Below are 72,089 nucleotides of genomic sequence, written 5' to 3' on the forward strand. Positions count from 1 at the left end.
TAAACAGTGTCTACTCCATTCTTCTGGTGAACAGGTGTCAATTTTTTAAATTGAAGCAAAAAGCCTGTGTGTTTAACAATTCTGGTTTCTCTAGTTCTATCTATAAGCATGTGGACCTCACATCCTTCTACATTCCCTAATTTCTATTTTTTTTAAAGAAAAAGTGTGGCTATAATAGAAGCCATGGTTTAATTCATTACCTTTACGCATAGTCTAATTAATATAGGCAAGCATAAAAGAGTTATAATAGCTAGCAGAGGACCAAGGAAAGGAGAAAGCCAACTTAGCTGTGATGGCCATTCAAAGGTCACTTGAGAGATTTTTGTCTATCTCTCTATGCAAATCATTAATTTGACCATCAATAGTATGGGAAAAAAATCTGACACATTAAAGCAAGCCATGCCAGAAAATTATTGACAACCAAGACTATAATTGCGAAACAAATAACAATTTATAGTAGCTCTGTTTTGTAAAATTGTGTTTTTTTTGATTCACTCATTTCTTGATTAATGTCTGCTAGTAATTTTTGTTGTACTATTAGTAGTATTACTAATCATACAGAGCATTTTGAGACTTCTCTTCATGTTCCAGTAACTATTCTTGGTTTAAGCAATAAAAAAACCATTTTGGCTGCAACACTACTGGATCTAATAGATGCAAACAACCATCACCATTCTTGGAGAGGGCTGTCTTAATTCTACTGATCTATAGCAAAGAGAAAAATGGATAGAATACAACCTATCCCATATAAACCTTTCTAACCTGCAGGAAGGGCATTGTAAGTAGCATTTTCACAAAAACAGTCCATCCCCAAAGGGAAGGGTGTGATTAAGGGTATAATTGCAATAAGGGGGGTTATAAGTACATTCAAAGCATAAACAATGTGATTTAAAATAAAAACATTGCTGAAAGAAATGTCAGGGGAAGCCCTATGAATATGGGCGTGGGTGGATTCTATTTTGTCCACTGTTACTTGTGCATAGTGCTTTTGAGTGTCTCCTATGTCATATAAATTTATTTTTAAGAGCCTAGGAATAGATGGGTCTTCTCTGATACAAAAAGATAGTACTTGTTAACTGCCATGAGCCAAAAGAAGCCAAAGGTTATGTTCTAAACCATTGGCAACAGACAGCATTATCCTAGGTACAATAATACAAACTTTGGTAAGCAATGCATCAGCTATTCCTCTTTTCATCTTCATACAACTATAGTTTCCACTACTAGAACTTTCTAAAAGTACTTCTATAAAGTTGTAATTTAAAAGTCCTAACTTAGAGATTGTCCCATTGTAATGTTGTGTCTGTCATGTTTGAGAAAATAGTGACAATTGAGCTCACAAATGCCATTCTAGTTAAAATAAGAATCATGCGCAATTTTACTCTAAATCTGTTGTTTGTGATTATTTTCCATGAAAATGTACTGTCTTTTGCGTATTGATGCATTCAGAACTCCTCATTCATCTTACATCCAGTGTGAAGAAAAACATGTGATCAACTAATATTGAACTGAGATAGTATCAGATGGAATTCCAAATTTTATTGTAATAGATCCGATCTAAGGAAAGAGTCACACATTTCAAGCAGAAGGACCATTTACACAACAAAAATGTCTCTGAAAGCTAAGGAGACTAAAAAGCCAATTCTATTAACAAGTCACAGCATTAACACTAGCAAATCATGTATGTATGGCATTTTGTGTAGGTATTTTAAAAATAATAGGCCAAAATCCATTTCATGCACAGCAGAAGGACCATTTACACAACAAAAATGTCTCTGAAGGCTAAGGAGACTAAAAAGCCAATTCTATTAACAAGTCACAGCATTAACACTAGCAAATCATGTATGTATGGCATTTTGTGTAGGTATTTTAAAAATAATAGGCCAAAATCCATTTCATGCAAATCTTATGGTACTTTGTGGTCTCCAAGAAAGGTGATTGTGGTCTCCAAGAAAGGTGATAGATGTATAAGGTATATTAGTTTTAATTCTTAAAATTTTTTCACCAAGAATAATTTTTTTATTCATTTTACATACCAAAGATCCCCTTCTTCCCTCCTCCCGCCTCTCCAGCCTCCCCCTTCCGACCCACCTTCCATTCTTTCCTACAAAAAGGTAAGGCCTTCCAAATTTTATTATTCATGTATGCGCACACATACGTGTGTGTGTGTGTGTGTATGTGTGTGTGTGTGTGTGTGTGCGTGTGCATGTGTGCATGTATCTGTCTGCCTTTGCCACATGCAGGTGTGAGAACAACTTTCTGTAGACAGTTCTCTCCTCCTACTATGTGGAACCCAGAAATGGAACTTAGATCATCAAGCTTGTGTAGCTCATAATCTTACCTCTGAGCCATTACATCAGCTAATTGTGAATATTCTTTATAATGCACATTTGTTTACGGCAGATATTCAAAGATATTTTCAGTGAGTTCCTAATGTAAACACCTGATGAAGAAACTGAATTAGACTTCACAATTATAACCGGTGTTACCTGTAAAGTGTGCCCTAGTTATACTTTAAAAATGCCGTTTTCCTGATAAAATCTTTACATTTGATTTACAGAATTCACAGGTGTAGCACGAATGTTAAAGAGTCTTATTAATAAAATCAAACCTGAGCCAGGTAATGGGGTGAACACTGGAAGGTCAGAGAGAACAAGCCACAGCTATCTCACCTTGCCAGATCCTCAGCTGGTCTTGTCTCATCAGACTGGAGGCCTCTAAGTCCTCATCCAGAATGGGTCTCAGCTGAATTGCTGCTCGAAAGCCTGAAAGCTTAACCAGCCAAATGCCTAACCAGGCAAATGCTTCTAGTTTCTGGTCCTCACGCCTTATAAACCTTTCTGCTTTCTACCACCACTCCCTGGGATTAAAGGCGTGTGTCACCATGCCTGGCCTTTCCAATGTGGCCTTGAACTCACAAAGATCCAGAGGGATTTCTGTCTCTGGAATACTAGGATTAAAGGTGTGAGTGCCACCATTTTCTAGCCTTTGTATCTAGTGGCTGTCTGTTCTCTGACCCCAGATAAATTTATTAGGATTCACAATATTTTGGGGAACACAATACCACCACACACAGGTCTGGGGAGAATGTTCACAGAGAACCTACCGAAAAATTGTTTTCCCCATTTTCCGTACTGGGAATGAACCTCGGACTTTGTGCATGTTAGGCAAGTGACCCATTATTGTGTGATGCTCGCAGGCCTATTTTTACCTCTTAAGTCTTGGCGCAGGGACTGGATATGTCCTTCCAAATTGCTTTGTATTCTCTTTGAAGTTGCAATCCTCCTGCCTCAGCCTTTTGAGTAGCAGAGATTATAAGTTCATGCTACCAAATCCAACCAGGACACACATATTTTTCAATGTTAGCTTTCCATTTAACACTTGGCTTACGTTCACCAAGAGATTCTGCATAGCATCTGTGATTTAAGTGAGGTGGGGTACAAAACAGTTCAATAAACACACTGAGAATAGGGATTACATTTTTTTGACAGAGTGCTAGTCAACATTATGCCAGGCCAAGACATAAAGGGAAGTAGGATAATCAAAGTTCAAAGTCTATCTGGGCTACAGAGAAAGTTTAAGATCAACTTTGTCTATGTCGTAAAATAAAATGTAGAGGTGGGACTCAGTGGCAGACCTTGAGCTTAGCATGGTGATGCCCCTTGTTCACTCCAGTACAATACAGACACAGATGAGTGTTACTCAGCATTACTTATGCATTGTTGGTAGGCAACTGAGGGGCAACTAACCCCCTTGTATTATAATAACAGTTTTAACCCGCATTAGTTCTGGCAAATTTGTTTCTAGTGGGTTTCTAACTTATCAAGAACACTCAATATTGTTGTTATAAAGAATAATTTTGTTTACAGAAACGTACTCATTTTTCATATGTATCTTCCCTACAGTGTAGTAATAATATTTATCTTAGTTTCCCTTTGCCAATATTCATAAAGAATGTTAACCTACAGCTAGAAGCAATTAACAACACAAAGAGGTCTATCACAAGGTGCTTTTGTGATGAAAGCACATGAAGCCCAAAGTCAACATGGTCAAGTATGGAATAGTCTCTTGGGTACATGAGGGTGTAGGTGTAGGTGAGAGTGTGTCTAAATATCCTTATATACTATTGATGGTCATTGGATTGGTTTTGGTTGTAGTTGTTGATCAATCTTATTAGAAATTTATCTGTTTTTCTCTTTAGGACATTCAACTTGCAGCATTTTCATTGTTAGTCTTCTATTTTGAGTAGATGGTTTATTTACAAGAATAATGTCTAAATTTTATTTTGCTTTTAATTTGGTTTACGATGAATCTCATATCCACTCCTTGTCAGTAGTTCTGATTTTTTTAAGTATAGGCTTTATTTTTTATTTTTATTTTCACATTAAAAAAAACACATTTTGCCCTTGTCTTTGTATGTACACCACATCTGCAAATGAAATTTCTCTTCCAGTCTCTAATTGCTAAAACTCATTTTGGAGCTTTGATTAATTTACTTCTGAAAAATAATTCCTGTGATCTATTAATCTTTGTATTGCTATGTAGAACTGTGTTGAAGATATTTGATGAACAAATAAGTAGTTCTTGTCACCTCAAATAGTGACAGTAGTTGTTGTATATTAAATATAACATATTGATAGTTACTGAAGATGCTTTTAGAAGCCTTTCTTCTAATGGTCAATGAGTCAAATTCCTGGTATAGATTTGACCAGACAGGACATTAACAAAACATAAGCAAGGTTATTGCCTAAAAATAAAATAAAAGTTTAATCATGACTTGTTTTCAAATTGATGTCCACCACCTTTATCATCTTTATTGGTACTCCAGTAAACCCACTGGTGTGTGTGGAGAATTGAATCCGCTTCATCCTTATGTTTCACTTTCTATGAGTTGTCACAGTTAATGGACTTGTGAATTATTATTATGTAAAGCAAATTAGATAAAGGAGTTCAAAATTGAAATTAATCTTTAGTTTTTATTTAGTCACACCTATTTATGACACAATCTTATTAATCATGATCATGATTTCAACAAATGTAAGTATTAAAAACAGTGCCATAATTATTTAGTGTCAGATCTCATTACTTATGCTAATAAATACAATAGGTAGTCTATCTAGGACACTAAGTTTTTGTAGCCAGTATTCTCATTGGTAACTATAATATATTAATATCTAGTAATGTATTAGACAAATGTGCATTACACTTACAATTAATGTGAAAGATAAATTTGTTCTGTACACCATGTTCTACTGAAAAGTTGGAATTAATATTAATGCACATAATTATATTAATGACAGTTATAAGGATATATTATTTTAAATCAAAATTAATGCAAAAAGATTGTTCATTATATATATATATATATATATATATATGATTAAATAACATTTATTTGTCCTTTCATCAATCCATAGAGAATCTTACCATTTTAATCAAGTCAACACATCTCAGGGACACTTACATATCATCTACTACAGCAATATTTTCAATAGCTAAGTTATAGAAGTAAACTAGGTGTATAAAACAAATGGCGGGATGGTTACAGAAAATGTGATATGTATACACACACAGACACACACACACACACACACACACATATATATATGCACACACACATATGTATATATGTGTGGAACTTTTTCTTAACTATAAAGATGAAGTTATGTTGCTTGACAAGAAAAGTTGCAGCTGGAGATTGTCATAGTCAACAAATTAAACCAGTCAGAAAGACAAATGCTGTGTTTTATCCCATTTGTCATTCTAAATTTTATTCACAGACTTGAAATCATGTGTGTATATCTGACGTGAAAGTTGAAGTGAAAGGGGAACCAAAGGGGACTGATGAGAGGAAGAAGTCGACATTAAGGGATGTGGGGAGGATGTATTAGATGTACTACACATGTATTTGAATATTTTTATTCATAAAAGGAGAAATTAGCAGTGGATTGTATTTCGAGGAATATAAATACTTCTATCAAGAAAGATTTTTTATAAAGAAATACAGTGAAGGGATGACTGTGTTTCTGTGAGCGTAGAGTGGCATCTCATCTCTGTGTGTGGAAGTAAGTTTTATCTTATTGGACAATTCAGGAATGCCCTGCCATGTCCAAGTATATCCATATGTCATGAAGCTTACTACACATTTATATGGTGTATTTGTGTATGTGTGTGTGGCATCTGCATGTGTGGATTCATGGTCATCTATGCACATGGGTACTCCTGGGCATATGGGCATGTGGGCATGTGGAATTCCAAAGTTGATGCCAGGCATCTGTCTTCTTTGATTGCTCTTTGCCTTAGTTGTGGAGTCTCATGCCTGAGTCATCAGTCATGAACTCAGTTGGCTACAGAGCTCACCAAATGGCTACTCTAACTAGCCAGCTTGCTTTAGGAATTCCTCACCTCTGCTTTCTGAGGTCAGGCACTGCAGGCAGCCCCAAGCCCTGCCTGGCTTTTTGTGGGCTTCTGGAGATCAAACTCACCCTCTTTGTCATCTTCCTAGCCCAGGTGTGCTCTACCACACAGCTCAACCATTAAGTATTTCACTTTGGAAATTATTTTAGCTAAGTTAACAAAAACAAAACTTATTTGAAGTAAAAAGTGTTTTGTACAGAACCAGAGGTCATGTTTTTTCTTTTTCAGGCATAGGAAGATTTAGGAATCAGGACTTATCCAGGAGTCTAAAAAGTATAAACCAAGACCTACAATCTCCACAGCAAGAGCAAAATCTTGGGAGCAAGGGCTTCAGTTGGTTGAATTACGTGTAAGGTTCTCATCTCTTAGATGGAAGGAGACAGGATGCTTATATTACATCATTCCTCAATGGCAAATTTTACTACATGAACATACAGTGTAGGAGGTCCCACGTGGGCCAAAGTATACTTAGAAATCCATAAACAGCGCAAGAACAGGAATATTAGTCATCTTTTCACAACAGCAGAGGACTGCATCTCCATTCTTAAAGAACTTTCCAGATTTGTTTTGTACTTGGAAAACAAATAAGCAGCGGTATGAACTGAGAAGCTATTTATTCTTCAAGGAAGTCAATAAAGGAGCATATTTAGAAGTCCATAAAAAACCAAAAGTGAACAGTCTGCAGTTTGAAGGCCCAAACTTGCGTTTTTGTAGTAGGCAGAATTCAAAAGGACTCGATCCTTCTCTGGTTTGACTTTGCTCCGTTATACCTCCATGGTTCTTGCACTCACTCAGCAGCCTTCCATCATCATGTCAGGGCAGTACTTCACAATATTTTTCACATTTTCTGCCTCATACATCAAACTATAGAATTTTATCCATAAGGCAGAGCTGTCACTCTGTAAAATTTTTAGCAATGTTCTCATTTTTATCTGACATCTAGAAATACCTAAAGTAATAAAAAATCATTTTTACCTCATATTTGCTTTGGTTTTTATTCTATCCCTGTCAGTCTATATGCAGTTCGGCAGGGGAAGATTTATATAAGATCATTTGGCTGTTCCACAACCAGACAGGGCCTTCACCTCAGCTGTTTTCCCACTACAGAATTTCATACAAAAACATAAATCCTATTCTTAAAATTGTGTGCTCTTTCTCTGGAAACTTTACTTTTTTGCCATAAATACTTTTGTTAAGTCTATCTGTCTGCCTGTCTGTTTATCTATCTATCTACCTATCTGTCTATCTATCTATCTATCTATCTATCTATCTATCTATCTATCTATCTATCTATCTATCTATCTATCTTTGTATGTATGTATGTATGTATGTATGTATGTATGTATGTATCTATCTATCTATCTATCTATCTATCTATCTATCTATCTATCTATCTGTCTATCTATGTATCTATGTATCTATGTATCTATCTATCTATCCATCTACTTCTTCATCATCAAATTATGTGTATATGAAGTTATTCTATAATAGACTCAACAAAGAATAAATTCACTTCCTCAAGAAAGCAGCTATTTGTGAAAAGTGACCAGACCATTTGGAAATTATGCTTAGTATTAATTCATGATAGTCTTCAGTATCAAGATATTTATGAAGTGTGATTTCACTAAACAGCTGCTTTTCATTTCAATTTTTGTAAATAAATATTCAGTATTGACATATATCCTTATTTGTTCGTTGTATAATATTTTATTTTTTCTTATGTGTGCACCTTTTGTAGGTATGTGCATGTGAATGCAGGTGCTCACAGAGCCCAGAAGTGTCTGATTCCCCTGAAGCTGGTTTATTGGTGTTTGTGAGCTGCCTGATATGGGTCCTGGGGACTGAACCTGGATCCCCTTGAAGGACAGTATTCATCTCTAACCACAGAGCCATCTCTCCAGAGCCGGGAGATTATGCTCTTGAGACAGTTTCTTCCCACAGGTGCTATAGAAAGCTAAAGCATGAGAGGTCTAATTATATATTCTGGGGAATGTTGGGAGATTAGAATGTTTTGTGGTGATATTTTATTTGTATGTTAATAAATAAAGTTTGCCTGGAGATCAGAGGACATAGATAGCCAGCCATCAACAAAAGTCAGGCAGTGGTAGCACACGCCTTGAATGTGATCACATGGCAGGCAGAATCTCTGTGTGTTCAAGGACACAGCCAAGCGTGATGACACGAGCCTTTAATCCCAGTACCAACCATAGAGACCTGGAGGTCTGTACAGACAGGCAGTGACGAGGAAGTGAGGTGGCTGGGCTAAGAGCCAATGAGAAGGCGGAACAGCAAGGCAACAAAGGCGCAGGTTAGATAAGAAGAAGCTGGTTCTCTTGGGAAGCTATGGCAGCGTGGTGAGCTAAGGGTAGCTGGTGGCTGTTCCTCTTTCTCTGATCTCTAAGGATTTGACCCCTGTATTTGGCTCTGTGTTTCTTATTTAATAAGACTATTTAGAAATCCTTCTACAGTGCTTGGTGAAAACGTAGGCTCCATGCACACTGTGGTATTAATCAGACAACCTGTCCTGTTGATTGACATTTCTGTGTTAATGGAGGGACAATGAAGCAATTTTAGACAATGACATTGGATGGAGTGATTCGTTTCCCTCAAGGACTGCTGAGGGTATAAATGATTACACCTGAACATTCAGGACTGGATTGGGATGATCAAGTCTCACCCAGCCCTGTGACTCTAGTGTCTGCTTAGAATGGCACCTTTCCCTGTTACTGTTCTGTTTGATTGTTCCACTTGGGGAACTAGCGGCAGAGAAAAAACATATTCAAACTAGCTTGTAAAAAATTGTAGGATTGTTTCTGAGTCTTCCTTCCATGCTTACCTGAATGTGTGAAAATAGTAATGCCTGCCTCACTGTCACTAATAGCATGTATTTTTAAGTTTTGACCTAGCCTAATATGGAACAGATGTGAAATAAGTGTGGTCACCTCATTTTTTTCCTTTGGTAAATGATAAAATTGGGATGTTCTTCATTTCTGAGGCATTTTTCAATCATTTGTGTATATTGTATTTTATTTACTTTATGTAGAAATTATATTGATATTTGCGTGACAGATTTTTTTTTTTTCTTTAAAAAACTGAATTAAAACAAAACAAACAAAAAAAACCCTATTTCCGGACCTGATTCTGCAATTTAGATAATAGACCACCAGGTGGCAGTAGTGTCACCACTGCCAAACAGACACTTTTCCCTAATAGTCAATTAACAATTAACAATTGTTTTAGTTACAAAAACAGGGCCTTTTTGAAGATAAATAACATATTAGAAAAGAACAGATATTCCCTTGAAATCTGGTACTTTCAGCCATATTTGGCTAAAGGTATAGAAGAAAGGACACATTCCTTTGCTGAGAGGAACTTGCAAATGGAATTTCATGTGTTTTACAAAGATAAGCTCATTTTATCCACAGTGAGTTGATGACAGAGAAACTACTCCATTTTTCTATGCTACTGGAAGAAGAAACTGATCTTCAACAACTCCTGAAGTGATGTACTTTATGTATGAATCTAACAAAAAATGTTCATCTTTTTCTTCCTTTGTCAATTTTATCTTGTACACTAATACTGAATTTCAGGCAAGAGTTGAATGCTAAATCTCCAGTTTTAGTATCAGGCTCATGAACACTCTTCTTCCTGTGGCTAGATGGGCATCTTGTTACTTCCCAAGCAGTAGAATCTGCTTGGAAGTTGTTGGAAACAGTTTTACATGGACACAGAAAAGGGTCCAGCTCATTTTGTGTGGGGGGGGGCTGGGGGTGTGTGGTCTTCGCTGACTTGGTTACTCCTTGTATATTCTTGTTTGACGGCAATTAACTCCTAAATTAGTGAATATTCTGTGCTTTATGTGTTCACTATGCTGATGCAAGAGCCCGAGAAGCACCTTTGACAATCTCTGTTCTATGTGAGCCTCCCTTGGATTCCAGTCTCTCCTGTGTTACAGTCATTGCTTCAGTTCCCTGGCCAACTTTTCTGTTAAATACACAATTTGGACACCATCCTGAATGATAAGGCCCCTTCTAGCTTCAATATTAACTGACTTCAGCTGACAAAGGCTTTTATTGAACTCTTACAGATTGGATGTGTGTAGTCTACTTTGACAACACAAACAATTTATAACAATTATTCCATTATGCCTTGATGTGGTATTTAACAATGGACTTCTTCAGCTATTTCTTGAGACCACAAAGTCTAAATACGTGCAGAAACAAGTTTCAATCACAGTGGATGAAGCCAACATTTGAATGAGGAGACCCAGGGAATTTCGGAGTCATGTAACCAACTTGAAAAGACACAAAGTTTGCTTTAGCCGACAGCTTTGGAGGTTTCTGTCCATTGCTTTCAGGCCTGTTGTGAGTCAGCACATCAGGGAAACAAGCAAGTGATGCAGAGTGCTGCTCACTCTGTGGCGATGGCCAACAGGCAAAAAGTGGGGCAAGAGACCAACACCACAGCCCCCTTCCAGGCCATGCCTAAAGGGGCCTTCTTTCTCCCAGTGGGTCTTACTTCTCACAGGCTTCCATGTTTCAACAGTAGTAGCATGGGGAGTAGAATACAGCTTCCTTTAATACATGTTCCTTCGGTGAACACCTACCCAAACCAGAGCAGTAGGTCGTCTGTGATGGGGATAGAGTCAGCCGGTTGCCAGGGTCCATTTTTGCAACTGGAAAGACTGAATGTAAACTATCTACTCTATCCAGCTTTGTAGGCAAACAGCCGAGCCAGAAAAACATCTCCCTATTCAAATATTAGAATTTGAAGTTGATGATGTTGATGATGATTGTTATTATTTTATCATCATCTTGTGGTACTAGGGATTAAACCTAGGTCTTTGTGCATGATGTTTTCCACTGAGCTACACAGCATATTAGTATTGTTTCTATTGTTGTGATGAAATACCTGATCAGAGGGATTTGAGGCAGAAGGGTTTATTCTAGTTTACAAAGATCCTTTGAGTCAGGGAAGACATGACAGCAATGGCAGGAGGCCAGCTTGTCACAGTGCATCCACAATCAGGAGGCAGAGAGTGAGGAAAGCTCACGGACCCTTAGCTTTTTCCTGTTGTGCAGTCCAGGACCCAGGCTCAGGGAGTAGTGCTGCCCACATTTCAGGGGAGACATCCAGATCAATTGCTCTTTCTCACCCTAGACTTGGATGAGAATAATGAATAATAACCAGAATGATAGCCTATCTTATGTTTTTCTTCACCAAACAAATGAATTCCCTAATTCTGTCTCCAGCCTCAGTCAATGTGATGGCTAATTCTGGTTGACGACTTGATTAGATCTGTAATCAACGAAGAGACATATCTCTGCCTATATGGTCTTTTTGGTTAGGCTAATTCAGTTGGGAAGACTCATTGTACCTGCTGGAGGGAATGAGAAAAAGGCAGTAAACTGAGCACTAGCTTTCTTCTGCCTCACCTCATTGACTGTGGACAGGCATGGTTAGCCTCTCACTCTGTCACCAAACTCTTCCTGCCCGCTGCCATGCTTTCTCTTCCAAGGTGGACTTCCCTTCGAACTGTGATCTAAAAGGAGCACTTCTCCATTTAAACTGCATCAGTCAAGTATTTTCTCACAGAAAAAAGAAAGTAACTAAAACACCAAATTCTCAAGCAATCAGGATAAGGAAGCCAGTTTCTTCACCAAAATATCACATAAATGCAGAATATTGCATAAACGACCCTTAGCCCAATTCCCAATAGAGTCCCTGTTCCCTTCTGAAACCTCATGAGCTAGGCCCCCACTGAACACACTTCATTAGGCTTCCTGTTTTCTTAAGATCCCAGCAGCATGGTCCACTAAGCTCTGTTTAAAGCACTCTTTGGCTTTCCTAGTCCGAGTTCTAAACATTCCCCCTTCCAACCACTAGTAAATGTCCAAACCACTTAGTCACATGTATCTGCACAAGTTTTCCCCTTCTTGGTACCAATGTTTTGTCTTTGTTCTCTTTCTGCTGGAATAGAATACCTGACAATAGCAACTTAAGGAATGAAGGGTTTATTATTTCTGTGGTTCGAGAGGATTCTACTGTGGAGGGAAAGACATGCTGGCAGGCAGGGAAGGCATCATGGCTGGAGCCGATGACCAGCTTGTTACATTGCATCCACAATCAAGAAGCAGAGAGACTGATGTATGTTCATATACATCTAGCTTTCTCCTTTTTATCTACTTTTTTCATTTTATCCAGTCTAGGACTTCAACCTAGAAAATGATGCTGCCTACACTTAGGGTGGGTCCTATCAATTCAGGTAACCTAATCTCCACAACATCCCACAGACATACCCAAAGATTTTTGTCCAATGTGATTTTTGATTCTGCAAAGTTCATAATGAGTATAAATTATAGATAGCTCAGTCCTTGAAGTCATTTAAAAAATATTACTTGTTTAATAGTTTGATTTCTACTGGTGTCATAAACACCATAAACAACTTGAGGAGGAAAAGGTTTATTTTCTCTCCCATGTTAGAGTCCATTATTGTAGGAAAGTCAAGGCAGAAACTCAAAGCAGGAACCCAGAGGCAGGAATTGAAGTAGAACCATGGAGGAACACTGCTTACTGGCTTGCTCACTCATGGCTTGTCCAACTTGTCTTTCTATATGACCAAGGACTACTTGGCCATGGGTGGCAGAGCTAACAGTAAGCTGTGTTCTCCTGCATCAATCACCAATCAAGAAAATGCCTCTGCAGCCTTGTCTACAGGCCAACCTGAAGGAGACATTTTCTTGATTGAGTTTCACTCTTCCTGGATGACTTGACCTTGTGTCAAGTTGACGAACAAATAAAAACAATAAACAAACAAAACAATGAACCAGCACAACTTGTTTTGTGAAAATTCAGGGAAAAAAAGCAGGAGCTAATTATAGTTATAAGAATGAATTTCTTAATTGAGACCAGGAAATGAATGTACATGCTTTAAAAAAAGAAAAAAAAACTTACTAAAAGATATTGTCTCTAATAAAGAAGAGCTGAACTCAAGAAATCTAAATAGAATCAAGACAAAATAGAGAAACAATTAACAGGTTTTTTAAGCTTTCAAATATAGATTATTGACAAAGATCAGATTGGAAACTTATGGGGAATCCAATCATGTGTTTGAAGCATAAACTTGAAATAATAGTACAAGACTCAGCAAAAATTTAAAGGGACAATCAGAATTGATTGAGATGCAAGTGAGTGAATATTGAGGAGGAAAGAATGTTAATCCAGTTTAGTGATATGCTTGCTTAGGGACCAGTAGCCACCATGGAAGAGCTGTCTAGGTGTTCTGCATTAATTGATACAGCTAATCTTCTTGCTTCCTCAATGAGAGAGACACTTTTCTGATGAAGACACTGAGGCCAACACATTTGAGGAGTTCATGCAGGACCACACACGCTGTGAGGATAAACGTTGGATCAGAACTCAGGAGATGTGATTATGGGACTGCCAAGGGTCTTCTACTAAGGCATTCATTTTATCATAGTGAAAATAAAAAATGAAAAATGTGTTTGCTACTACCATGATAGGGGACTTTTATAGTTTTCAAATGAAGTATAGATTAGGATTTGTTAGCAGAGGTCTCATGAGAAGTTCACACAGTCCCTCTACTTTAAACATTCACTTTGAATATTATTGTCTTCATGGTTCTTAAATGTGTTAGATAGAAATCTTTAAAATTGCATCATGCAAATACTATTCTTAATTTTTTTTTTTTTTTTTTTTTTTTTGGTTTTTCGAGACAGGGTTTCTCTGTGTAGCTTTGCGCCTTTCCTGGAACTTACTTGGTAGCCCAGGCTGGCCTTGAACTCACAGAGATCCGCCTGGCTCTGCCTCCCGAGTGCTGGGATTAAAGGCGTGCACCACCACCGCCCGGGTATTCTTAATTTTTAAAGTAATTAAACAATTCTACAGTAGGCTGGTATGTACAAAGAGAAATAATATTTCTAGATATTTTTCCATATGACGTAAGCTTTAAAATTGTTAATTTTGGGCTGGAGAGATGGCTCAGCAGTTAAAAACATTGGCTACTTCTTCAGAAGATTCAATTCCCAGCACCTACATGAAAGCTTGCAACCTTCTGTAACTCCAGTTCCAAAGGATCCAACATACCATTCTATTCTCCACAGGTACCATGCATGCTTGTGGTACACAGATATACATGTAGGCAAAGTATTCATATGCATAAAATAAAATAATAATCCCCAAAATTCTTACACTTGGTCTATTATCACAGAATTCAAATCTAAGGGAAACACTAAAAACAAAACAAAAAAAAAACAAAAACTAAACTAACAAAAATAACCTTTGCAATGAGAATGTAAAATGTTGTACTATTTGGCTTGGAAATGGTGAGCAACTAAATATATTATAGTGAAAAACTAACTTCCACCCTTGAGAGTCTATTACAATCATCTAAAGAGGCTCTACCTAGTATCACAGACTTGGAACTTTTTAAAAGACCATGGATGATTTGTTTCACAGTCAATATTAAGTAAATTATGGTTAAATAATGAGATTTATATTATCCATTAAAACCATAAATTAGAAAAATGTCTAAAAATATTATGTAAAGCAACTGTGCATGTGTGTAGTGGTTCACATCTACAATCTCAGCATTGGGTGGTGGAAGCAGGATGATCAGAAGATAAAGTCCCACCTGGCCTACAAAAGGAGTTGGAGGCCAGCCTGGGCTACTGACACTTTGCCTGAAAGAACTAATAAAGAAAATGATGTCCAGCAAAATGAGTGTAGGTTTTCAAAAATGTGTAACCAACATCATAATTTTACGATGTGAATGGGTAAATACATTAGCATGTACTGAACAAATATGCTAATAAAACTGATTCTCATCTTCATTTCAAAAATTAAAAAGATTATGAATTTAGTGCAGGAATCTTCTGCAGGGCTTAATTAATTCAGCCATTGATGTCATGGCAGTTCACCAAGGACAAAATCTTCATCATAGCTCTTCTGAAACTCTAACTCCTGACGAACTGTCTGGGGACAGCTGGCTCTCAAAAGTGAAGGAATTAAATGAGATTGGCTGCATAAAGAAATGGGGAGATATGATACATTTTATAGAAAGTCTTAAATATGTTTCTACTTGTTTTCATGTCATTTATATTCTAATCTGAATCTTGTTTAATGTAGCATTTCTCCTACTTTTTATGTTAAAATATAATAGCCTGAAAATATGTGGTATTTCCTATTTCAATTTTTTCCATTGCCTTCTCTTCTAATTTTTGTGTGTGTATTAGAGTGTATGGTCAGAATTCTTGGTCAAATATTAGAATTGCAAATAAGGTCTTCGTGCTTCCTTGAACTACAGCAAAAGAACAGGAGCTGCCAGTGTCTGAAAAGTTAATTAGACAAAACAGACAATTAATTACATCTTATTAACGTGTAAAAGGCCTGTGACAAATTGCCCTAATTGCATGCTCTTATATATCTGAAGAGGTCAGGCTACTTTAAAAAGTACGTCGTTAATGGAAGACAAATGTATCTTCGTATGCTTGATAAGAATATTATAAACTGCATTATTTATGACTCTATTGGTATACTTAATAATTTGAAGCCTTAAATTAAACTGCTCATTAAACTAGAGAGCTAGCACTAGTTCTTAAAATAGGACATAAAAGCTTACTGCAGCATAAGATAAATTTGGAGGTCTAACTTTCCCTCAGAATGTTTCTAAATGTCTATTTTTTAAATGCCCAAGCCTCAGAGATGTGATATTTATCTTAATGTATTCTCAATTCTTCTACTGAAGGCATTCACCCAAAGAAACTCACAGTTCATTTAAAAGAATCTCAGTTGCTCCAACTCATGTGTATTCAGATGAATGCTTTCATTACTTCTATAGCTTTTTTTTTCAAACCAAAGAGCAGTAAGAAAAGGAAATGAAAACAAAATACGCCATTTATAGGACATCAAGAAAATATCAGGGCTCAATGTATTACAGGCTAATCGTCATGGTATTTCGTGGACTAAAGGTTCCACAAAAACTAAGAGGAAGAAACAATGGTTAATATAAGGAATTTAAAATGAGGAATATGTTATCACATAAAAGTGCTTGGGTGTCATCAATGAGGACCTGTCTCAGGAAGCAAACATTAACAATGAAGTGACCAAATAAAGGTACTGGGTATCATCAGTGAGAACTTGTCTCAGGGCAGGAACACCAGCAATGTTACCGAAGATTGTTCTTAGCTCACTGAACACAGCCTGCTGATCACTTGTGGCTCACAGCAAGGCTTCACCAGTTTTAGAGATCATGTTTCTTCTCTTCCCCAGAAGGCAAAGCCTCTCAAAAGTATTCTTCCCATCCTTTGTTTTAAATGTGTGTGGCTGGTGAGCTCAGTACACCCAAGCAGTGTGTCTGGAAAATGCAAGGGCTGATGGCTAGAAGGAAACAAATGTCGAAGGTCAACTCACAACTTCTGCCCTTTGCACACTCACTCATCTCAGCAGTAACGGGCTGGGTTCGTGGACACCATCAGACGTACCCTTCCTGCTTTAATCGGCTCAAGGGAGCTGGTTTACATATCTGAGTGTTTGTGTTCATTTCAACATGACTTTCACAGAGCTAATTTCTTTTCTAAAAATAGTTTTCTACATCACTTTCTCCTTTCTTCTGCCTATAAGTTAAATTCATGTCAGATGACAGGATTTACATACTGTCTACAGGAAGGTAGGGCCTGTGAAAGGTCTAACATACAATAATCATTAAAATAATGGTAATATTTGAACCTGACTTTGAATCATGAGATGACAAATCCCAGGAAATTTCACCTCAAGCTATGGACAGAATATGATGAGGCATTTAAAAATAGTACCTAGAAATGGCCTCTGAGATTAGGAAGGCAAGTGAGAAAATACATCACATTCCTGGGCATGGCCATTTCAACATTCCAGCTTAATAACTTAGGAGTACCAAGAAATCCTTCATTATAAGAACATAGATTGAGTTACTTGTTCAAATGTACAGAACATTATCAATGGTTAAATCATAATCATGTTTTCTTCAGAAAGTCTTGGTTTATATTGTGAATTAAGAACTTGGCTACAGTATGTTTCTAATGTGATCATGTATTTTATACATTAATATTTGTATAAATTTCCATTCTAGGGAAAACTGTCATTTGCTTTTTTGAGATAATTTAAGCACATTTTAAAGTTAAAATACTAAGTTTTAGAGAGGTTAATATCACACTTCGTGTTTTTGTTGTTTGCTTTGCTGTATGAGGAATTGATCCTAATATACACTGTTTAAGTGCTTTACGCTGGGCTATATAGAGCCACAATTCTTTCTTAGTTTATTATGAGGCAGGACCTAATTAGATCAGTCAGTCTAGCCTTGAATTGATTCTATAGCCAGGCAGACTTCGAACCTGGAATTCTCTTGTCTCAGCCTCCTGGGTACCTAGGATTACAGGCTTGCAGCCCCAGGCCTGGCCAAGTGTACCGTTTGCAGAGCAGAAGTTACATGTGACTTGGGAGCAGATTCTGATTTGGTGTAACTAATGTGGTTTATTTAAGGCAGATCTATTTTCTCTCTCTTTGGACATGACAGCTCTAAGCAAAGCTGGATGCAAACCAGGGACATGGTTCAGTAAAAGTAATGTAGCTGTCTATAGCTGAGATATGGAATCAAGGATTCTAACATTAAGATTAAATGAATTAAGACATTTGGTGGTAGTCTGGTTGACATAGTCAGATGCTTGGAAACAAATACTACTAGTTGCTTTCTCCAAAATCACAGATTCACTGAATTCATTTTAAAGAAACTGTCAGCCAAATATTGAAATCTGAGTGATGATAAGCCTGAGAGTCATTTTTGATAAAGAAATACCTTCCTATGGAGAAAGTGTCTAATTGATCCCAGCAAGTAGACTATTACAAAAGTGTTTTCTCTTCAGTCAACCAACAGATCACTCTCAAGAATAAGTGCCCTAAGGTCCTGAAGTGTTGTGATAGAAGATGTTGGAAAATAAATAGCCATGGAATTGAGATTTAATATATATATATATATTATGATTCAACAGAAAAATTTAGGTGAAACCCTTTGTCTTTATTTTTTTAATCTTCTTTTTAGTCTGCATATTTATGCTGATGAGGGACAACTTGTCATTTCATTTCAGAGGTTTGATTTAAACTGAAGCAATAATATACTGGTTTTAGTAGAAAACCCTGGGCAAATGTCAGCAGTTACTGAACAATAGCAGCTTAATAATTTTGTGAAAGATGTTTTCAAATCACAGATTTCCCTCTCAAATAACTTAGGCACCATTAGGAGTCCACTAAATGTATTTTGAGCACTGTCTTTATTTTATAGATATACTGAACAAAGTTTTGGGAATGGAGTTGTCTACAGCTGCTAGGGGAACAGAATGATGGTGATTACATTTTGTAATGATTTACTTAATGTATCTTTTCGAGTTACTGGGACCCTAGCTTATAATTTAAAAATAAGACTTTTTATATTTATCTCTCAAGGGAAGACAAACATTACAAAAATTGCATTTGTTTAGTTTGTTTGCTCATGTTCACGTGTTATGTATCTGTGTACGTACATGTACCAAGAGCACGTTTTGAAGTTGGAGGAAAACTTGTAGGAAATGATTCTCTCTTTCCACCACATGAATACCAAAGATAAAACTCAAATCAATAAGCTTGCTGGCAGGTGCCATCTCACCAGCCTGGGATGATAGACAGATATTACTAACGGGAAAACAGAAGTGGTTAATTTCTGGTCTACTTTTTCCTTTCTAATTTCAAATGAAATGAAATGGAAATTTAAGTGCAACAGGAGGCATTCTTGATAGGATGAGTAGCCTTGAATTATAGTGTCCTTGAGTTATGATTTTCAGTGAGTTCATAGAATAAGCAAGCCACTTATAAATAAATAGACAAAGCTGTTATGTGTGCATACAAAGTATAAGCAGTTAGGAACTATAATGAAAAAGAACCCTTTGACAACCCAATAAAAATGTAAAATTTTTCTAGCAATAAACATAACAGGAGCACGCAAGACTTCTCTGAAGAAAATTGTGTGGACTTACCAAAAGTCATAAAAGGAAAGCTGGCAAAAGGAACAAATACATCCTGCTCCTAGGCAGGAAGAATAAACAACAGTACAGCTTCTGCAGCCTCTGGTAATTAACTCATATATTTAACACAATTGCAATAACAATTGGGATATTTTTTGTTTTGAATTTCATGATATGAGCTTTAATTTCTTCAAAAGTATAATTACTAAAAACTATCCAGAATATGTTTGACAAACTAGGGACTTTGCAGCCGTTAAAGATACGTTTGCTGTCTGTGGTCCGAATGACCACCAAAAGCCATGCTGATGTCTTAGTCTGCGCTGCAGCCTGAAGCCACATCGAAGCCTGTAGGGCATGCTAACACTGGGGGCCATATTGATCTGAGAGGCTTGCGCTGCCACCGGAGGCTGTGTTGATGTCTGTGGTCCCGGCTTCTTCAGAGGGCCTTGCCAGTGTCAGCGGTCCTACTGCAGCAGGGGGCCGAGTTCGTGGTCTGTGTTGTCTCCAGAAACCTAGTGGAGCCTCAGGATCTGTGCTCCCACTGACTGTGAAGAGCAGGGAGGCTACTTTTGCTGTGATGTCAATGACTGCAGATACACAGTTGAGAGGGAGAGACATGGAAGGCTTCTGGGATAATCCTTACCCCCGACTAAGCCCCCAGAGGAAAAAAAAGAGCCTAGACAGGAAGCCACCAAAGAGAACTATTAAAAAGTGTGACAGAGATGCTGAAGAGTAGCTCTCCACAGTTGATGGCTTCTGGCAGAGGTGTGGGAGGGGAAGGGACTCAGTTCTATTTAAGGTGCAGGCCACTAAGAATTTGACCATGCCCCAGCAAATATATAGATAGCACAAAGTGGACTTTCTTTTCCTTTAAAAAAAAATTTACAAACAATGCTGATATGAACATAGCTGAACAAGTGCTCTTGTGGTGTGGTTGAGCATTCCTTGGGTATATGCCCAAGAGTGGTATAGCTGGATCTTGGGGGAGATGGATTCCCAATTTTCTACGAAAACACCATACTGATTTCCAAAGTGGTTGTACAAGCTTGCATTCCCACCAGCAGTGGAGGAGAGTTCCCCTAGCTCCACATCCTCTCCAGCATAAGGTGTCTTCAGTGTTTTTGATCTTAGCTATTCTGACAGGCGTAAGGTGGTATCTCTGATATGTAGAACTGAATTGTATTGCAAAATAAAAATTAAAAAAAAACAACAAAAAAACCCATAATACCTTCTTCATATTAAACCGCAAAAAAAAAAAAAAAAATTTATTTTTTACATCTTTTGCGGGGCGTGGGGGGGGGAGTCACAAGTCGGGGGGCAGCCATAGGAAGGGATTGTGATCAGGGTGCATGATGTGAAACTCCCAGAGAATCAATAAAAATGTTATGTGGGTGGAAAAAAAAAAGATATGCTTGCTAAATGGAAAAGAGTTGGACAAATTTAAACAAGGTTTCCAATGTCATGGAGCACAAAGTCAAGAAGTTGACTTGAGTGGTGTAATTTGGTGATCATAAGAGTATTAGTGTTCATACTTATCCATGTGTCAGCAGTTCTAAGTAACTTGGGCGTAGGAATCATTCCATAGGCTCTGGCACCATGGGTGGCAGGTGTCATCGTTTCCTCAGGTTAGAAGTGGGTTTCTTGAGCTAGGTAAACCAACAATGAATTTGGAAAATGTTTGACAATAAGGAAAATGAAAGATATTCATTTTCATACCTTATTCCAAAACTTAAGTAAATTAAGCTTCAATTGGCTATCCAATTTCAAATGGAAATTATCAATGGTCAGCCCTATGAATATATGCATATAGGTAATATTGTACAGTATGAACAGGTTGTATTTATGTTTTGGGGTATCTATATATGATCTCTCTATATGTATGTAGTCATAATATATACATATATATTATATATCAGTTAAATAAAAAGAGACCACAAATTTAAGGGGTTTCATGGAAGAGGTTGGAGGAAGAAAAATGAAGGAGGGAAATGATGTATTTTATTATGATTTCAAAACTTTAAAAGTCATTATGAAACAACATTGTTTTAAGTATTATAAAAAATGTAACACAAACAATGGGTAAATATGAGAGCTGAAGAGATGGCTTAGTGGTTAGGCGCACATACTACATTCACAGAGGATTTGGGTTCTGTTTGCAGTACTAATGTTCACTTAATTAACTAATTACCTGTAATTCAAGCTCCAAAAGATCCAACACCCTCTCCCTGAATCCTCAGGAATCCCAACTCATGTTCACATAGATTTCCACATATATACATAATTATAAGATAGTGAAAAATAAATCTGAAAAAAATTATGTCTTTATTTCTACCTTCAAATATGTAACAAGATGTGGACCAAAATCATAAATCTCAGCTTTAGGGCCTCAAAAGTATATCGATTTTGCTAATCCTTCAGAGGAGCCATTTCTATTGCAGTTTTAATTTGCCTAAAAAAACAAACAAAAGTGTTATGTAGCTACTTCCTCTAAATCAAAGCATCCCTTTACTGTATAAAATAAGAGAACTCATAAGACTCAGGAAGCTCATGAAATTTACAAGGTTCAGGAAGCGTACAGACTCCTGGGACTCCTCGCCAAGGTTATATAAGCAGTCACAACTGTTAGGGGAGAAGACACTGCTTCATTTAGTTGCCTGAAGATTGGGCATGGAACTCTGGTAATATGGCTTTCATAAGTCGTCACCCACACTAGTCTGGGCCTTTCAGTGACACAGCAGCCCACGTGGCCTATCATTCTGTAAGTAACTCTCACCCATGGTACTTTAAGGAACTCCATTGAACTGTGGGTCACTAAGCTAGACACTGGTAGAATCATTCCTATGGGCTGTCATTGGTGCCTTACTTGAGGTGAATAGATGCTTTCTCATGTCTCTCCAGGAAAAATCATGAAAAAGTGTTCTTTAACTATGTCTTAATTACAGTCATGTGTTGTTGCTACTACTTTCTATGAGTCAAAGATTTATATATTGACTACTAATAATTCTTTGTTAAATTTTGGAGATGTATGAATATTATTTCATAAGTCAAGTTGTAACAAGCACAACATCCTCTATGATCCATCATAAATATGTAATGAATAATTTTAAATCAAAATCTTCTGCATAGTCATCAGTTTAATAGTTCTATATTAAAGGTTGGCAGACTATGCCCCATGAGTCAAGTCCTCTTTTCATGCCCATGGCATTTTGTTGTAGCCCAGCCATTCTCATTTATTTATATATTATCTATAGCTGATTTTATGCTTCAAGAAGGAAGCTGAATAGTTGTGATAGAGATCATATGACCTGCAAAACATAAAATATTTAAGACGTGAACCTTTGTAGAAAAAGTTTGCAAGCCCTGACTTTTGCTGCTACATTGAGCCAGACTTACAGAGATCTTCCAAGGTGAATACTGCAAAAAAGAGGAATAACAAAACATTGCTTAGATATTGGAAAAAGGTTACAAGATAAGAGCCGGCAGGATGAAAGACTTCTAAACATTTGCCATGCACTATAGACCCAGCCATGTATATTATATGTCTTCACTCACAGCCTCTTAGTAACTGTTTTCTTTTATATTTTCAAAGGTGGACTTTCTCTTATGTATTTTGAATGTTACAAAAATTACTTCTTTCCATGTTCTTTTCTGAATGCAGATGAATTACAATGTTTCCCTAAAACTTCACTTCTGAGAGTTTTGTCTTTGTTAAAGAGCATTGTTTATTTAAGGTGAAAGTATGACTCTTAGAAAAATAAGGCAAAAAAATCATTAAGTATTTAACTTTAAAAAAGATGAATCAGTAAGATGTTATTACTGGTTGGAGGTTGACTTTGAAGACCTATTTCCTCATCCACATCAAAGAGTGCTCTAATGCACCATGGAAGATGCAGTCATCTAACCTCCAGAAATAGTCAATTGCATTTCACCAGAGATAACAAAACTGGATGTTTACTGATTATCAGTTTTCTATAAGTCACAGTTATAAAACATCTTAGACATGATGAAAAGTGGCTATAAACCAGATGAATGATCTAGATAGGACCTCTACTAAGATTTTTGTTTCATTTCAAAGACATAATTTTTCCTTAAAGTACAAATGATCCATGACCCTTCTTACTTCTATCATTGCCAGTGTGGAATCTTGATGTTTTAAATTTGCTTCTCCAACATCACTGTTGTAAAGATGATGGGGACTTACTTTGGGAACTAATATCAACATACTTTTAAAGCCAAGGCATATTAAAGGAAAAGCAGTATTTAATGGTATTTAGTATTGTCCAAGGAACTAGACCAGTCTGTAGTAAATAGTCCTTGAGTTTCTACTGTTGTTCATATTCTCAACTCTCACTTCACATCAGTCAACAGAAATTCAATACTTTCTATCTCGATCACAGAAAGTAATTGTCCCTAGAAGTAACCCTCATTCATTCATACTCAGCCTGCTTCTCCTTTTCATTCAGTATGGGTCCTGTGATATGGTAACACACACACACACACACACACTTCCTTTAGGGAGGCTTCACTTCCTAAAGGTTCCACAAACATCCCAAAGAGCACCACTAGCTGGGGACTGAGTGTCCAGACATAAGAGCCCATGAGAACATATTACATTCAAAATACAGAAGTGGCCAACATCTTCAACAACCATTATTTGAGCTCATTCTATCCAGAGAATACAGAAAACAATATGCTCAATTTCTTGATTTTTCTCTTTTTGAAATGTTTGTGTTCTCAAGGCACTCTGATGCTCAAAATTGTATAATACCATATAATACCTTTTGATTTCACTTAAAGTGAAAAATGAAAATGTGCAAAATGAGTATGAATTATTTTTACACACAAATATAATAGTGTCTGCTCTCTGAAAATCAAGGTCTTACATTAATAAATGAGTTTGATCTTGGGTTTGTAGAAACTCATTTAAAAATGGACCACATTAAGACAATAAATCTGAGGCTTGATGCTTGACTCAGAGGATAAAATGCTTGCTCCCCAAATGTGGGGACTGGAGTTTGGTGTCTCAGTACCCATACAAAGGTCAGACAGGCATAGTGGTCCACCTGTAATCACAATGCTGGAGAAGCAGTGAGAAAAGACCACTAGGATAAGGTGGTTAGGAAAACTAGCCAAACATGAAACCCTGCCTCAATAATTAGATTGCAACTAAGGAAAGCACTCTAGAATGTCAAGATGGCTTCTATATATCTGTGCACACATATACTGTTCACATGCTCACATACATATGGAGATGCATATGCTTATGCATGTATATCACATACACATGCAAAATCTTTATATAAAAAGGAATGGTAGAAATGTGACCTTTTGAAAATATGTAATAAATTTGCTATAAATGAAACAATAGAAACTACACATGAACGAAATCAACTACAAAAAATTCCCCTTTTGCAGCCCTTAATCATTACCATCATTTTATGTCTAGACAAAAATTTTCTGGGAAACCAAGACAATTTGAATTAAATTGGAAAAACTCATTCCTTTCAAATAATCTCTCGCCACAAGTGGCCAGCAGAAAATTGATCTACGAGATCTTCCAATATTAATAGGCATCCAAGAGAGATGCAGCCTCTGAGATTTTGTGTCTTTTGCCTGTTGTCCTGGGGTGCCAAGAGAGCTGAGGAAGTTATGAACGGTGAGCAGGAGCCCTTTCTTCAAGGTATTCTTCAACAATAAAGCTTGGGCTTTACAATCAATCTGATGCAGAGCCTGGAGAGGGCCTGCTCATTGTTTAAGAGATCACTGAACCCGCAATGGTACACTTAGAAGTCAGACGAGCAAGTTCTCGAAACTTGATGCTTGAGAGCAAACAGTGAAGCTGCCTGGAAAACTGGCCAGGTGAGGAAATTTTTATGTAGTTCTTTCATTTGTGGTCTAGCAGCACACCAGTTTATCTGCATGAGTTCCTGTTGACATTCCCATCCCCAGCCTATTCCAGCAGCTATAATGACTGCCCCCCATGCCTTCGCCACTGTCTAATTTTGGCCTTCCCACCGACTGGCCCATTTGCTAATGATTTGGTCTTGCCACTGGAGTAGTTCTTTCTTCAGCACTGCATCTCACAAAGATCTCTCCTTGTTTATTTCCAATGGAACAGAATGAAAAGACTAATGTTTCTGAAAATGTATTCAAGCAATCCCTCGCTTTTCTTTTATTTCCTATGGGAAGGAATCTTGTTGACTCTGCCAGGCAGTCTGTCGTTTTCATTAGGTGCCTCTCACTGATAAATAGAAAGAAAATGTTGTATCATGTTGTAAAGAGAAGCATCTCTTGTGAATTCTCCCACTGTTAGTCTTAGGCTATTCCGACCTCGTAGATGTGAAGGGAAGAACTGTCTATCAAGTTATCTAGCCAAGCCACTGCCTAATTTTCAACTCATATTACAATATGAATTCAGTAAAGTGCCAGAGGAAGCAAAAATATAGATTGTGTATTCAGTGTCAGTGACAATTTGTGGCAGGCAATTGTAAAAATACAATTTTAAAAAGGCAATTTTGTCTGTTATACTGTTGCAACAGTAAAAGCTTTTATAGATAGGAAAGGAAAAATGATTTCTACAAAAGTCCTCTCTTTTCCTTCTTCTTCCTTCCTTCTTTCCCACCCTCCTTTCTCCTCTCCTTCCTTTCATGCTAGCAGCCCTATACGTATTAACTAAGATTTCAGAACATTCCTCAGGTGAACCTGATATACAAATTTAATTATATAACTTTCATTAAACAATGTGGCCCTCTATGCAACTATTAAAAAGTTCACTTTCTTGATGGTATGTGGTCTCAACACAATTGAGGAAACATTTACTAAGAACCAAGGGTTTGAACATCATATTATCATAAAAGGTTAGTGGTGGAAAAATGATTAGAAATGGTTCCCACTACTTTATGGAGGAGAAATTAATTGCTGCAAAATAGCTTGCTGTAAGACAAATTCTAAAGTGTACCGTAGCTGATTGATTCATTTGTATGTTTGTTCAGTTTCTACTATATGGCAAGGGCTACATAAAATGATGCTTGACAGAAACGAATATACAACAAGAACAAACAGACTCAGGGTTTACCCTTAGACTTGTTTTAATCAAAATTTAGATACATTTAGAAAAACACACAGTGGCTATAGAAATGGCTACAAAGAACCAAAGGAAATGGACGACATACCAGGATCGTTGTCTGTGTCAAGTATATTGTTCTCTTTATCCATCCATCCCTCTCTCTCTCTCTTTCTCTCTCTTTCTCTCTCTCTCTCTCTCTCTCTCTCTCTCTCTATGTCTGTCTATCTGTTTATTCTCTGTCTACCTATCATCTACTATCTAATGTATCATAATTCTATTATCTATCTATATCTATCATCCATCCCTATATCTAATTTATCATCTATTTTCTTTTTTCACTTTCCCTTCGTAGAACAGTGTTTTATATATGTAAGGATATTCATATCTACATATCCATTTTAATCTCCTTCAGTTCTATTTTTGCAGTGACATATCCTTACTCTTTTTTCAGCCATACTTCAAAATATCTGTTTCAAGTCTTAGGTTCACCTTTATTATCTTTCCTATTTCCAACAAATCAGCCATTGATTCCCATGGCTGTTTTTCCTTGTTAGGCTTCATTGCATTGCTGTTTGTGAAGTTCACAGCCCTTCATCTAAACCTGCATCTTCATCTCTTCCTCCCTCTATTTCCATTATGGATGTCAAAATAGTCTCTGATTTAATCCCTTTACTTCTATAAGAACTGTCTGTCATACCTCAGGCACAGACTGAAGAACAATGGTACCTCTTTCTCCTTAACATCACAACCTAAACCTCAGTCTACCAATGGAAACCCATTCAACAACACACGCAGTACTCTGAAGTTTGTAAATCCTCTTCACATTAAGATTATGTTATTATTGTTGAGAATAGGTATTCTGTATTACTTATATAAGAAATAATGGTATCCCTTCAAGAACTGGGTAATGGATAGCATCCCACATGAATGCAGGTTTTCTGCCTTCAAACATTGATTCCCAAATGGCTGGAATTAATGCCACTGCCACTACCTGTAAAATGCCACTAGAGTGACATTTCCATTTCAGAATAGTAGGCTACTTGGCCACATTTAAAATTCAGTGTGTGTGTGTGTGTGTGTGTGTGTGTGTGTGTGTGTGTGTGTATGCATGCATGTGGAAGACGGAGGACAACTTGTGGGAATCTGTCCTCTCTTTGCACAGTGTGGGCACCAGGGATAGAACCCAGGTTGCCAGGCCTGGTGGCAAGTACCTTCACTCACAGAGCCAGCTCTGGCTCAGTTTCAGAGTTTTCAGCACTTTCAGTGCCGTAGGTAATTGCTCCTGTACCTCTGTGTTCAGCTTTTGTTGAATTCTTCTCACTTAATAATGCAAACCTGTTGCCTCCTGGCTTCATTTTCCAGTGTTATGTGTAAACAATCCAGAGATTGTTTCACAATCTTCTGCTTTTGCTTTTGTTCTTTTTAACATGTTTTTAATTCTATAAATTTTGTTCTTAAAAACTAAAACTTGCTGCTGTGGGATGTTCTGTATGGCAAATGTGTTACTGATTAGTCAATAAATAAAACACTGATTGGCCATTGGCTAAGCAGGAAGTGTAGGCGGGACAAGGAGGAGAATAAAGCTGGGAAGTGGAAGGCTGAGTCAGAGAGACACTGCCAGCCACCACGATGACAAACAGCATGTGAAGATACCAGTAAGCCACAAGCCATGTGGCAAGGTACAGACTTATAGAAATGGATTAATTTAAGCTTTAAGAACAGTTAGCAAGAAGCCTGCCACGGCCATACAGTTTGTACCCAATACAAGTCTCTGTGTTTACTTGGTTGGGTCTGAGCAGCTGTGGGACTGGCAGGTGAGAGAGATTTGTCCTGACTGTGGGCCAGGCAGGAAAACTTTAGCTACAACTTGCAAATAAATAAAAATGTCACATACCAAAATTAACCAGACCCAAAGTCTATAGACCTTTGTGGGCTTCTATATAGCTTGAATTAGCACTCAGAACAGAAACTGAGGGGCTTCCCATTAAATTTTATAGTTCCAGATTTGAATATGTTTTATGCACTTACCCAGCACCAACACAGAAAAATCCATGACAGAATTAAAACTAACAGTTTCCTCCATCATAACTTATGCATAAGGAGGGCCATGGAGAAAAGAATGTGGATGGTCTCTGGAAACTAGAAAGGCAAGAAGAGGCACTGGTCTGGAGTCTTCAGAAGGACAGACTACAATGAGCCCAGGAGACAAACTTCACACTGGAACAGGATAAATCAGTTTACATGGTTTTAATTGGCTATATTTGTGGAGTTTTTGTTGTTTGTTTTGTTTTTTAAACCATAGTAAGCTCAAGAAACACATAGTCACTAATATAAAATTCATTTTGTAAAAGTGCTTCTCAACTTTTGTGGGAAATCTGAGATTTTTTTTCCTGCCAAGGCAGATGATGAGCAAATTCTTGCTCAGTTAAAATTTTCCACAAATATTTGATTTGTGTCCAGGCAACCTGATTACCAAACAGCCTGTATTGAATGTCATTCAGCTAAAGGCAATTCACCAGGGAGGCCCTTGCTGACTTCATCCACTGCATCTCTCTTTATTCTCTTCTTTCTGGAGACATAACTCCCATGTATTATTTTCTTTTCTTATTTCTCCCTTTATCTTCCATCTTCTTTGGTTTGAAAACCTCGTCTGGGGAAACTTTCAACACTCAATCTTCTAACCCTCTGGGGCAAGCACTCAGCAGCCAAGTTTTCACATGGTTCCACAAGCAACTAAAGATGGGAAACCTGGTATCTCTGATTCAAGGGAAGCACTCAAGGAGTATCTGTCCACCTAACCCACCCCATCCCATGAAGCAAGAAGATGAAGATGCCATTATCCTGCACCCACAGTCACATTGCATTCCAAGAATAGTAGTACCTTCTCGAAAGTCCACCCTAGAGAACACTGATCTTGGTAGAGACCTTGTTCTGGGGCAGACTGTCTTATGGGAACCTGATCAATTCCTTTGCTAGATAGCAATTTGTGAACTATAGATTAATAATTTACTAGTAATTTATAAGACCACCTTGGAAGAGCAGGGCTGAGATGATGGTGGACAGGACCATACCTTGAGCAAAATTGCTTAATAATGCAAACCTGTTGCCTCCTGGCTTCATTTTCCTGTGTTACACATAAAGATCATACAACCCTTTCATTTGTCTCTGTTCCACATATTGATTAAGTCTCCCCTCTCTGCTTCTCAACAATACTCATCTCTTTACTTAGGGTATTTGGACAGGTCTCCACCTCTAGTGTGCAGTATAGTGGCCTGGATAGTTGTACTTGCCCGAGTTACGCTCCTCCCCTATGTTCTTCCTTTGTCCGAATCATTTATCCTTACTCCAGACATGATGTGCTAAGCTTGTATACAACCTTCACCATTTGCTTTCCTCACTAGATTTTACTCAGCTCGAGTGCAGAAACTATGACGCTCTGAAGACAGCAGCTACACAAATACAGAGCTAGTGAACTTCTTAAACGTCTCTCTAGAACACGTTTTCAATTTATGTTCAACAAATTTGCTAGCCGGCACCACCTTGCCATTTGGATTTCTCCTTTTTTAAGTTCCATATTGGTTGCAATCCTATTTCCCTATTTCCCTTTTCTCTTTATTGCCTATCCCTGAAATATGTGACCTCTACCTGGGACACAGCTTCTATTCATTTTCATTTTAATCCCTTGCAAATCCAGCTTGGGGAACCCCCAGCTACTGAAATCATTCGTTAATATCACCACCTGCCTACCTGAAATTCGATAACCTTTTCTCAACTGGCACTTATTAAATCTCACCAATGCTTCAGACTCCCTTGATCTAGAAGCTTCGTTATTCTGCTTCTGCTCTATCCAGGTATTTTGTTCTTCTTAGGAGCTATAAAATGATTGCTACCCCCATGGCGTTTTATAGTTCAGTGAAAGTAGATATTGCTAACATTGTTATTGTATAAATAATAAGGGGTATACTGCTAAGTAATCTCTAATCCTTTATCTTTCCCTGTAATGCATTGCTATTTGTTAAGTATCCCTCCCATCCTTTCATTCCAGGTGAACATTTTTTTTCTGATTCTCTCTCTCTCCCTGTTTTAAAATTTTGAATGTTCCATAAACATTTCTCCTTGATTCATAAATACAGTTTATACTTCAATTATGGCCTTACTTCTACTTCTCTTCTTAAATATTCACATGAGCTGTCTACTCCTCTCTTGGCTTCTAATAGCACTGACATTATAAACCTCTGACATTATAGATTTATTACCCTTTTATTATTTGAAACCAAATATTTCCTAACAAATATTCTATTGACAGAAACAAGTCAGTCTCTCACATCTACATTTCCATTGTATTCTCTGGAGTTTTAGTTCCTTGTGCTTGAGAATTCAGAAAATACATAGTATTTTTTTTTAACCAATGAATAATTCAGAGATTTTTTCTTATATTCATGATAGAAATTATGTTAATATTCAGTGGTTTTTTACTTCAAATGATTATTCTGTTGCTCATCATTCTCTATTTTTAAATAACATTTCATCATAATAGTCTTGACTTTTTATTTAGCTATATAGTCAATGGTAGATTGCTAACTTTTTATCACTCAGTATGTTAAAATGGTACATTAGTACTACCAAATAATTCTGACTTCAAGTTAATATAGACTTAAAATGAATACACACACATATATAGTTTACTAGTCTAATTCTTGAAAAGTAAACACATTCTATGACTGTGTCTCACCTATTAAGTAATTTCACTTTCACATTTGAACACCTGCAAATGAGACCTTTCTGAAATCAGCAGCATGTAAGTGTGAGGTGGGGCTTATTAACTCTTGACTATAAACCAACTGCTACCCCTTGACATTTTAGAGTTTGGTGAAATTAGATATTGCTAACAATGTTACTGCATAAATAATAAGGAGTAATCTGCTAAGTGATCTCTATTCCTTTATCTTTCCCTGTAATGCATTGTTATTTGCTAAGTATCACTCTTACTCTACTCCAGGTGAATTCTATTGATGAATTTCTCTCTCCCCATTTGTCAATTTGAAATATTCCATAAACACTTAAAACTACATGTAATATTTGCTACCACCTGCCACTTCCTCCCACTTGTCTCCTCTGCCCATAAGGACCTTCTTCCCACAGTCCCTGACAAGTCCCTGCCCACCTCACCCCATCCATTTGATCCTGCAACTCTGAATGTATGCCAGTCTCCCTTTCACTCTCTGTTGAACTACTGCTCATCTTAATGCATCCAGTTCACTCTCAATAAATGGTTCCATTAAAATATAATTTTTACTTTGAGATAGGTTCACAGAAAGTATACCAAAGTAGCCTTAAATAGATGTTTAGAAAATGGTTTAACACTATATTCACAGAAAGATTTAAAATTCTCAGGATATGTTTCTGTTCATAATATATTAAAATATATATATATATATATATAATATATAATGCCTTTTACCATATATATGGTAAATAATATATATGTAGTAAATATATATTTATATGGCAAAAGATATTATAAAGACATATGATGACTCCCTTTTTAATTTATCTGAAGTAATTGTTTCTCTTTTTTTTTTCCTTCAAGATATGGTTTCTCTGTGTAGCCCAGGCTGTCCTAGAACTTGCTTTGTAGACCAGGATGGCCTTGAACTCACAGAGATCTCATGCCTCTGCCTCCAGAGTGCTAGGATTAAATGTGTGTGCCACCATAACAGGCTAATTATTTGTCTTTCCCTCTTCATCATAAGAGGACAGAACCATGGCTTGATATTTTTCATAGTTATCAGACAAGTTGAACTTTTCCCCAGAGGTTAATTGTAGCACAAATCTTAAAAGATCTTATTAATAAAAACAAACCCAGAGACGGTATTGGTGTGAATGCTGAAAGATCAGAGAAACAGAACAAGCCACATCCAACCTCACCTTGCCAATTCCTCAGCTGATCTTGTTTCCTCAGACTGGAAGCCTCTGTATCCTCATCTGAATGAATATCAGCTGAACTCCTGTTAAAAGCTAAAAACTTAAAAAGGCTCTAGTTCCTGGTCCTCACTCCTTATATACCTTTCTGCTTCCTGCTATCACTTCCTGGGATTAAAGGTGTGAGTCACCATGCCTGGCTTCTATGTCTATCTAGTGGCTGTTCTGTTCTGACTCCAGATAAGTTTATTGGGGTACACAATATATCAACCACGATTAATTACTTCTCTTCCTCTCCTCTCCTTCTTTTCTCCTCTCCTTCCCTCCTCTTCACTGCCCTCAGCACCCCAGATCCATATAAAGGGGAAATCTTGTAAAATGTGAGGATGACCACAAACCTGTGGCACATGTACATAGCTAATAGATGTATTTCCAACTCTGAGTTTGGCAGCAGTCAGGAGGCTGGCAGAGATAGCTGAGCAGGCACCTGTTCCCTGAATGATATTTGTTCCCTAATAAGCAGAGAGGTATGGCACAAGTCTTGATCATCATATTATCTTCATGTACATAATAGGAGGATGTTCAACCTTTCAGAAAAATAGAATGTGATTATTTCTGTTTCAGTAAATTGTATAGCATATTTAAACATGAAAAAGATAATAGAAATATCAAGGACTAATGTGAAGTTAAGCTTCTTATAATATCTTTAAGAAAAAATGAATTTTGAGTGGCCAATACAAAAAATTAAATAATAATTTGTGTTTCAATCTGCAGACAAGATTTGAATTTTAGCAGGACAAGAGAAGGAACAGTGAAAATTTTAAGTTATTTTGAACATAATGTTTATGCATGATGATTATTTATTTATCTGATATTTACTAATGCTAAACTGGTAAGAAATTAGAGAGCTAGAAATTTAGATTTATTTCAACCATATCAAAGATCCATAAAAGAGACAGACTCATTAAAAATACATTTTCAGCATCTGTATCTAGAAGTAAATATGTGCACACCCCTAGATTGCCTAAGATCACAGTGATTTGTCTGTGCTGAACTACATAAATCACTGTTAAATGGCTTAATATCTCCATATTTGGTTCATTTTCTTATTATACCTGCTCTGTCTTATCAGAAGGTTTTGCCAAGCTTCCACAGTCTGATCATTTAGATGAATTTCACCTTCTTTCAATCACAACATTCTCATAAATGGCCAGAGAGATATTTTGAAATCACTCCTTAAAAGCTCAGTTGAGTCTCTCTAAATTTAAGTATTGTATGCATTGCCAGAATGAATTTACTTCAATACAACTGAGAGTTGTTGTTTAACTCAGAATGTATGATCTTCTGCATGTGATATGCTTTTCAAGGTTAAAGATTCAAAATTAGCCCTCCAGCCAGGGAAGCAGGTAGGCTAACTACACATCTTCATGTCTCTCTCCTCTTCTAAATCCAATGCCTAAGTCTTACCCCCAACTCTGTAGAAGACCACCTCCTGGAGCCTCCCCCTACTCTCTGCCCCATCTCCAACTGATCACACAGATCTTCTCCAATTTTCTTTCCTACTCATCCTGTTATCCCAGGCCCAAACTCAGAAGGCATTGCCTGGGAACCCTCCAGCCAAGCCTGCTAGAAGAATAAATACTACCAAAGCAGGTAAGCGAGCTTTAGATCTTCACTACTCCACTCCTCCAAGTCCAATTCTCCTGTCTCACCCCCAGCTCTGTAGCATTCTCCTCACTAGATCCACCCATTCCCAAGGGACTAATTAGATCTTGGTGACCACCCCACTTTCCTCTCTCCGTGGACTCCCTTAGCTCCTCCATCTGAGGCCTATCCCAATTCCTGTGTGTCAGCTCCCAATACCCCTGGAAACACATTTTACCCATAACTCCCAAAGGCCACACCTACCAAGATCCCAGAAAGCACACAGCCACCACACACTCCTAAAAGGCAAAAAGGGTAACTGAAATCAAGGAACAAAAACCCCATCAAACAAAGACAAGGTGGAATATCAGCAACTAGAATTACAAACTTCGTCAACCCAGATGCCTAAATATCAGCATAAAAACATAATCAATGATGGTTAGGACAATATGTCTCTACTAAGCCCTTAGAATTGCAGTATAGCTGAAACACAAGACAAAAGACCTTTAAATAACCTTTATGAATATGATAGTGGTCCTTAAATAGGAAATGAATAGACACCTTAAAGAAATCTACAAATAGACAAGCAAATAGTATAAGGAAATTAATAAAACAGCTCAAGACATGAAAGTAGAAACAGAATCAATAAAGAAAACCCAAACAGAGGGAAATCTGGAAATGAAAAATTTAGGAACTAGAACAGAAATGTCAGAGACAAGCCTCACTAACAGAATACCAAAGATGGAGGAGAGAATCTCAGGCATTGAAGACAAACTAGAAGAAATGGATATCTCAGACAAAGAAAATGTTAATTAAAAAAAACTCCTGATACAAAACATCCAGGAAATCTGGGACATTATGAAAAGGGAAAATCTAATAACAATAAGCATAGAGAAAGGAGAAGAAACCCAGGTCAAAAACATAGAAAATACTTTCAATAAAATCATAGAAAAAAATGCCAGACCTAAAGAAGGAGATGCTTACCAAAGTACTGGAAGCATATAGGACACCAAATAGACTGGACCAGAAAATAAATTTCTCTTGCAATTAATAATCAAAGTGCTTACTGTACAGAACAAAGAAAGAATATTAAAAGTTACAAGGGAAAAAGACCAAGTAACAATAAAGGCAGACCTATTGGAATAACAACAGACTCCTCAATGAAGACTCTAAAAGCCAGAAGGGTCTGGATAGATGTTTAACAAATTCTAAGAGACCATGGATACCAGCCCAGACTACTGTACACAGAAAAAGTTTCAGTCATAATAGATGGATAAAATAAGACAGTCCATAATAAAACAAAATTTAAATAATACCTATCTAGAAAGTAATACTTATGTATCCCTACAGAAGGTGCTAGAAGGAAAAATCCAAACTAAAGAACTTAACCACACCCAAGAAAGCACAAGGAATAAATAATCCCAGACCAGTAAATCAAAGAAGGGACACACACACCACCACCACCACCACCACCACCACCACCACAACAACAACAACAATACCACCAAAACCAGGAATCAATAAGCACTGTTCTTTGATATCTCTGAACATCAATGTTCTCAGTTTCCCAATAAAAAGACACAGACTAACATAATGGGTGTTGGGATCCAATCTTCAGTTGCATCCAAGAAACACATGTTAACATCACCTAGGGTAAAAGGATTAGAAAAGTTATTCCAAGCAAATGGACATAAAGAAGCAAGCTGTTACAGCCAATTTAATATCTGACAAAATTCATTTCAAACGAAAACTATCAGATGAGATAGGGAAGGATACTACGTAGTCATCAAAGGAGAACTACTCCAAGAGTACATTGCAGTTCTTAACATCTATGCCCCAAACACAACAGCACCCACTTTTGTAAAGGAAACACTACTGTGGCTTACGAGACATAATGACCCTCATGCACTTGTAGTGGGAGACTTCAATACCCCACTCTCATCCATAGATAGGTCATCCAGATAAAAACTAGGCAAAAAAATGCTGTAGCTAACAGATGTTATAAACCAAACGGATGCAACATATTTACAGAATATCTCACTCAAAACACAAAAGAATATACCTTCTTTTTTGTACCTCATGGAACTTTCTCCAAAAGAAAGTTTCAGATTACTCACATACAAAGCAAAATCTCATCAGGTACAATAAAATTGAAGTAATACTTTTCACAGATCATAGATGGGATGGATGTTGGGGTGGGCCAATCTTATGGGCCACAAGAATATGTTATAGAGATTCAGCTGTGTATTAAAGCTATGCTTTGACCGGCCAAGGGTCTGTCAAAAGGCAAGCCATTTATTATGAATGTATTTGGTGTAATCTATCCTTTAATATTTCAGCTGCCATCTGCTATGAAATTTTTTCATGCCAAAATATTTCCACACCATTTGGCTAAGAGTTCAGCTCCCCAGACCTGCTGAACTTCCCTGCTGGAACCAGTACTTCATCACATAAGCAAAGACAAGCTGGCAGGAGAGCATAGCTTTGTTTCTTGTGAAAATGAAGCTCAGACCATCTCCTTGCCTTGAGACCTAGTGGCTCTCCAGATCAACTGACTGAGAACAAAAGAGGTTTTTACATATCAAGGTGGAAGGTAGGGTGGAGGAACATTTCTGAGGAGGCAGAGAACTGCTTGGCCAGAGAGAGAAGAGACAGGCATTTTCTGTAGAGCAAACAGAATGGCATGGTGAGAGGAAAGAGACAAAGACAGAGGTTCCATAGAGGGTAAGCAGATCTCAGATAGAGTTTTCTGAGTAGAGAGTAGTGGAAATGGAGAATGAGGAAACAGAGGATGAAGATGAGGCTGGAAGCATAGGAGTTTAGTCATTAGCAGGACTAAGAGCTAGCGAACTGGATGGAACTGAAGCTATGTAGACAGGATTTCATCCCAGAGAAATAAAGTAGATGGGTATAGAGCTTGGTATGTCTAGAGTTATTCCTGCTCTGAATGCCTGACAGAACTATAGCTGTATTGATAGAATTTTGTCTTAGAGGAATAAAGTTAACAGACATAAAATCATAGTGTACATAGATTTTTCCCTCAGATATCCCATGCCAGATGTAGTGTAATCCCTGGACCCTGGGAAATCAATAGGCTAATTCATAACCTTGTTTCAGGGCCTGGGTGGTTGCAGGGTTGGTTAGTCTGCCAGCTCTCCCCTGTCCTCACCACTAAGATGAGCTCTCCAGTATTGCCACAGGCTAGTTTACCCCCTGCCCCAATGAGCAAGGGACAGGGCCAGTTCTCTTGGGTTCAAACCTTCAGGGTCAGCACTCCCAAACCTGGACCATCAGGGTTAGCTCTACTGTCTTGACAGGTGAGATGCAGGGGCTACTCTCTGGTGTGCTGCAGGAGGTGAGGGGTAGGGTCAGCTCTTCTATATATCATAAAAAGTGAGTGTCGGGGAGGGGGACATCTCTCCCCTGCCCACACCACCATATGGCAGATGAGGGGTGAGGCCAGATTTCCCATGTTCATGTTCTCAGTCCAGTTCACTTGTACCTCCTGTCAAGAGGGTCAGTTCTGTTGTGTTGCCCAGGTGAAGTGCAGGGCCCACTTTCTGGAGTGAAGGGACTGGTCCTGCAGACCCAAAGCTGCAGGATTTCCATGACACAGGAGAAAACGAGGATATCCAAGAGGAGTCCCAGTGAGGGCTCAGCATCAATAGTGTAGCAGAAGCCAGAGGCTCCAAACCAGAGCCATGACTCTTTGCAATGAACATTGCAAATAAAGATATATGGACTGAAGGATATACTGTGTGACTCATTGTATCACACCACAGCTTCTCTGATGAGACTTTTTCTTTTTTCCTTTCCTTTTCTTTTCTCTTAAATTTTATTTTATTTTGAGGGGGTATTGCAAGGGCAGAGGGTAGATACGAAGGAGGGGGAATGATTGGGATCAAGATGCATAACATGGAAGAAACAAAGAATAAATCAAAAGGACGTTAAAAAAAGATACTCATGGTAAAGTTATAAAAAATCACAACAGAACAAGAACCTTGCATCTTATCCGACCACCATGGATTAAAACTGGATATCAACAAGAGAAACAAGAGAAATCTTACAAATTCATGGAAACAGAACAATTCACTACTGAATGAAAAATGAGTCAAGACAGAAAATTTAAAGACTTTCTACAGTTGGATGAAAATGAAAATACAACGGATCCAAACTTATGGGACACAAATGAAGGTGGTTCTAGGAAGCAACTTCATAGCACTACGTGCCTACCCAAAAATAAAGATATACTAGTAACTTAACAGCACACCTGAAAAATCTAGAATAAGCAGAAGAAATCACACTCAAAAGGAGTAGACAGCAGGAAATAATAAAACTGAGAGCTGAAATCAATGCAATGAAAAAAATTACAAAGAATCAATGAAACAAAGAATTGATTCTTTGAGAAGATCAATATGATTGACAAATCCTTATCTAAATGAACTAAAAGGCAGAGAGAGAATATCCAAATTAACAAAATTAGAAATGAAAGGATGGACATAACAGCAGACACTGAGGAAATCAAGATAATCATAAAGACATACTTTAAAACCTGTACTCCACCAAATTGGAAAATCTAAAAGAAATAAAAGATTGTAGCAGTACATACTACTTACCAAAATTAAATTACCATCAGACAATAATTTAAACATATCTATAATACCTAGTGAAATAGAAGGAATAAATAAAAGTTTTACAAGCCCTCCCCCCCACAAAAAAGCCCATGGCCAGATGGCTTTATTGCAGAATTCTACCAGACTTTCAAAGAAGAATTACTGACAATATTCCTCATATTTTTCCATAAAATAAGAACAGAAGGAACATTGCTCAATACATTTTATGAGGTCACAGTTATCCTGATACCCAAACCACATAAAGACCCAACATAGAAATAATTACAGACCATTTTCCCTTATGAACATACAAGCAAAATCCTCAAAATAATTGCAAACCAAATCTAAAATCACATTGAAAATATCATCCACTATGACCAACTAGTCTTTGTCCCAGAGATGCAAGGATGGTTCAACATATGTAAATTGATAAATGATAAATTAATCCACCATATAAACAAACTGAAAGGCAAAATCCACATTGTCATCTCATTTGATGCATGAAACACCTTTGACAAAATCTAATACCACTGCATAATAAATGTCCTGGATAGATTAAAGATATAAGGGACATACCTCAATATGATAAAGGCAGTTTACAGCAAGCAAGCCAATAGTCAACATCAACTTAAATGGGGAGAAAGACAATGCAAATACACTAAAACCAGGAACAAGACAAGGTTTTTCACTCTTTCCATACCCATTCCGTATAGTGCTTGAAATATTACCTAGACCAATAAGACAAATGAAGGAGATCAAGGAGATACAAATTGGAAAAGAAGTCAAAATGTTTGCAGATAATATTATAGTTTACATAAATGACCCTAAAAATTCCACTGAGGAACTACTATAGCTGATAAGCACTTTCAGCAAAGTGGCTGGATAAAAAATTGACTCACAAAATCAGTAGTCCTCCTATATACAAATGACAAACAGTCTGAAAAAGAAGTCAAGGAAACAACACCCTTCACAATAGCCTCAAGTAATATAAAAGATTTTGGGGTATCTATCCAATCGAGTGAAAGGCTTGTATGGTAAAAACTTCAAGTCACTGAAAAAAGAAATTCACAATCTCAGAAGATGCAAAGATCTCTCATGCTCATGGATTGGTCGGACTAACAGCAAAAATGGCCATCCTATCAAAATCAACCTACAGATTCTATACAATTGTAGCTTGAGTTTTCCTGCCTGGCCCACAGTCAGGACAAATCTCTCTCACCTGCCAGTCCCACAGCCTCTCAGACCCGACCAAGTAAACATACACAGAGACTTATATTGCTTTCATACTGTATGGCTGTGGCAGGCTTCTTGCTAACTGTGTTTATATCTTAAATTAATCCATTTCCATTAATCTATACCTTGCCACATGGCTCGTGGCTTACCGGCATCTTCACAAGCTGTTTCTCATCGTGGCGGCTGGCAGTGTCTCTCTGACTCAGCCTTCCACTTCCCAGCTTTATTCTCCTCCTTGCCCCGCCTATACTTCCTGCCTAGCCAACGGCCAATCAGTGTTTTATTGATTAATTAGCAACACATTTGCCATACATCCCACAGCACTTCCCCCCTTTTTTTTTCAAAAAGGAAGGTTTTAACCTTAAAGTAAAATTACATATAATTTGGGAATTTGGGCGTAGCTTCTCTTACTACTTCCTGCTGGAGGGGGGCGCTGTATCTTATGGGGAAACAAAGAAAATTTTAGAATTATGGAATAGTCCATGAGGCTGTATCGTCTGAGCCAGATGCCTTCAAACCATTCTGGATGTTGGATCATCTGGGCCATGGTGTCATTGGAGACCTTCAGGGGGTCTTGGCTGGTCAAACCTGATGTATCTTAATCTTGAACAAATCCATAGCCTCTGGCTTTCTGTGGGAACAAAAGCAGAGACTCCTTTCCAAAGTAACATATCCTTATATCCAAATTTTGAAGTCAAGGTACCTTTAAAATATACATTTTGGCATAACTCAACAGCTTTTACAATCAAATGTTTTTCTGCAGTTAAAAATCCCAAAGACAACACAATCCAGATTCTCTGTGTAATATCCATCTTTACATGGCTTATTTTTTTTATACTACCTTTACTGTCTCTTTAAAGACTTTATTTTTTAAAACTATGTATTTGTTTCTATAACTCTATATATCACCTTTTTTGTCTCTTTCAAGCCTACATATCTTTTACACACATTGTAAACTATTACATCTGAATCTGTCTTATTGTGAATCTCTTGCCTTAAACTGCAGCAGCTGTGGCTGCTGGCTCCGCCCACCTCAGCTTCCCAACATGGCGGTGGTTTACTGCCAGCTCTGGGAGCTATCGTGGGTCTATGCTTTTATCCAAGCAGCATGTAGCCCAGAAACCTCTTTTTTTGTTTTGTACTAGCAAAGTCTAAATCCACCATGCAGCTTAATGTGCCACTTGCAGAGGCCTCATTCCAGCCATACTGCAGGTCGAGCGTGCATGCCAGGAACCCACCAGTAGCTCAAACAAGCAGCTGCCACTCATTTGAGAGAGACAATTAGGAACTGTTTTTAGCTCCGTTTTAGAATCTTTTTTCTCAGTTTTTTGGTGGAAACTCTTGCCACCACGTTGGACGCCATTTGTAGCTTGAGTTTTCCTGCCTGGCCCACAGTCAGGACAAATCTCTCTCACCTGCCAGTCCCACAGCCTCTCAGACCCGACCAAGTAAACACACACAGAGACTTATATTGCTTTCATACTGTATGGCTGTGGCAGGCTTCTTGCTAACTGTGTTTATATCTTAAATTAATCCATTTCCATTAATCTATACCTTGCCACATGGCTCATGGCTTACCGGCATCTTCACAAGCTGTTTCTCATCGTGGCGGCTGGCAGTGTCTCTCTGACTCAGCCTTCCACTTCCCAGCTTTATTCTCCTCCTTGCCCCGCCTATACTTCCTGCCTAGCCAACGGCCAATCAGTGTTTTATTGATTAATTAGCAACACATTTGCCATACATCCCACAGCATACAATCCCCATCAAAATTCCAATAATTCTTCAAGATCTTAAAAGGACACTTTTCAGCTTCATGTGGAAACAAAAAACAGGATAAATAAAATAATCCTGAATAATAAATGAACTGCTGGAGGCATCACCATCTTCTATTTCAAGTTGTCCTACAAATCTCTGGTAACAAAAACAACATGGCATTGGCACAAAAACAGACATGTTGATCATTGGAATTGAAGTCTCAGACATAAATCTATGCCCCTATTGACACCTGATTTTTTATAAAGAAGTCAGAAATGCACACTGAAGACAGTATCTTCAACAAATGGAGCTTGTCAAACCGGATGTCTGCATGAAGAATTCAAATATACTCATACTTAACTAACCCTGCATAAAACTCAAGTCTAAATGGACCAAAGACCTCAACATAAGGCCAGATACAACAAATCTGATAGACAAGAAAATGGGGAATAGTCTTGCACTCAGTGGCATAGGAAAGAACTTTCTGAATGAAACATCGTTAGTACAGGCACTAAAATCAACAATTAATAAATGGGACCTCATGATACTTAACTTCTATGTGGCCAAAAATATCAATATTTGGACAAAGCAGCAGTCTACAGAATGGGAAAATATTTTTGCCAATTACATATCTAATAAAGGGCTAATATCCAAAAATATGTAAAGAACTCATTAAATATGGAGACATCTAGCAGGTGCTTACCTTCACTCCTAATGGCATGTGTCTTTGGAATAGAAGTACTCTGAAAAGTATCAAAAGAGAAGTGTAATCACCAACTCAGTCAATATCCCTTTGGTCTACAATGGTATCTTGCCTGCAAGATATACTAGTGTAATGATAGCACAAACTTGTGGGAGTAACTAACAAAGATCTGATTTGACTTAAGGCCCACTCCAATCAACACCGCTTGATTGACCAAGCACCTGAGACTAGATAGCCCAGGGACCTAGGGTAAAATGAAATACTACTGTTCCACTAAAAGAATGCAGCAATAACATGACCTCTAATGACATTCTCTTGCACTCATAAATCAATATCTTGCTCAACCATCATCAGAGAAGCTTCGTCCTGCAGCAGATAGGAACAGATAACTAGAAATACACAGCCAGACTATATGCAGAGAGTTAAAGACCTGAAACACTCAGCCCTAAACAGGATGTCTCCATCAAATCCCTCCATTCAGCGTTCAGTAAAGCCCATGAAAGAGAAGGCAGGAAGAGTATAAGAGCCAGAGGGGATGGAAGACACCAAAGAAACAAAGCCTTTTAAATAAAACAGGATCAAATCACATATTAACTTACAGGGCCTGCATAGGTCTGTATCAGATGGAGTCCTAGAGCTAAAAGGAGTAGACACAATCATCCACCCCTAACCCAAAGCTATCTGTAACTGATAATTACATGAAAATGGAAATTTCCTTTCCTCCAATGGAGTCTCACTTGAGAAACAAACTACTCTTGTGGGTGGGCTGCATGCCCAGCAGTAGGTGGCTAACAGGAAACAATCTCAACAGTACTTTTGGAGAGTCCTTGTCTCATGATGGTGTGTCAGCATAGTTTTTCTTATTTTAATTTTCGTTTTCTCTTATTTATATATTTTAAATTTTTCTCTCTGTTTACTCCACCGTCCTTTGAGTATATATTACAGCTTCCAGTTTACTATTTTTTACAGATTCTTGAGTGTTGAGACTGGTAGTTCTCTGTGTCTATATGTGTTTCTTGGTCTCTTTTCCTTTTGTTTTTTTCCTAGTATGATATATTAGTTTTTGTTTTATCTTATTATATATTTTTAATCATGTAATTATCCCTTAGAAGCCTCCTTGTTTTCTACTGAGAAACAGAAAGGAGATAGATTGCGATGGGAGGGATATATGGGCAGGACCTGGGAGAAGGAGGGGAAACTGTAATCAGGATATATATGTGAAAAATATATTTTCAATAAAAGGAAAAGAAAGGATCAAAATTAATAATTATCTGAAACAGAGAAGAATACTACAATGATTGTTATATTTAAGGGAAATACAGACACATTCACTTAAAAATATATCTGAAGTTGAATCTACTCTGTTAACATTTACAATGAATAAAATAAGGAATAAACTATTTTGAAAGGGGCTATAAACAATGCACATTATCTTCCATACTTCTATAATAAGGTACATGCTTTGCAAATAGTATGTGAAAACTATTTTCATTTTAAAGATCATTGAAGGTTAACCAAGATAACACAAATCACATAGAAACATGTACTCAACAGCCTTTGAAAGAAGTCTAAGGTAGAGCTAATGAGATAGTCAAGCAAGAGTCATTTACCTGAGCCTGTGCACAGGTAAGTCTTTGTAACTAGTTATAAATGTGGTGGCAATTTATTTTGTGAGCTCATTTTAATCTTTTTTTATTAAAACTTTATCTCAATTCAAACAGATAGGACATAGACTATTCTGGGATTATTAAAAGTTCTTTTTTTCCCTTATATTTGTGGTGGAAATTTTAAAGGAGATTTTACATGTGAGATAATGTGCTTGAGAAGGAATATAATTGTGGGTTACACTATAATACTCAGATACAAAGATTTTTTTCCTCTACATGTGCATTGTAACTGTAGAAAGGATCAATTCCTTTCACTCTGCTTTCACAATGGCATCAAGATGACATTTACATCTCAGACTGGCATGCATTTCTTAGACAACTTTGTGTTTGGGGAGAATATTCACATGAGCTGAAGCTACTTTAGTATGGAGATACTCTCTTTCTCTCTTCTAAGGTTTCCTTTTTAATTCACATATTCCTATATCTGCAAAGTATTTTTATGAGTGAGTTTGTCTATAAGCAGAGGAGAAAATAATATATATCCGTGTGTGTGTGTGTGTGTGTGTGTGTGTGTGTGTGTGTGTGTGTATAGTAGTAGTAGTAGTAGTAGTAGTAGTAGTAGTAGTAGTAATAGTAGTAGTAGTAATCCTACTATTAGTTCTTTTTTTAATTAAGAAAAATTTTAAAATTCATTTTACATACCCACCACAGATCCCCCTCTCTTCCTTCCTCCCACTCCCCCAGCCTTCCCCCTCAACCCACTCCCTATTCCCTCCTCCAACAAGGTAAGGCCTCCCATGGGGAGTCAGCAGAGCCTGATACATTCAACTGAGGCAGGTCCAAGTCCCTCCCCCTGCATCAAGTCTGTGCAAGGTGTCCCACCATAGGTAGTGGGCTCCAGAAAGCCAGCTCATTTGTTTCTCATCTGGACTACCAGCCCAAAAATAATGTAATAGAGACATATTATTAATTATGAAAGCTCAGCCTTAGCTTAGGCTTCTTTTTAACTAGCTCTTACAACTTAACCCATATCTTTTAGTCTAATTTCTTTTACATGGCTCATTTATCTTTACTCTGTACTGCCCATCCTGCTTCTTCAATGTCTCACTGGAGACTCTGCCTTCTTCCTAGCACTCTCTCTGCCCAGAAGTCCTAGCTATCTCTCCTGCCTAGCTATATCTCATTCAGCTTTTTATTACACCTATCAAAGCAATACATCTTCACACTGTACAGATATCTCACAATATTTCCCTCTTTTGGTCTAAATAAAAAGGGAAGGTTTTAATTCTAACACAGTAAAACTATATACACTGAGAATAATTATCAAGTAAGAAACACATTCACAATGTCCAGTCTATTAGTATTTGGCAAAGTCAGAGAAAATACTCCATTAGCTATCCCATCTTAGTGAGTCCAAAGCTTTATATCTTTTTCACTTTCTATAAAAATTATGGAAAACTGTAACTTTAACTATCTAATCTTCAACCCCATCAGAGACCCAAGAAGGATATAATGTTACTCGATTAAACAGGAAGTGCAGAGCAAGCAACTTCCAAAACTAAGAAACAGCGGGGACATCTGGTTGCCTAGACAGTTACTCCAAGTTTTCTCTGCAACATTGGGGCATCCATTTTCAGCCTATGGGTCTAGAATATCTGACAAACAGTTTTGTGAAGCAAGAATTTTGAAAGACTGTCCTATCTTGCCTTGGGAAAGTTTGGCAGTTGCCTTCTTTTGTGCCCTGCTTGTCCAATTTGGACTGCAATCAGGGCAGTTTCTTTTCCCAGTGGCTAACTTTGCCACAAATGAATGCAAACTCCATATGGAGGTTCTTAAATGAGCTGCATAGGTACAATACCTTAAATAAGAGTAGAACTATATATACAGTATAACAAAAATAACCTTAAATTTGTATCAAATATACAAAAATCCATACTAATGTAAAATATTTGAGACTAATGAGTTGTTCAAAAGTAGACTCAACAAAATCCACCCTTTTATCCCATCATTTCTGTATTATATTCACAACTCCCCCCTTTTCCCTTCAGAAAGAGATCACTGAATCTAATCTCCCTTGTTCTGTTTTTTTTTTTTTTTTCCTGGCCACTACCAATAACAACTTGTAACCAACCCCCTTAAATAATGACAAACATCCATAACCTACTAAATGACAAAAAAAAAAAAAATCTACCCCACTTCTTGGGAACATGGGTGTCATGTTCTCTAGACTGCTTCCTGTTGTCTAGGGTTGATGGCATCTTTAGAAGACCCTGAAAAACCTGGGATAATGGTCAAGTGCTGTGAGAGCTAGCTGTATTTTTGTTGTTGGTGTTGTTTAGTCTCTATGTGATGAGAAGACTGTAGAGTTTATCTGAAGTCTTGTCTGGATAGTCAGTAGGGCTGAACCATCTCAGCTAGCAGCTTTAAAATTTTCTGGACGCAGAATTTTGAGAAAACTGCAGCAGAGGTATTCTGAGAGGCTGGAGCACCTACCTGGGCTACTTGACTTTATTTTTGTCTGGTCCTTGCTTTCTCAAAACACACAAACTTTTAAAGGTTATATATATATATATATATATATATATATATATATATATATATATATATATATATATTAACACAAGTGTGGAATGTGCAGTATATATAAATCAGCTAAAAATGTTTTTCTGTTTTCTGTTTGAGCAGGTAAAATGCATCTGTCAACTTTATAAGTCTATTTGGACTGCATAACCAAACTATAATATAAATCTCTATGCATGCCATATGAAAGGATGGTATGTAATAACAGATCATGAAGATTCTGTAGCCAACAAGATTTATCATGTCTCTTTCAATCTCAGAGCCTCTCCCATGTAGAGGGATCAGTGTATACATCACTTGTCCTGTAGTCTTTCCTGACTTCCTTCCTTATGTCTGCAACCAAGATCCTCAGGAGGTTTCCCCCAATCCAATTTGATCTTCATTAATTTTGAAGAGAATCTTAATTTTTTGTTTCCTGTGGAAACAAAGGCACAACCTCTCCCCTAGTGAAACACACTTCCAAACTTCTATTCTGAAGCCAAGACACCTCTGAACTATAAAATCCGGTTTAATTCAGCAGTCTCTTTAATAATTCAATGTCTCTCAGCAGTTGCCATTTGCTCATCAGCATTCACAAAATTCACAGTCAGCAAAGCACCATACAGGATCCAGTTGACCTGTGTATTTCCCATCTTTGTGTGGCTTTTTTTATACTACTTTACTCCGTCTATAAAGACTTTACTATTATTTTTAAACTTTATTGTGTCTATGACTGTCTATACTCATTTTTTACTGTGCCTGTTTAAAGGTTTTCTTGGTCTAGACTATTTTACTGCATGCCTGCAACCTTCTCTAACTATGTGAGTCAAGCCTTGAATCCACCAAGCAGCTCCACACATGGCATTGGCTGCCTCAAGTCCACAGGCAGCAGCCAGGAGCTACATCTTTGTATACAGTGGCCAGCCTGAGAGACTGCAGGATTACGAAGCTGTACCCATGTTTGCGTGTTTGGAACTTCTTAAAAAAGCTTTCTCAGGTTCTATGTGGAAATACATGCCCCCATGTTGGATACCATGTGTAATAGTTCTTTCTTGTCAGGACAACTAACACACAAATAATGGCCTATATTAATTAGGAAAGCTCAGCCTTAGCTTAGGCTTATTCCTAATTAGTTTTTTATAACTTAAATTAACCCTTGTCTTTTCATCTAAGTTCTTTTACATGGCTCAATTACCTTTACTCTGTATTACCTGTCCTGCTTCCTCAATGTCCAGCTGGTGACTCCACCTTATCCTTCCTAGCATTATCTCTTCTCCCAGATATCATGTCTATCTCTTCTGCCTAGCTATTGACCATTCAGCTTTTTATTATACCTTTTACATCAATATATTTCACAGTGTACAAATATCCCACCATATATATATATATATATAAAGACCTTTATGATATGATATATGGTGTGATTTAAGAACATGCCTTTCTTACTTCATGATTTTGTTGATGGGAAACAAAATCTTAAGAATGAGTATTATATTTTGGGCTATATATACACCAGAACTGTATATATAGCACCATTATGAGAGGAATCTTATTTTCCACAGAAGATATCATGAGATCCTACCATTCTAGTAACTGGGGAAAATGTCTTCTGGGGTTGAACAAAGTTATGACAAGAATACCCAGGTACCTTTGATTCAATATGTAGAGTCCCTATAACAAGAGGAGACTGGGAAATAGAATACAATACGAGGACACATGGAGAAAAAAAATGACCATACAGTGGAAGGATGTCTCTACGTTCCATAAGGCTCTAAGAGTTTCTCTAAACATTAGAAGCAAGAAGACCTGAAAAAGTATTTTATCTAGAATCTCAAAATGATCTTAGACCTGGTAACTCCTTGGCTTTCTGTCATTTTAAACTACTCAGTTTGTGGCATTTTGTTATAGCATTCCTGGAAGCTAATGTAACCTCTGTCAGCCTCACTACCTGCTTGCTGACTTTTGTAGTCTCTGGATTTTACTGCACCCCTCTACACATCACAGGGAGCCTTGCATCCATTGGATTTAAAAATGTGTTTTTCATTTGTACTAACATCCTTTCAGGGGTTAGAAATGCATATTGTGTAACTATAAAGAGAATTATATTGGAATAGATATAATTACTTCCACTAAAAATAAGGTTTTAGACAATTGTGAAGCTTTGAGAGTTCTGTACAAAACACTGTACTAAATCTAAAAACTAAAACTTGGTGTTCATGACCAAGTGAGGATCATATTCCAATTCAAAGATAACCTATTATTATAGTATACTACATTAACAAATAGAAGGGGAAATTGGCATAATTATCTCAATATGAAAAAAACAATAACAAAGATCCTTGCTTTTGATATATTGTGCTGTAAATTAGGATAATCAATGCTCTTTTGGTTAGTAATTTTCAGTTAAAGATTTAGTTTAGCTTCACAAAAAATCAAACACAACTATCAAGAACTTTGTCAAGGAAGGCAAATCCCAGAGTCATGTGCTGGACCTAAAACAAGTCTTAGAAGACACACTTCAAGGAAACATGGGATAGAAGGGTGAGATGGGTACTTGACAGAGCACATCCTCAAAAGACACTATAGATAATCTTGATGCTTGCCTGTCTGTCCTTGAAGGAGGCAGTGTTGTGCACTTAGATCATTGTTCCCAACTTCCCCAGTGTGCTGTAGGGGCAACAGTTCTCAGGGCAGTTTATTTTTATATTGTAGTTATTCCAGTCATAACCACTATGAGGCTCTGCTTCACTTGTTCATCCTCTTGCCCTCTTAATAGGTTTTTGCTTCACCATTCCTGAAGGTCATTATCAGAAAATGTTTAACAGACAGATTTTCAACTGGAATTTAACATGCAGATGGATTATATTTCTTTATGTTAGCAGTACTAAATTTATTATATGTTTTTAAAAAGAGAGACCCTCCACAAAAGAAAAAGAATGACCATGAGTAATTGAAGAAAATGTAGTATATACACACAATGGCGTTTTGTTAGGCAACAAAAAGGGATAAACTTACAGCAAGCACACGGCATGAAACCTTGATTTTCCCACTACTTGCTTTGTGACCTAGTAGAATCCTTTAAATTTTTCCAATTTGTAATTTTTGCGACTCCAAACTGCTAATGATGACAAAATTGATTATAGTTGATTACAATATTCTTTATGAAGAATTAAAACCAATTGCTTAGCCCACAATAAGTATTTAATATGCATTAAATTAATTTTTAATGAATTGGAATTATTTTATGGTGATTTTGGACTTTTCTTATATAGGGCCATCTTATATATCATATAAGTTTCACTGATAACAGTAAGACCTAGTAACTGACAAAGTCCATCATTTCTAAGACCATCCTGTTCAATGTGAATGTATATACTTCAGTCCAATCCATGTTGCCAATAAATAGTAATAATTTACTATTATTGGATATGTAATCCTGAAGGAAATATATTTTTAAAACTAAGTTAATAATAGGGGTGGGTACTATTTTGTTATTGCTAGGGCTTCTGTAGTCATATGGGACCAGGCTGGTGAGGGGGGTGATGCTTACAGTACTAGGTTACCATGTGGATAACTTATATTCTAATATTGATTTTCATTTTTTCTTACTTTTAAAACACATTTTAATAAGACAACATCTTCTCAGTTTTCCAGAAGGAAAATTGCTTTATTTTCCCCAAGGTTGTTATGCATTCGGAAAGGTTACATACTATATTGACAATCAATAGAGCACCTCTCTAGGGACTCTACTCATTGAAAATGAGATATGAAGCAACTATCTCATGGGCCAGGAACTCTAAGGCATGAGGAACTATATGTATATATATAGTTTATGTATAGGTGTATTACATGTGTGTTGTGTATATGTATGCACATTATGTGTGTGTTGCATGTATGTGTTATATATGGAGATCATATAACATGTGGTGTATGTGTGTGGTATATATGGTGTGTCTGGAGTGTGTTTATTCTGAGGTTTTTGTTTCTGTCATGTATATGTGTATGTTGTATGCATGTGTATGTGTGTGGTGTCATTTTTGTACATAGTGTTTTTGTATGTGGTGTGTGCATGTTGAATTTATATATGCAATGCATCTATGTGTTGTGTGTGCAATGTGTGCTTATGTTGTATGTATATGGTGTAAGCATGTTGATTGTAATAATGCTTATCATCTAAATTATCCTTAAATCAGTGTTTGATCAGAGTGATAGAACTACAAACTGTACCATGCAAAGAATGCTTATCATCTGTTTTCCTCTATCAAAGGGAGATTTGAAGAATAAGCTGCTTTATTTTATTCCATGGTGTTTCTAATGACACCATGCTTCCCTTTCTAATTTTAGAAAGCAGCATTTATTTATGAAGAGAAATTTGTGCCCCTATGTACCTGACAGAGAAGTTTGAATAGGAATAAAATAACACAGAACAGGAACAAGTGGGGAGGAAGTGGTCCAAACAGGAGAATCAGAATGTCTTCATGGACAAAGCTCCAGCTCACAAAGGAAGAGGCACAGAAACGATTTAGGGGTTCTTAAATGATCTATGTTTTTACTCGTCAATATCAACATCACTACAACCAGGTGATCATAAGTGCCCAAGGAATCCGTGGCTGATATGTAGAACTGAATTGTATTGTAAAATAAAAAAAAAAAAGGCTAGGGAGAATGGATGTAAAGCCCTCCGTGATTTCATGCATTAAACAAACAAACAAACAAACAAACAAAAATAAGTGCCCAAGATTTCTTCAAGGGACTTCAATCCTTTCTTGAAAAATAAGGCTTAACATTCTAAGGACTCAAAGTAAGGTCATTTTCTCATATTTGTTTCTGGAAAGAATACTATATCGTATTAAAATAATTATTGTTAGGACTCATTGAAAATTTAGTGTGCCTTAGATACTACGTTCAACATCTCTGATTCCCTCCCTGATTTGTATTGTCATTCTCTCTGGTCCAAGCTACAATGATCTTCATTTTGGAGCTGAGAAAGTGGAGTTTTGAGAGGGCAAGTAATGTGCGTGCGTGTGTGTGTGTGTGTGTGTGTGTGTGTGTGTGTGTGTGTGTGTGTGTTGGGGGATGTCACATGATTAAGTGACAGATTCGGGAAGCTGTTCCAATTCCATGTGAACCTTTCAATGTTATGACATATGGCCATGACCAAGCAGGGGGAGACTGGCAGAAAATGATTTTTTTTGAGAATTTTGAGAATTTCCACGACAACTAAACTGGCTTTGGGCAAATGATCTTATTCATGGAGAATGCAGTTTTATTCCACACTATAATTTCCGTACTTATTGTGAATGATTGTCCACATTCCAGTTTTGAAAAATAGAAATGATCTTTCCTGATTCTGAAGCAAGATACAATAACTGTAATTTCCCCTGTGCTGTGTCCAGAATTCTGGTGATATTTACATTATTGCCCTTTAAATGAGAATCACTTGTAATAAACACTCCATGGCAACATAAAAACTTCAAGAGATTTATAATATGACTGAAAACATTAATTGGTAATCACCAGATAGTTTTAGCTATTGGCAATTGCCTCACTGAATTATTTATGTAAAAATAAGTTTGGATAAGAGGTTTGAATAGTTAAGACTACGCTTACTTGAACTACTTTTTCACCTAAAAATGTTATAGAAAACTGGAAATGTGCCCAATGACCTACAGAGTTTCCATTAGTAGAAAAGTTCTGTGTGAATCCAGTTGCAAGACTGAGCCGTACTTTGCAAGACAATAATGACACTAGAGGATTTCCAATTAAACACAGCCAGTGGGGGAGCCATGCAAGCACAGAATGAAGGAACAGACACAGAGGGGTTTCCCTAGATGGCAGTATTTCTCCTAGGGTTAGAAAAAATGAACCTCTTCTTCCTAGGGTAGAGGTGGGAAAGGAACAGTGGGTATGTAACTGCAAAATATGAAGAGTAATTGTTGGGAAAAAAGAAAACTTCTATGTGCTGTATATTTCCTAGAATATTCACTTGGTCTGAAGATCCAGCATGTGAAGTGATGAGTACTTGAATTTTCTTGGCTATACTAACTACTTAAGTACATATACACAAACATACAATCATGAATGTCATATGTCATACATATGAATATATGTACACATTTAAAAATAAAGAAATAAAATTCACCATGATGCTTTGTGTGTGAACCTAATTGGGTCATGAAGTTCTTGTATATTTGATTAAACATTATTTGAGGCATTTTTTTTTGTAGGGTGTTAACACTTAAATTGGCATACCAAGTAAAGCAAATTGTCTTCACTAGTGTGGATAGACCTCATTCATACTAGTGTTGAATCAACTGGAAGATTGGAAAGCTAGTGTCTTGAATATGAGTGAAATCAAATACTTGAATATCTTCAAAGACAAATACCAACTCTTCCTCATTCCAGATTTTAGACTCTCAAACTCTCAGAGAATCCATTCATTCATCCTTGCAGATTTCCATAGTTGAATGAGCAAACTACTTCTTAAACTAATTATATATTATAATGTATACTTACATATGTAGATATACATATATAATGCATCTAAATGTATTATCTGGATGTAGAGATGGCTCAGCAGTTAAAAGCACTTACTGCTTTTGTGGAGGAGTTGAGTTCAGTTCCCAGAGCCTATGTCACATAGAGCTGCTCAGTCTCCAGAGGGTTCGACACTCTCTTCTGGCCTTATTATACATATACACATCTATACACTCACAAATATATAAATAAAAAATAAAACAAGCCTTCAAGAGTTATATTTGATTAAAATAAATAAATTCATTTATATGTTTATGTCCTAAATCTTTTATCGGGTCTTTAGTGAATGTTCTTGTGTTCAAATTCTAGACAGCATTCTTTTGTTCAAATCTTGATAACCTATCATATGTGTAAATAGTATATATTATATAAAGACTTATTAGAAATGATGTACTGCTGGCAATGGTCGAGAGACAGCCCGAACTGACCTACTCTGGTGATAGGATGGCCAAATACCCTAATTGTTGTGCTAGAAACCCCATCCAACGGTGGAGGGATCTGGATGCAGAGATCCATGGCTAGGCCCCGGGTGGAGCTCTGGGAGTCCAATTAGTGAGAAAGAGGAGGGTTTATATGAGCAAGAATTGTTGAGACCAAGGTTGGATAAAGCACAGGGACAAATAGCCAAATGAATGGAAACACATGAACTATGAACCAATGGCTGAGGGGTCCCCAACTGGATCAGGCCCTCTGAATGGGTAAGACAGTTGATTGGCTTGATCTGTTTGGGAGGCATCCAGGCAGTGGGACCGGGTCCTGTGCTCATTGCATGAGTTGTCTGTTTGAAACCTGGGGCTTATGCAGGGACACTTGGCTCAGCCTGGGAGGAGGGGACTGGACCTGCCTGGACTGAGTCTACCAGGTTGATCTCAGTCCTCGGGGGAAGGCTTTGCCCTGGAGGAGATGGGAATGGGGGGTGGGCTGGGGGGAAGGTGAGGGGGGCGGGAGAGGGGAGAACAAGGGAATCCGTGGCTGATATGTAGAACTGAACTGTATTGCAAAATAAAACAAAACAAAACAAAAAACAAACAGTGACGTGTATATTTAAAAAAAAATAAGAAATGATGTACTTCAGCAGTGGGCATCAACAAAACCTGTCAGTCAGCAGGGACATTAGCAGTAAATTCACATTAAATCTCCTGGGCTCTAAGGGCTACAGATGCATGGATGTAAAGACCTCTTTGGTTGACAAAAGAACTCAAACGGTCTATTTTAAAACAATAAGCTGAATGTGCAAAATATGCTTTTCTTCTTTTAATTCCTTAAAACTTCTTTTTGGATTATTTGGGCTCAGAGTCAAAGCTCAGGGTTTTAAAGCTAAACTGGGTGCACTCACAGGCCAGGCTTCTCCAATAAGGATCCTCAGAAGTAGCCCTTTCCAAAGTGTGGTCCTGTTAATCTGAAGACCAGGTGGTGAAGTGCAGGTTTATCTGGGAATTTGGCAGAATGGACTCTGCTGACATTCCTCTATGAACTCCCATGCAGAGGGAGAACAAGCTGGGGGTCACACATCTGCATCACATGGAGAAGAGGGAGAGTTAGGAAGACAGGAAGAAGGATAGCATGAGGAAGAAGAAAGAGAAGGAAGGGAGGAGAAAGAGGAGAGAGAAAAGGAAGAATAACAAGAGGAGAAGGAAGAAGAAGGAGGAGAAGAATGAGGAGAAGGGGGAGGAGGAGGAGGAAGGAGGAGGAGGAGAAGGAGAAGGAAGAGGAGGAGGAGGAGGAAGGAGGAGGAGGAGGATGGAAAGGACCAGAGTATTTTTCCTGAAAGTTGAATGGGTTTTATATGAATATAAGTAGAATTTTCTCTATCAGAAAAGATTTATAGCATTCGTTAAGTTTTACATTTATATATATATATATATATATATATATATATATATATATATATATATGTGAGGGCATATGTGTGTCAAGGCTTATATGTGGAGGAGAGAGGCAAACTTGCAGGGGTCAGTTCTTTCTATTATGCAGGTTCTGGGGCTCAATCTTGGGTTGTCTGGCTTGATGGCAAGCATCACTACCTGCTGAACTGTGTTGCCATCCTAACATTAATCCTTTAAAAATTAATCTTTCTATATTCTGAGCTGTCTGTCACATCCGTAAGAAAACTGTTTGAAGACTTTTAAAAATAATCTTATTAGTGTACTCATTACACTAAGAACTGGGCTTCATATAGACATTTTCTTACAAGTATAAAATGTAATTGCATGCACTTTGACCGTGTTCTCCCATACTCCCTCCTCTCTCTTGACTTCCATCTGTCACCTCTGATTCCATAGGCAATTTCACTTCTATTTTCATGCCATGTATAGATTCATGATTTTATGCACTTATATAAATTAGAGAATTCAAAAATACACAGATAGCCTTCCTTATACCTTTCTTAGAATCGAGGTGCAGGTGGTGGGTAGAGAGAGGCTCTTGTGAATGAAGACCTCACCCCACCTACAGTCTCCCTGCTTTTGCCTCCCTATAAAGTCCTCATATACCTCTGAAACTGGGCAAGGGGGCAAGCATCCATTGGAACAGTCCTTTGATGATTTTGACATCATCCTTTGATGACGTCCTCTAATGAAGTGCAGAAATAAGACATGGACTTAGTTCTGAAGCAAACATAAAGACAGCAAAGAGGCACCACAGGCCACTTGCAGCAGAGCAGCCCGAGCAGAGTACTATGATCACTTGTGAGAAAGGGTGTGGGTGTCAGGTCTTTCCAGAAAAGGAGGAACTTTAGTGTGTGTGTGTCAATTTGCACAAGGCTCAAAATCTGCCTCTCCTGTGGTAGCTCTCCCCACCTTAGTTTGAGTAAGTGAACGTGTGTCATAAGGTAAAATGGGGCTGAAGGTTGGCTCTCCATCACATATTTATCATGATCTTGCTGGTCACTCTCTTCACCCGTTTCCGGCAAGTTTCTGTGTGTGTCTGTCTGCTTTCGGATGGAACTTGAGGGTTCTCCATCTCAGATTTAGCTACTCTTCCATGCAAATCCTTAAGTCAACCTGACTCCTTCTTATAAACAAGAGTCTCTGTCTGGAGTATCGGTACTTAAATAGAAGGGAGCCTAGACATTTGGCTCTGGTAACATTACCACATAGCCTTAATCTTTCTTCTAATTCCTCTTTTTACTGATTTCCAGGGATTTCTATTTATTTGTTGCTTGGCTGATTGATTTCACAATATATGAGCTTAATTTACTTTACTAATTATAGTCTTTCTGTGATTTTTCCCCCTAGGGCTTTTGTGACATTGCTATCAGCAGCAAGGAAAAAGACAAAACTTTACACTGTCACCCTCAGCCTCTAAACTTTTAGGAACCTCAACTCATGTCAAAACCGAATTTATGACTTCAGAATAGAAAAGAATTTCAGTCTTAGTCAGTATGAAGCAGAATTGGAGATTTTATTAAATACATATTCATATGGACTTAAGTATGAGGACTGAGAGAGAAAGAGAAGCATCCAGAAAGAAAACCACGCCCAATAGATGGATGTGGACTCCTTTAAAAAGAGTCAGAAACACACTGCCTTCCCCTAAGGCTCAGGGATCATTTCAGAAGAAAAGGCAGAAAGCTTGTGGAAGCCTGAAACAGTGTATTTTGGACCCAATGGGGCAGGTGCATATGTAGACTGACAGCAACTGTAAATTGTGTATATAAGACCTGCACAAGATCAAGCTAAACAAAATCACACTATAAAGAGGGAGTGTAAGCATGCAATGCCAACCCTAGCTGAGGAACTTTTAGTAACTGATGATTACTGGGGAGGGCAAGCCAGCTGTCTTCAATGATGAGGCCCCTTGAGAGGCTACCCTGTTGTGAGACATTTGATTACACTGTGTAAAGGTATGTCACTGTGATTGGTTTAATAAAAAGCTAAATATCCAATAGATAGGCAGGAGGTATAGCTGGGACTTGTGGACAGAGAGAGCTCTGGGAAGAAGAAAAGCAGAGTTACCAACTAGAATGATGGTGAGGGGAACAGGTAAGTGATTGAAGGGGAGAGAATGGGGGTGGACTTGACCAAAGTACATTCTATGCATGCATGACGTTTTCAATAAAAGAAAAAAAATAGAGTCATAGAAAGTCAGACATATGCAAGTGTGAGGATGGGATCATCAAGGGATATCTGAGTTCACTGCCTCAGCTTTCGCCAGCCATATATACAGTTATGGGGGCTCTCAAATTACACCCCAAATGAAATGAACCACTAAGGTTGCACAAATGGCTTAGTACCCATGCTTTGCTCTGTAAATAGAATATCTCGTGAGATTCCTACAAACTGCAGGCTCTCATCTGGGAAGGGAGGGAAACTTAAGTTGATACTAAATGTGCTGAAATTCTTGCTTCTCCACGTAAGGGACCCCACACAGCGGGAGCTCCCTCCCAGACCCAGATTAGGCACAAACCACACCCAAAAAACACCTGCTTTCACAGACAGCTCCTTTATTAAGCAGGGAAGAAAAGTTAAAGCGGCTGCTTTCTGACTCTGGCAGAAAAAAAAAAAAACAGCAGAAAATGACTTTGCAGGTATAATTTTAGGAGGAGAAAAGGGGGAGGTCTGTGTTAGGATGGGATAGGATGTGGTGGAAGGGAACAAAGGAAAGGGGGCAGGGGTATTTGTCCTGGGGGACAAAGCACTGCCTCTGGATAGAGAGGAGGCACACATGGTACATAGACAAATGATGGCTTATAAAGGAAAAATTGGAAACCCCGTGTTAGGATGAATAGTTTAATTTTAATTGGACATGTTAATAGGTGAGCCAAAGTGGCTTTCTGATTGCTGGACTTTAATCCTTTGATAGCTGGACCTTGTTAGTCAGCCTCAGGAGGAGGGAGTGGCCAAATAAGGGAACAGACCTTGGTGGCTAGCTTCAGGAATGTAATCTAACAGTTTTTAGCAAGGCAGAGAGAATGGGAGAGAAGGGCAAGGTCTACCAGAGCCATGTTTTCCAGGCCGAGGCTGCCTAGAGTCCCTTCATCCACTAATGAAATAATTAATTCAACTAGATTCCTGGGTGAGAGACTCTTTTCTGCTTCTCAAGTCCCAGTAATTTCCTCTATCTCTCTACCCTGCCTCATTTCTTTCTTTCTTTTTGTATTTGTTTGTATAAACAGAATGTATGCCTGGGAAAATCAGGTAAGGGTGTTTGCCATTAAGACTGACTAAGTTCAACCCCCATAGATAGCATGGTGGAAGGTGAAAACCAACTCTTGTAGGTTGTTTTCACAATTCAACACATGTATTGTGACATGTGTGTGTGTGCGCGCACACACACACACACACACACACACACACGAGTGCACTAACAGATCACTAAATAAATAAATGAATGCAAAAGAAAAGCAGAACTTTACTTGCATGCACATCTTATTCAAGCTACAGAGTTTATTGAATCCAAGTCTTCCTGGATTTCAAACATGTTTAGACATTTGTATCAGAAAAATAGTGTTAAATAGCCCACAGCCATTTTCTTTAACGGTTGTGAGCATTTATATTCAAAATATGAGTTCTTCTTCTCTGAAGATAATTTACATAAAGTCCCAGAGGTTAAATGTGCAACTACAGTAACAGACTATGAAGTTTCTATCTTACTATAAAAGCAAACTTTACCATGCCAATTTCATTTGTGGTTTGCTTTCACTACAGGAAATGGACTTTTCGAATTTAAACTGAGACTTAGGGGAAGATTAAAAAAAATCTTAGTATAAATGTGTCATAGCAGAGGCTCAAAAGGCACAGGCTGATTAATTTCTACAAAACTTTTAAAGACTGTGAGTAAATAAGAACTAAAGGGAAATCAAGGCAAAAAAAGGCACTGTAAATATTAAGGTTGGGAAGAATGAAAATAAGAATTTATATCTTCCTTTTTACGGTCATCTATATTTGTGAAATAGACATTTTATTACTAAAAAGAACTTGCAAATTGAAAGTTCTCTAGCCCGTAAAGTACCGTGTAGTATTAGACGGTCAGTGAACATACTTATCATAATTGCTTATGGCTACATAAGAATTCAGAACATCGCAGAAGTCATTTTCAAACATGTCTGTTTCTGCACTGTGAACTGCAGTCATCTGTGAAAGCAGCTTCCATAGCGAAGGCCCTGCAGACTGGCTGACTTCTGCTGACAAGGGAGATTGGGTGATGTAGGTTGAGACAAATTATCGTGGGTCATCTTAGTCCTTAATAGTCATTTACTTTAACTTTGGTACAAAGTCTGGCAAATGGAGAGTCATTGAGGAAATGTGAAGGAAACTCCTGAGTGGGAGGGAAAAGCTGGACAATTTATATGTATTGAGATTGGTTAATTTTCTGGGCTACCCTAGACTGAGCCAATGTGGGGTCCACACCCTGTATAACTGCCCCCTTGGTCCTCTTAGGGATATGATGACATGATGTTCACAGTCCGACATCCATGTTTTCTTTGTCCAAACTGTGACTTCTGCACTGTTGATCTTGACTGTCTACTAGTTGTTATTCACTTGCTGCTGGTGCTACCTCCAATCTTGCAGGTGTTTCAAGTGCTGATAATTACACTAAGCTCTCTTCATTATTACAATCACATGACTAGCTGGTAGCTTTGCAATAGCATAGATTGAACTTCATCACAGCTACAAGGATATAGCTGGAGCCTTTCCAGTTGACCTTATACTTAGCTCTTTGTCTGGGAGGGGTCTGAGATAATATCCCAGTTGGAAGCTTATCGTTAGAAGACTTGCTTACTTAGAGTAGTTTATTCTGTAAGTACCTACATTAGAAGCAAAAATGTAACCAGGAAACAGAGCCTCATATACGTCCCTCAAGGGCTGTGGAGGGGGATGAGACAACTGGACTACGATTACTGGCCCCAAGTTCTACCCTTCCCTTTATCCATCTAATTTTGGTACCTCATTCTCCATGACCAGTGCTCCAGTTCATTTTCTTCAGTATTCAAAACTGTCATTTTCATCCTTAATCTCGCTTTTAACTGCAACCTATGTTCTTATGGCAAAATGTTTGAATAACTCACAGTTTCTACCATGGTTCTGTTTACCTTCCTACTCACCAACATTCAGCTCCTGAATCACCAATGAAATTAATACACACATGCATTTACTATTCTATCACCAGAGTACATCATTGGGACTGACTTAAATCCATGTTCTGGGCCCATGATCACTCATATTCAGCTCAAAAGAAACAATTTTTAAAATTTCCTTTAGAACAAACATTTTATTTTATCTTTTAATGTATTTTATTAGTGTGTGTGTGTGTGTGTGTGTGTGTGTGTGTGTGTGTGTGTGTGTGTGTTTGCATTCTCGTGAGCCTGAGCACACATGGCACGGCTGGAGGGTAGACATCAAAGGACAACATTTCAGGAGTTAGTTCTCTTCTACTTTTTTGAGGTTTCTTGTTTCTTTTGATGCGCGCAGACTAGCAGTGAGCTTCTGGCCTATCTCACGGTAGGAGGGCTGAGATTATCCAGGATGCCACCACACCCAGCTTTCCGACAAGGATTCCAGCGTTGAACTCAGGTCACTAGGCTGGCAAGACAAGCACTCTTACCTGCCGAGCCACCACCCTGACTCCAGAGTTGCTGTTTTATCATAGCTAATAAGAAAAATTCTCAAAATAATTGAAAAAAAGTTAAGCTTTTTGTAGTTTGTTTGTTTGTTTATAGTCTTTGCTCATTGGTGGCGCACTATCCAGTTCCCAAATAAATTCATGGAGACTTATTCTTTCTTATGAATGCCCAGCCTTAGCTAACTTATTTCTAACCAGTTTTTTTTTTTTCCTTAACTTAAATTAAACCAGTCTACCTTTTGCTCTGGGCTTTTACCTTTCTCTAATCTATATACCTTTCTTTCCATCTTACTCTGTGGCTGGTTGTATGGCTGGGGGGCTGGCCCCGGGCATTCTCCTCTTCTCCTTTTCTAGCTCCTCCTTTGCTCTCCTTCTAAGCCTAGATTTCTCCTTCTGTTTATTCTCTCTGCATGCCAGCCCTGCCTATCTTTTCTTCTGCATAGCTATTGGCCATTCAGCTCTTTATTAGACCAATCAAGTGTTTAATCAGGCAAAGTAATACAGCTTTATAGAGTTAAACAAATGCAACATAAAAGAAAGCAACACATCTTCGCATCATTAAACAAATATTCCACAGCATAAATGAATATAACACATCTTAAAATAATATTCCTCAACAGCTTTTCTCTAAACTTTGTAGAGATGTTAATGTTCTATTAAGTATTTAAACAACTTTCAGAAAATTAGTATTTTTCAATACCTTGTTTTTAATTTTGAGATTATAATATAATTGAAACATTTCCCCCTTGGTTTTCCTCTATCTAATTCCTGCTTATACCCCTCTTTGGTCTCTTTCAAACTCATGATTTCCTTTTTTATGAACTGTTATTACATGAACATGTGTATATACATACATACATATTTCTTAATATAACCTGCTCGGTCTGTGTCAATTATGGTTTGGCTACAAATAGGAGTGCTTAGAAAGGTTTCTATACGACATCATAGACAAAACCAACCTACATAGCATAGTTAAGTTGTTCCAAAATTAATAATTCTATACACATATTGAGCTTTCATTTATAAAATAAAGCATGTACACACACTCAGCCATTTTTCTTCATATATATGATCCAAGGAGCTACATGAACACCCAAAATAAATTATTGGCTTAGAAAGCACACAAAAACAAAGCTATTTTTTTTTTTACAGATTTTTATTTTCATGTATTTATTCTCTTGTATGATAGATCCTGACCACAGTTTCTCCTCCCTTCATTCCTCTTAGTTGTCCCTCCCCAACTCCCATCTCCTGAGACACATTGCTCACCTTTTCCCTTCAGAAAAGAGCAAGAATTCCAGGGATATCAATGAACACAGCATAACAAGATGCAAGAAGACTAGGCACAAACCCTCATATCAAGGCTGGACAAGGCTGGAAGGATCTGTTGTTGGTTGTTTTTACTCTTTTTATTCTTTACTCTTTGGGTGGGGCTTGCCACCCAGTTCCCAAGTAAATCACACACATGGAGGCTTATTCTTACTTATGAATGCCTGGCCTTAGCTTGGCTTATTTCTAGCCAGCTTTTCTTAACTTTCCAGTCTACCCTTTGCCTCTGGGCTTTTATCCATGTCTGGCTGTGTAGCTGGGTGGCTGGCCCCTTCTTTGCTCACTCCTTCATCTTTTTCTTTTCTTGTTCCTTATCTTCTTTATTCTCTTTTTCTCTTTCTATTTATTCTCTTTGCCTGCCAGTCCTGCCTGTCCTTTCTGCTGCCTTGCTCTTGGTCATTCACCTCTTTATTAGACCAATTAGGTGTTTTAGACAGGCAAAGTAACACAACTTCACAGAGTTAAACAAAATCAACATAAAAGAATGCAACACATCTTTGCATCATTAAACAAATATTCCACAGTATAAACAAATGTAACACATCTTTAAATAATATTCTACATTTCCCTTTTTTTGTCTAAATAAAAATTAAAGGTTTTAACTTTAAAACAGTAAAATTATGTACAACAAAAACAGCTATCAAGTAGAAATTATATTTACAATATTCAGTCCATTTGTATTTAGCAAATTCAGAGAAAACACTCTACCATCCAACATCTTAGTGACTCTAAAATTTTATATAAAATTTATTTTCTATCATAACTAGGTAAATTATTATTTAGTCTTTAACTCCATTATAGACTCAGAAAATGTAATATTATCTAACAACGTAGAAATTTGGCTGCCTAGATAGTCACCCAAAGTTCCTCTGCAATGTTGGGCAAGCCACCGTCAGCCGACAGGCCCAGAATATCTGACAGACTTTTCACTGAAGCAGGAAATTTGACACTCCCACAAGTTCTGAACCAATATTACCCCAGTCTTCTTGCAAGCAAGAAACGTTGTAGGTTGAAGGTTTTGTGGCTGGGTTGTTGTCGTAGTTTGACCACTGGAAACTTTGCCTGGTTACAGAAGATGGCCAGTTCAGGCTCTGTATCTTCCATTACTAGGAATCCTCATTAGGGTCACCCTCATAGAATCCAGGAAGTTTCCACTGCACTAGGTTTCTACATTACTTCCAAGTGCCCCCAGTTTGAATTATCTCTCTCCATACTCTCTTCCTCCACCAGAATCCATCTATTCCCATTCCTACCCACCCCAAGTCCACCCTTAAAATCTATTCTACTTCTCCTTCATAGGGAGATCCATGTGTTCTTCCCATGGAACCCTTCTTGTTACTTAGCCTCTCTGGGTCTGTGGATTGTATAGTGTGACTGTAGTTGTAGCTCAAACCCACAGGCTGCCGCTAACTTGAGAGAGACAACTAGGAAGCTGTTTTTAGCTCCATTTTAGAATCTTTTTTTTCCTCAGGTTTTAGGTGGAAACTCTTGCCCCATGTTGGGTGCCATTTATAACTGGAGTATTCCTGTGTTCACCCAGCTTCTGTAGCTGCTCAGGCCCAATTAAACACACAGGGACTTATATTACTTATAAACTGTATGACCATGGCAGGCTTCTTGCTATCTGTCTTATATCTTAAATTATCCCATTTCTATTAATCTATAAGTTGCCATGTGGCTCATGGCTTACTGTTGTCCTACATCATGCTTCTCCTCGTGGTGGCTGAGTCTCTCTACTCAGCCCTCTTCTACCCAGCATTCTCCTTTCTGCTTGTCCTGCCTACACTATCCTTCCTGCCTGGCTACTGGCCAATCAGCATTTTATTTATCTATCAATCATAGCAATATATATTCACAGCATATAGGACATCTCACAGCATGTGACTATCCTTTATTTAACAGTGAATATCTACTTATAAGTGAGTAAATACTATGAAATACTATGTTTATCTTTTTGCATCTAGGTTGCCTCAGTGCGATTTTTCTTTGATTTCATCCATTTACCTGCAAATTTCATGACGACATTTTTTAACAGCTGAGTAATACACCATTATGCTCATTTTTTTTCTCCATTCTTCTATTGAGGTACATCCAGGCAGTTGCCAGTTTCTGACTATTATGAATAAAACCACTATCAACATAGTTGAACAAATGCCCTGATGGTAGTATGGAGCATCTTTTGAGTATATACCCAAGCGTGGTATAGCTGGGTCTTGAGGTATATCAGTTCCTAATTTTCTGAGGAATTAAAATACATGTTGATTTCCATAGTAGCTGTACATTTTTGGTCTCCCACCAGCAATGGAGGAGGAGTGTCATCTTTGCTGCACATTCTCAACAACATCGGCAGTCACTTGTGTTATTGATTTTAGCATGACAGATGTAAGATAGAATCTCAAAGTAACTTTGATTTATATTTCCCTAATGATGAAGGATGTTTGCTGTGGGATGTTCTGTATGGCAAATGTGTTGCTGATTGGTCAATAAATAAAACACTGATTGGCCATTGGCTAGGCAGGAAGTGTAGGCGGGACAAGGAGGAGAATAAAGCTGGGAAGTGGAAGGCTGAGTCAGAGAGACACTGCCAGCCACCACGATGACAAACAGCATGTGAAGATGCTGGTAAGCCACGAGCCATGTGGCAAGATATAGATTTATAGAAATAGATTAATTTAAGCTTTAAGAACAGTTAGCAAGAAGCCTGCCACGGCCATACAGTTTGTAACCAATATAAGTCTCTGTGTTTACTTGGTCGGGTCTGAGCGGCTGTAGGACTGGCAGATGAGAGAGATTTGCCCTGACTGTGGGCCAGGCAGGAAACCTCTAGCTACAGATGTTGAACATTTCTTTTAGTGTTTCTCAACCAATTGAGAATTCTCTCTTTAAATCTGCACCCAGTTTTTTCATTGGATTATTTGATTTGTTGATTTCTAATTTCTTGAACTCTCTCTATATTTTGGATTTTAGCCCTCTCTTGGATGTGGAGTTGGTGAATACTTCCCCATTCTTTAGACTGCCATTTGTCCTATTGATGGTGTCCTTTGCTTTTCAAAAGTTTTTTTTTTCAGTTTCATGCAGTCCCATTTATTAATTGTTGATGTTAGCCCCTGTAGTGTAGGTGCTGTGTTTAGGAAGTTATCTCCTGTTCAAGGTTCTTCAGCACTTTCTTTTCTATGAGTGTATATGGTTTTATGTTGAGGTCTTTGAACCACTTTGCCTTGAGTTGTGTGAAGGGTGATAAATATGGATCTGTTTGCATTTTTCTATATATAGACACCCAGTTAGACTAGCATCATTTATGGAAGATGCTTTCTTTTTGCCATTGTGTATTTTTGGCCTCCTTATTATAAAAAACCAGGTGTCCATAGGTGTGTGGAACTGTTTCTGGGTTTTCAATTCAATTTCATTGATCAGCTTGTCTGTTTTTATGCCAATACCATGAAATTCATATTACTATGTAGTTCTGTAGTGCAGCTTAAAATCAAGGATATTGGTACTTCTGGAAGTTCTTTTATTCTTCAGGATTGTTTTAGCTTTCCTGGGTTTTTCATTTTCCATATGATATTGAGTATTGCCATGTCAAAGTCTGTAAAGAATTGTAATGGAATTTTGATGAGAATTATGCTGAATCTGTAGAGTGCTTTTGATAGGATGGCTTTTTAGTATGTTGATTCTGCTGATCCATGAGCACTGGAGATATTTCCATCTTCTGATATCTTCTTCAATTTCTTTCTTCAGAGATATGAAGTTTTTGTCATACAAGTCTTTCACTTGCTTGGTTAAGCTTACCCAAAAACATTTTACATTGTTTGTGGCTATTGTGAAGGGTGTAATGACTTTCTGAGTTCTTTCTTAGCTGTTTGTTATTTGTATACAGTAAGGTTACTGATTTTTTTTATTTTTTATTTTTAGTTAATCTTGTATTTAGTCACTTAGCTGAAGATGTTTATCAGCTGGAGTAATTCCCTGGTAGAAGTTTTGGAATCAGTTCTGTTTACTATCATATCCTATGCCAATAATGATACTTTGACTTCTTCCTATCCAATTTGTATCCCTTTGACTCCCTCAGTTGCCTTAAAATTGTTCCAGCTAGAATTCCAAATATTATATTGCATAGATACATAGAGAGTGGACAGCATTATCTTTTTTCTGATTTTAGTGAAACTGATTTGAGTTTCTCTCCATTTAATTTGATGTTGGCAATAGGTTTGCTGTAAATTGCCTTTATTATGTTTAGTAATGCCCCTTATATCCTTAATCTCTCTAAGACTTTTATCAGGAATGGGTGCTGGATTTTTTTCAAAGGCCTTATCTGCATCTACTGAGGTGATTATGTGTTTTTTTTTCAGTCTAGATGACCTATCCATTGGTAAAAGTGAAGTATTGCAGTCACCCACTATCAATGTGTGATTTAAGGTTTAGTAATGTTTCTTTTACAAACATGGATGTCCTTGCATTGAGGTACAGATGTTAAGAATTGAAATGTCATCTTGGTGGATTTTTTCCTTTGATGAGTATGTGTCCTTTTCTGTCCCTTTAGAATGATTTTGGTTTGAAGTCTATTTTGTTAGGTATAAAAATGGCTACACAAGTTTGTTTCTTAGGTGGCTTTGCTTAGAAAAATCTTTCCAAGCCTTTACTGAGGTAATGTCTTTCTTTGGTGTTGAGGCACATCCATTCTGTTATTCTATGATTTTTTTTTCATTGGGGAATTGGGTCCATTGATATTGAGAGGTATCAAAGACTAATGATAGTTAATTCTGATGATTTTTTGGTGGTGGTGGTGGCGGTAGTAGTGGTGTGCGTGTGTGTGCGCGCGCGCTCGCGCATGCGCGCGCGCGTGCACATACTTCCCTTCCTTTGGTTTGGCTGGTGTGAGATTATTTATTTCCTGTCTCTTCCTGGGTGTAGATAACTGCCTTATGTTGGAGATTTCCTTCTAGCACCTTCTATAGGGCTTGATTTGTAGATAGGTTTTTTTAAAATTTGACTTATCATGGAATATCGTCTTTCTACATGTATGGTGATTGAAGTTTTGCTGAGTATAGCAGTTTGGGCTGGCATCTACACTTTCTTAAGAGTCTGTATTATATCTCTGCAGACCCTTCTGGCTTTTAGAGTCTCTATTGAGAAGTCAGGTATCATTCTAATAGGTCTGCCTTTATATGCTACTTGCTCTTTCCTGTGGAGCTTTTAATATTCTTATTTTGTTGTTGTTCTGTATATTTAGTGTTTTGACTATTATGTGCTAAGGGGACTTTGTTTTCTGGCCCAGTCTATTTAGAGTTTTGTATGTTTCTTGTACTTTTATAGGCATCTCCTTTTTAGGAAGGAAAGGGAATTATTCATCTATGATTTCATTAAAATGTTTTCTGGACATTTGAGCTGAAACTCTTCTCCTTCCCCTATTCCATTTTTTTTTAAAGGATTTGTCTTTTCAATGTGTCACAAATTTCCTAGATATGTGTCAGGAATTTTTACATTGAACATTTTCTTTGACCAATGTGTCTATTTCATAGTTCTATCATATATTTAATACCTGAGATTCTCTCTTTCATCTATTTGTATTCTGCTGGTGAAGCTTATCTCCATAGTTCCTATTTGATTACCTACATTTTTCATCTCTAGAATTCCCTTAGTTTGTGAAATTGAGAAATTGCTTCTATTTCCATTTTCAGATCTTGAACCGTTTTATTCATTTCTTCAACTGTTTGTTTGTTTCTTGGCTTTCTTTAAGGGATTTATTAATTTTCTCCATTTTTTGTTTGTCTTTTCCTCAATTTATTTCTTCCTATTTATTTATTTATTTATTTATTTATTTATTTATTTATTTTACACCCAGACCACAGTTTTCTCTCTCTCATAGAAGAGAAATTCTATCAGTTCTGTTTCCCTTGAGAACCCTGACTAGTACAATAGTTATTAATTTTATTTACCTAGATCATTTTTTCTCAATGGTGGCAAAACAGAAATATCTAAGATAATTATGATATTAATGGTAGTGTTCCACTCTAGATTAATGAAAAAATCTCTACTGGTAACTTTAGACATTACTACTGTTCTTTTATCTTAGATGGTTTTAAGTGAAGATGTACAGAAGAAAATCATTATTCTTGATTAATACCCTCTAAATTAAATGAGCATAAAATTATTTTCAAATTTGATCATCATGCAGACTCTGTGGCAGTAACTTATACTTTAAGATTCTTCATTTCTAATAAACATTTAGGTGTTTTTTTAAATACTTGACTATAAACTATATTCTGAGAAGCTTAAATGAAAACAAACAGCTGTGAGATTATAGTTTATTTCAATGTTTTTTGAAGTACATTGCTTAAATAAATACTAGAATGTAGCCTTTGGGTGTAATTAATAATTCAAGGAAACATTTTGACTTGTGGTCATCCAACAATATCATTATCATTGGTAATATGTTTTAAATTGTTGAGTAATTATTATTCATTTTTTCTCCCAAGTGCTTAGGGTTTGAATTTATTTCTAAATGGAAAATAATTTGTTTGTGCAAAAACATGTGTGCAATGGAGCTCAATATGAAATATCTTTATTTAAAATATTTCCTTTTTGCTTTATATATTTGATTGTTTTGCCTGCGTGTGTATATGTACAATGTGCATACCTATTGCCCTAAGAGGCAAGAAAGTGTCAGATTCCCTGGAGCTGTAGTTATAGAGGAGTGTACGCTGCTATGTGGGTTCTGGAAACCAAACCCTGGTCCTCTGTAACAGCAGCAATTACTCTTAAACACTGAACCATCTTTTCCATCTCAATGTATGTTCTCTTTGAATATAGCTGTGTATGGGGCTCCTTTTTATGACAGGAATAGCAGTAGGAGGCGTTGCTGTGAACATAGAATATCATGCTTACCTCTATAGACCATGTGTTGCTCTTTCCCATGTGTTCCAGACATCTTATAGCCCAAGATTTTAAACAAAGTACTTTTACCTATATGTGTATGTAGTGGTTAAAATATAAATTTAGGTTGAAAATTGCCTTTGGAAAGATCAAGAAACTGTTTAAGAGCTTTTACATAGACGTAGTTTGCTAGAGAACGAGAGAGAGAGAGAGAGAGAGAGAGAGAGAGAGAGAGAGAGAGAGAGAGAGAGAGAAAGAGAGAGAGAGAGAATGTGACACGTTAATGCATCAATATTAAGACTGAGCACCCTTGTGATTTTAACACAGATATATCTCCATCACCACTTAACCCTGTCTCTCTTTCTGCCAGTGTGTAGCATTCTCTGCTTATCGTTGTTCTTTTTGTCCCATTGTTAATTTCTTGCACTTTCCATTCCTTTCTACTTAGTGCCAATGCCAACATCTTCACTCTCATTATGCTTGTGTGTATTAGTCAGTTGTCCGTGGCTGTGACGGATACTTGAAGAAGCAACTTCAGAGAAGAAGGATGAAGTTTGGTTAAGAGATTTCAGAACTTGGCCAGCTTTGCCACAATGTTACAAGCCTGTGGTCAGGAAGAACATTTTGGGAGCAGGAGTGTGTGGTTGAACAAGATGATGGCAGGGAAACTGAGAGAAACAGGCAGAAGTGTGAACTACCGTATGGATGCTCAGAAGACAAAATTCACAATGATCTACATCTTCCAATCAGGCCTCCTCAGTCATTCATCAATGGCCTCCATCAGTGAATTAACTTATTGACTAAGTTGGCAAGTTGGCATCATCATTACCTGATAATTTCTCAATTATTGAACACACTCATTTGGCAACATGCTTTAATGCTTGCATTTTCCTAGAAATACTTCACATACCACCTTTTTTTTTTCCCCCAGACAGGGTTTCTCTGTGTAGTTTTGGTGCCTGTCCTAGATCTCACTCTGTAAACCAGGCTGGCCTCGAACTCACAGAGATCTGCCTGGCTCTGCCTCCCAAGTGCTGGGATTATTAAAGGCATGCACCACCACTGCCTGGCTCACCTTTAGAATATACATGAACATGTATTAGCCCCTTTGATCCTTCCGACAATCTTTATTTTTTATTCATCTATTTATTTTACATCCCAGCCATAGCCTCCTCCCTGCTCCATTATTTATCCTTATCAATGATGAAACTAAAATGAATTTTCCCAAGGAAATATCACTTTTTTACTGGTAAACTTGGATTCAATTCCAGTTAGTCTGTTACCTGCAAAATAAAAATAATTATAGCAATTCTTCATAGATTCATACTGAAGACTGCAACCCTAAACATACAACTCCCCTGGTAGAATATTCCCTTGTCTCCAGTCTGTCTCTGCCCAAGGGAGTGAAAAGGGAAAAGCTATTCATTTCCTTAGAAATTAATATTATTGCTATATTAATTATTATATAATTATTTATATAAGAATTAATTTATATATATACATTTGCAGTGATATTATTTCCTATATATTAACTCAATTTTTACAGTATGTATGGTATGTATTAATTTTATTTGCATTACAGGTGGGAAAACTCAGATACTGGGTGTTGGAAACGTCACCTCAATTCACAGTCAGTTTCAACAGAGTGGTGTGGCTGTCAGGGTGAGAGGTAGTTCTTTCTACCACACCGTTTGACTTGTCCTTGGGAAAGTGGGGACAGACTTACCTTCTTGTCTCATGGGTCAGTCTAACACTTTTCAAGGGAAAAATATCTCAAGCTTCCACAATGCTGCTGAGTGGTTTAAAAATGTGCAATTTCGTGTTAGAATTTAGACATATTTCCCACAAGTAGGCCCCACGGAATTACAAGAAGCTTGTTTGCAATCTATGTTGCTTCGTTTACATTCTGACCACATCTTGAGTTAGGAAATATGGATGTAAAATAAATAAATTCTCTGCACTCTTTGTCAGTCAACCTTGAGACTGACTGGCTGAATAAATATGTCAAATTACCATTTTTATAAGCAATATAAAAAGTGACTGGTAACAGTTTGGAAAAGTCAAACAATCACCACAGTGGTCATGACTGCACACATGAGTTTTATTTGAAACTAACACTACTTCAGTGTCACCGCACATCCACCCAGTCCACATGCCTGAGAACACAGAGCTTTATGTGCTGACAGATTGCTGGGGTAGCCCTGGAGTCCTTCAACATATGCTTGGCTATAGCATCCTGGTTTACATTTCTACCAAGTTGATTTTTAACTGGAGCAAAAGCATTGAACCAAAAATGTCCTTAATTTCATTTTATTTTCTCTTACATTTGGGAATAGGTTATATCCATGCTAACTACTGTCCTAGGTCTAATATACTGAGATCTCTTTATACAACTGAATATTTGATTTCAAAATAAAATCATGTTATTTTTCTATAACATTAAAGAAATATTTTTGCGACAGGATATATTTATTTGTTATTTTATCTTTCTTGAGAATTCATAGAGGTGCACAATGAAATATAGCCCTCACAACATATCTCCCTCTCACCTTCTTGTCCTTTTTTTGAATACCCATTAATTGCAATTAGCAGTGCCCATATGTATATGGGTGTGGCAAATCCATTAGAGCATGAGAATCCTCCCTTTGGCTACATCTTATAAAATGAACGATTCTCCTCTCCAACAGCTACCCACTGCCAATAGTTCCTCAGAATGGATGGGGCCTGGAGATTGTCTACATATTGCTAGTAGCTCTTTAGTATGGGTGGGACTTAGAGATTGTCTGTCCACTGTCAATAGTTCCCCAGAACATGTAGGGCCTGGAGATTGTTTATCCCACCTTTGCCATAAATCTGGATGGCTTGATCTTGTGTAGGTCTCATGCAGGAAACCAGAGCTGCTCTGAGTTCAAGAACGTGACAGCTATGTCATGTCCTGATGCACAGGATTCCATACACCCTCAGGCTTTTACATGCCCTCCTCCCGTCTTCTTTGATGTTTTCCTTAGTACATTATGAGAGGTTTGATGTAGCTGCCCCATTTAGGGCTGAGCCTCTTATTCTCAACACATTGACCAGTGCTTCTCTCTGTTGACTGCTGTCCACTGCAAAAAGAAGCTTCTTTGAACAAATGTTTTTAATAAAAATGCATGAGATTTGCTATAAACATTAGGTTAATTTAGCTTATGCCTATAAGAACAAGATAATTTCAGAAAGAGACAACAG

This window comes from Peromyscus eremicus, chromosome 6 (genome assembly GCF_949786415.1).
Source record: "Peromyscus eremicus chromosome 6, PerEre_H2_v1, whole genome shotgun sequence".
NCBI lineage: Eukaryota > Metazoa > Chordata > Mammalia > Rodentia > Cricetidae > Peromyscus > Peromyscus eremicus.